Source organism: Coturnix japonica, chromosome 8 (genome assembly GCF_001577835.2).
Source record: "Coturnix japonica isolate 7356 chromosome 8, Coturnix japonica 2.1, whole genome shotgun sequence".
NCBI lineage: Eukaryota > Metazoa > Chordata > Aves > Galliformes > Phasianidae > Coturnix > Coturnix japonica.
In genome coordinates, this window is record NC_029523.1 from 24,963,548 (window position 1) to 25,034,483 (window position 70,936).

General features: G+C 44.7%; 3 protein-coding genes and 1 long non-coding RNA gene across 15 annotated transcripts in view; 2 read left to right on the forward strand and 2 right to left on the reverse strand.

Moving 5' to 3' along the window:
- Window positions 1–21,757: 21,757 nt before the first annotated feature.
- LOC107317746 lies at window positions 21,758–34,371 on the reverse strand. 4 transcript variants are annotated; one of them, XR_004308267.1, is made up of 4 exons: window positions 34,259–34,371; window positions 33,960–34,117; window positions 33,093–33,213; window positions 21,758–21,873 (listed from the first exon to the last, which is right to left on the reverse strand). It is a non-coding gene; the product is annotated as an uncharacterized LOC107317746 (long non-coding RNA). The 4 variants fall into 4 exon arrangements; XR_004308266.1 differs by lacking the exon at window positions 21,758–21,873 and adding an exon at window positions 23,148–23,217; XR_001557010.2 differs by lacking the exon at window positions 21,758–21,873 and adding an exon at window positions 31,583–31,604.
- Window positions 26,943–28,699, forward strand: FOXD3 (forkhead box D3). The gene has a single exon (XM_015870760.2). It carries the CDS (start codon window positions 27,087–27,089, stop codon window positions 28,278–28,280), a length of 1,194 nt encoding a protein of 397 aa, XP_015726246.1. The 5' UTR covers window positions 26,943–27,086; the 3' UTR covers window positions 28,281–28,699.
- On the forward strand, window positions 34,325–54,103 carry ALG6 (ALG6 alpha-1,3-glucosyltransferase). Of its 4 annotated transcripts, none has more exons than XM_015870756.2 (15): window positions 34,325–34,429; window positions 35,560–35,671; window positions 38,954–39,038; window positions 41,880–41,969; window positions 42,840–42,928; window positions 44,910–44,992; window positions 45,668–45,732; window positions 47,914–48,099; window positions 48,594–48,729; window positions 50,784–50,869; window positions 51,436–51,520; window positions 52,552–52,622; window positions 52,965–53,033; window positions 53,175–53,373; window positions 53,643–54,103. In XM_015870756.2, exons 2-15 carry the CDS (start codon window positions 35,590–35,592, stop codon window positions 53,838–53,840), a joined length of 1,524 nt encoding a protein of 507 aa, XP_015726242.1. In that variant the 5' UTR covers window positions 34,325–34,429; window positions 35,560–35,589; the 3' UTR covers window positions 53,841–54,103. The 4 variants fall into 4 exon arrangements, with proteins under 4 accessions (XP_015726242.1, XP_015726243.1, XP_015726240.1 ...); XM_015870757.1 differs by having other exon boundaries at window positions 34,330–34,410; XM_015870754.2 differs by lacking the exon at window positions 34,325–34,429 and adding an exon at window positions 34,485–34,709.
- Window positions 54,104–56,061: 1,958 nt separating this feature from the next.
- ITGB3BP (integrin subunit beta 3 binding protein) overlaps window positions 56,062–70,936 on the reverse strand; it is a 22,787-nt gene continuing 7,912 nt past the window's right edge. Inside the window, exons 4-9 of one of the 6 annotated variants that reach the window (XM_032446422.1) lie at window positions 70,694–70,757; window positions 68,009–68,087; window positions 66,816–66,909; window positions 64,820–64,879; window positions 58,726–58,824; window positions 56,062–57,535 (exon numbers count right to left, since the gene is read on the reverse strand). In XM_032446422.1, the coding sequence (XP_032302313.1) occupies window positions 58,766–58,824; window positions 64,820–64,879; window positions 66,816–66,909; window positions 68,009–68,087; window positions 70,694–70,757 (356 nt within the window). In that variant the 3' untranslated portion in view covers window positions 56,062–57,535; window positions 58,726–58,765. The other 5 variants (XM_032446423.1, XM_032446425.1, XM_032446424.1 and 2 more) reach the window with 5 other exon arrangements.

The window sequence follows — 70,936 nt, forward strand, 5'->3', positions numbered from 1 at the left end:
CCTCTTCTGTGCACACCCCTCTGCATTAGCCAAAGCAGGAATGATGATATCTTCAAAACAACTCAGCCAGGCAGCCCCTCTGCCTGACTCTGCACTCTCTCATCCTCGTGTCTGAGAGTTAACTCACCTCCAAATGCATCTGATCTCACCATGTTTGCGAAGGTGTTAGGAGTGAAAGATACTGCAATGTTCCTGGCTGCTCACGCTGCCCGCCTCCAACATATTTCACATTCACATGTGGTCCTTGGCCTGCCTGTGCTCCTGCCCATCTGTTTGGGAGGCACTGTGCCTGCCTGCGAGTTGGTCGGGTCTTTGGCCAGACACCGAGGGGTTTGCATGGGCAGGCAGCACAGCGCTGCAGTGACATCTGTTCTGCATGACATGGCCCTCTATGGGATCCCTGCTGCTGCACACTTCCTTCCACTCAATTACACCTGTTGACTGTCATGTGCCAAAGAAGAAGAGCAAAGCAAAGGACAGGAAGCAGCCGCACACACACACTTCTGTCTGCCCCTCAGAGAGACTGGAAAGCAACAGTGGTTGGAGAAATCCTATGCAGTCACCAGGATGCACAGAATCACAGAATTATCAAGGTTGGAAAAGACCTATAAGATCATCCAGTCCATGGCACTGAATTGGGTTACTCTTCCTGCATTCTATTTACAGAACCTGATTTTCAGGACACTTTCTTGCAGAACAGACACAAAATGCCACCATCTACTCATTGACCCCACAACTGTGCAAGAAGCAAAGGAATGGGGGATAAATGCCTGTATGGACAAGCAGTCTCCATTCAACTCAAAAGGACGCAAAGGATGTCATTTGTGTGGGTCTTATTTGTACTGCAGGTGACCATTTACAATCCTGAACTACTCAGACAGTCCTGGGTGCCATAATAAATGAATGTAACCAAACCCAAGGAGCACAGAGCTTATGGGTGTCCTGAAGAGCCCACTGCCAGGCATCAGAATTACAGAAATGAAGCAAAAATCACATAGCAGCCATGCTGATGGGGCACCACGTTCCTGCCTGGGCTCCAAATGCAAGCAGCAGCCAAAAGATCTGTGCTGGGGTTGTCGCATGTGGTAAAACCTGGTTCAATTTCCCCTTCCCTTATTTTGTCAACAAGAGAGTAGTCAGTGTGGGCATGCCTTCCTACACTGCAGATGCAACTCCTGCTGACTATTGAGTTGTAACCAGCCACACAAAACGTGGGAGACTGATGTTCTCCTGAATGCTCTCTGTTCTGGTCTCTGGTAGCCCTGCTTCTGCCTCACAGCCATCCACAATGCACATTCACCCAGCAGCCAGCTCAGCCCATTGCTGCTGCGGTCACAGCTGACTGTGCTGCCTCTGACACAGAAATCCCAAGCGGAGAGCAAAGAGCTGGCATGGTGAAACCACACAGGACAGCAGCCCTGCTCAAGTTATTTGTTTTTATGGACAGAGACACTGAATACAGACTCTGAACTGTCCCTCTTAGAATGCAGAATGCTACACTAAAAAAAAGAGAGAGAGAGAGGGAGAGAAAGGAAAGCAATTCAGAGAGAAGAAAAGGATGGAAATATCCATCATTCAGCAGCACTGACAAAAAACAAACCCTGGCAGCAGCCTCCGATGCAATGCCTTGTTTATGCCAATGCTGGTTGCTGCTCCGTTCAGATCAGAAGCACAACAAATTGTCTGTTCCTTTGCATCCAGCAGCTCTGATCGCTAGTGACCATGCTGACAGAGCCCATTGCTGCATTTGAATGGGAACGATGAATAGTGGAAACAGCTACACTTGAGCACATACAAGATTGTTTTTATAAATTCAAGGCTATTTACAAGTTTGGCTTTACGGCCTGGGCATTTTATTTACTTTGCTGTTTTTTCGATAAGGAGAAAGCACGAGGACGATCCATCTGTCTGAACTGGAAGCTGCTTATAAATAAACATCAACAAAAACCAACGCACTAAATTCACGTCCCCCCACTCCCGTTTTTTCGGTCTGTGTCCCCCCCAGAATCGAAATCAACAGGAGATCAGACTGTAATGTGAGTAAATTTCTTTCAGCTGAAACAAACAAAAATAGACAAAGATAACCGTCCTCCTCATACTTTATGCACAGAAATGCAAGTTATTTTCCACTCCATTTAGACTTTTCACCTTCCTTTCATTTACCTTGTTTTTTACAGTTCAATAAATATTTTTCCAAGCTCCACTTGCCAAACAAAAGAGTTTAGCTTCAGTGTAACTCCTCTGACAAATATCCTTATGGTGTTGCACATGTGAGCCATTGATAAACAAATTAAAATTCTGTCCCAGCTCAGAGCTCAGCTGGCCCATTTCATCTTGCGGTATGGGTTTGTAAAGGTCTGGGTGTCTGTCATCCTCCCCTAACCTTGTCTTTGTCAAAGGGATACAAAAGCCTGCACGCTCGGGGCCTTACGATACTGATTAGTGTGAGTGACAAAGTGGAGTAGCAAGTCCACTCAGCCCTTCATAATAAATCTATCAAAGAGTAATAGAATTCCATCAATTCTGCATCATCCCCGAGGGTCGCTGTGCTGGGATGGAAAGTGTGTTCCGCTGGGATTGTACAACTGTTATTATTCAATTACACTCTTTTCTTCCTAGTTAAAGACCATGATATCATTATCACTTAATGAATACATATAATTGGATCTGGACTCTATGTTTGGCTGATGAATACCACTCACTATTCATTCAGTCTCAGCTCATCTTCTGACCATTTATTATAGACTTTTGGCTGAAAACCATGATGACAAAGGGAATTTGAAATTAGCTGAGATTTCACTCAATGCTCAGTTAGACACAAAGGCAAAATACAATTCCGACGCCTAAATGAGGCTGAGAACACATGGAGAAGTTGTGCCTAACTTAATAGCTGTTGATTTCTGCACAAACGCAATGAGGTAAATGCAAAGATATTTTTTCAAGGCAGTCCCATAACTTTGCAAACAAGCAGAGATTTTCTCCCTTTCTTCCCCCAACTGTGATATATATATATATACATATATATGTATTGACTCAAAGGTAAATACTGAGCTGTTCAGTTGGTACTTTATTTCCCAACTTAGGCACAATATTAGCTTTAAAGATATCATCTGAGGCCATTACGATCTTTAACTCAGCCCTGCTAAGCCAAACACAATTTTATGATGAAATAACAGTTAAATCTGACAAAGCAAAAGTGCTTTCTATACAGTATATTTATTACGCCTAATATCGAGACCATCATTAAGTTTCATCAAACAGTGTGCCCCCAAAGGAAACTGGCCCTCCTATTCATATTGTTGGGAGTAAATGTAGCATACCTCCTTTGGATCACTGGTGAACAGGCCACCTCATTAATCCTAGTTAGTAGATGCTGCTGGGCATGTGGAGCAGCCAAATCCAGATGCTACCCACAGAGCCTCTCCAGGCAGTTGGGGAATCACAGAGTACCACCTCAAGCCCTCCATACATCACTTCAAATTAAATTTACATTAAGTGCTACTCCATCAGAGCTGAGAGAAGCTGACATCTTTGGAAAATGCAGATGATAATCCATTAAATCCTATTATATACATGTCTTCTAATTTTACTTAAGCTCATGCATACCAAAGTGTGAGTTTGTGTTAAAAATTAAAGACCCTTTTACTAGAACAAAAGACTTTATGAACTGTTGACTTTGGGAGGGTTTATTACAGGATCAGGCTATTCTGTCAAGACGAGGAGACTTTTTTTTTTTCCCCTGTAAAATTTCTGGTTAATCATTTGTTCCAGGGATCTTTTTTCAAACACACAATGTGTCTTTGCTATTTCCATCTCAAACTCTTTGTTCTCCCGAATGGAAACGCAGCCTCTTTAACTTAATCAAATGTTATGAATGAAACAGTGGGACACATATTGTCTCCTTTTGCAATTAAGAAAATATTTGCTGGCAGCTCCAAAACTGGCAACAGTAAGAAGATGCTATAAAATCATCACGGTGAAAAAGCTAAGGATTTAATTGCCCTATTATCGCATATGTTAATCCCTTTATATTTTCATAGTCCTTAGTCACAGTTACTTCTACTTTGATGAGTCTCTTCTAATTTCATAGCAATGATCTTATTATTTTTGATTCAAGGCACTTAAATTTTTATATTTAACCACTGTGTTTTATGTTTATGCTTCTGTCTGATTTACTTTTCTGCAAGACCTGCGCTAAAATGGAAAACATGCAATTTCAGAAGAAGGTAATAATTATTTCAGGTATCAGGCAAAGCATATTACCAACCCCCTGCCCCTCCCCCAAAAAAACCATATCAAGAAACAAAATACACACATGGTCTTACATACACACTATTAATTTAAAAGCTATTTATCAAACCTTTTAAAATTTAATCAGAGTTTGGATTTCAGGCACTTAGATTTGCTTTAACTTTCAAATCATTTCTTTCACCGTATGCCTGCCACACAACACACACAGTATCTACGTGTTAGTTTTTAACCGCTGTCATTCCTCAGCAATTGAAGTGATGGGACAGATTGTCATCAACATAAATAAGAGTAGAACTATAAAATTCAGATAAATTAATAAACTGAGCTCAAGATTTTTGAGTGAAACATTTCTGATTTGGGCAAGCTGAGGATGTTTCCCTGTATTATTTTATAAGAAAATAGAGGTAGCTATGTTTATAATGCTTATAAACTATGTTGAAGGTTTTGAGACCTCTTGAAATGGCCATTAACACTAGTGAAATGTAGATGCCTAAACCACCAGGTCTTATTTAAACTTCTATACTGCATTTTGAAGATGCCAATACTTGAGATAGGATAAGTAGGACTCACTGTTCTCTGTGTTACAAAACATCTGTGACTGCCCACAGAGAAATGAGGGGGTTCCTTCCACCTGGAATGAAGGAGCTTTTGCCTTTACCTCAGGACATCCCCAAGCTCTAATTCAAATGCATTGCCTCATTAGGAAAGTATCACACAAGATCTCCCACCTCTATTTTCTTGTTTCATTTTTAACAAAAGGACACAAGCTGTCCTTTACCTGCATCTGATGGCTCAAATTTTGTTTCCAGCATCACCAGCGAATTGAGATTGAATCGGATAATCAAAACAAAGTTAATCTCAGCTACCACACTGTATTGAGGATTAAAATGAGTCTGAAAGCTTCCTGACCTGTTGCTGCTTCATAGAGCTGTCTGCCAACTCCTTCTCTTTCTGCGACTTCCTAGAAGAGGAGCTGAGTGTTATTATTTACACGCAGAGATGAAGCCATTGCCAAGGTCCCAGTGAGCAAGACGTGGTACATACATACAAACAGTGAGAGGTAGCCCTTGCCCTCAATAACTTACAGTCCAAATAAACAAGACAGACAGAAGGTCAGAGAGGAAACAGAGGCACAAAGAAGTGACGTGATTTGCCTGTAGTCACCTAGTAGATGATTGGCAGAGTCAGGATTAGACTAATAGATCACTGAATCAATCCACTGACTAAACATACTGCTTCCCATTATTTCTTGGGAGGCAAACCAGGAAGAATGATCTCACCCGACTAAGAGCCACAATAAAAATAACAGCAGCACTGAGGGCAAGTTCAGAGCTTTCTACACGATGTGCTGTGGATCGATTGGAGGAGAGGCTGCTCTCTCCACCACCATATTTTGAATTGTCTTCACAGCAGGAATGATGGAAGACAGAGGAATGGCTGACAGCACTGAATAAAACCCCATGTAAATTTCCCTTATGAACATCTGATCAGTATTTATATGGGCATAAAGGGTTATTTATTTCCCTGTCTCCATGAATGATTTACATGCTGCTCTCCATTTTTATAACACACGTGCACTGGGCTTGAGGAGGAATGTACTCTGACTGACTCTTTTTCCAAAGAAACAGTTTAGCAGAGCAGGAGCCAGGAGCCTGGCTGGGGGTGGGAACACTTCAAGTGGGTTTAATCCTCCTTCACAGTGGCCATTTCCTCCATCCTTTCCACTCTTAGCCCTTCTTTTTTACTCCTCATGTCACTGACTGTCATCTTCCCATAAGCCTCCCTAATCTCAGTATCACTCTGCATGGAGCATCCCATTTATATCTTCTAGGGGTGAGATTCAGGAAAGAGCCTGCAGCATTTTTAACACGAACCTCTCAGAGCTCCCTCTGGTTCTCACAGTGCCTCAAGTTCTGCCAGTGTCACCACAAAGAGTTTACCTGAGGACCTCAGCAGCATTTTTTTTTACTCAGAAGTTCAGCACCAAACTGGGATTCAGAAGCTGATTTATTCTGAGTCTTATTCTGAGTCTAGATCCACTTTTGTGGTTCATAACAGGCAAACTCCAAGTCTGGATCATTTCCTGATATGAATTTTACAGTTCACACAAGGCTCAGTGCTTTCCCCAAGTTTGTTTCCTTCTCCAAATATGCACCTTAACAGTGTCAGCAGAACTTGAATGGATATACTGAGGAACATGACACATAGATCTTAGGAAAGACTCTTGAAATTTGAATTTTGACTTTGAAAGCCAGGAGTTCTCAACTTTCAAATTTAGTTGGTGGAGGAGGAGTTCACCTTGAGAGAGCCATTTTTTTCCTGGATACAGTCAAATGAAAAACCTACCTGCAAACTCTGTGGGTGTTGTCAGCTTTCCTTGTCCTGCTTCAACCTGAAGGGAAGATGTGAGGGTCAGCACTGAAGAAGAACTCAAGGTTGTGTGTGACCTGAACCAGGGGCTGGGTTAGGCCAGGCCTGTCCCACCTGCACTGCAGGGCCCTCTGCCCGACGCCATCATGGCGGAGCCTCTTCCCGCCAAGCAGCCTGGCCCAGCCAGGCCCACACACAACACGCACTTGTGAACAGCTGATTTTAAAGAAGAAATCCAAGGAACAATAAAATTTCATCAAAAATTTGTGACAAACACCTTTGATTAATTAATTATATTACAAATGAGGGCTGCTCTGAAAGTAATGCCTCCTGTTTTGCAATGTCAGCTCACTATATCAGAGGTAGATGTTGGTGGCATGGCAGTAGAGTCTGGACCTTCCCACTGATATCCCCTGAGTTTTTGTTGCCATGTGGCAGACAGCAGCAATAGGACAGTCTGACAAAACGACATCTGGGGGCTTCAGCAGCCACAACAACCAAATCCACAAGTGGCAGCACCATGCTCAGCCTTTCCCAATGGGGCAGCCATCAGTGATAACACTGGTCACATTAGTGGGGGGAATTTTCAGATGAACAGAATTCATAGGTCAACGGTGGAAGAAATCACAAGGAGTCCTCCCAGTTAGAAGGAGGAGACTTTTGCCATAGCTATGAGGTTTCATGTTGACTTAATAAATTACCATAATAGAAATACAGCCAAACTTCAGGCAGACAATGCAGCAAATGACCTTCTCTGAGAGTTTTCCCATAGGTGGAGTCCTGGGCTTCCCCAGTGTGTGTGTGCTTGGTCAGCTTCCCCCAGCGACCTGGTTTCACCAACATTTTCTCACAAAACAAAGAAGAAATTATCATAAACAAAGATTACATTTGGTTTAACAGTAAGCTTTACACCAACACTTAACCTTTATGGGGAACCAAATTATTTTTTTCCATGACTAAGAAAAATCTGGCGATATGTAATTAAAACAACAAAGAAGAATCCCATTCTATACAAGCGTAATTATGTTCATGTGGTATCACTGTAATTGAAACACAGAAGATGTTTCAGTCTGTATTAAAAGAGAATTTCTTTCAGTGGGTTTCCTGAAGCTCATTAGATATTCCCTGGCCTATTCTCCTAAGTAATTAGATTTTAACAGGATTTTCAACAGATCAGAGCAATCTCTGTGGGTGCCAATAGGAGACTCTCCCTCTGGCCTTACCAGCAGGGCAGCATGGATAACATCCAGGCTGGGAGTTAATAGGACAATTACTGGCCTCTTTTAAATGAGTTACATTAATGCACTTAAGCTAAATGGCTCTGCATATGATTAAATATTAACATCTGCAAAATATGAAATCATGATATGCAATCAAGTTTTGTTGTTTTAATTTCCCAAATGCCGGATTTTGGTGGTGTATGTAAATGTGCATTGGATAGTGTATGTTAAACTTTCAAAACACAGATCAACACTATTTGCAAATGGTTCTTTTGGAGCTACTTAGTTAAACATCTTAAAATAGCACAAGCAGAGAGGAAATTATCAAAAATGATATAAAAACAAGAAAAGGGAGAAAAAATTAAGACTTCATTTTGAATGTCTCAAAGGGAGCTGGGTCAAGATTTCCTTTGCAAACAACAGAAATCAAAAGTTGAAATTAGAGGTGTGATACCAAACTGCTTCCCAGGAGGAACAGGAAAAGGAACAGGAACCAGCTGAAATATGGGTTGGAACGACCAGAGTGAATGCATGCTGCAGTGGATAGTGTTGTAACAAAACAGTTTCATAGGGGCTGCATAAGGCTTCCTTGTATTATACGAGAAGTTATGGGTTTGTTTCTTCACACTCTGCATAGTGCACATGCAATTAATAGAATGTGGAGTGCTCACAGATACACACATGCACGTGCACATCCACACATATATGTAAGACATATGTACAGAGAGAGATGTTTTATTTAGTAAGAAATTTTGTCACTACACATTCAGAGGATTGAGTGATCAGGCCAGGGCATGCCTCTCATTTCTAAAATAGTAAACTGGGACTTGATGGAGTCTATTCCTAAGTTCATGCCTGCTGAGGAAAACATGTAAGCAGGAACTGAATTTGTATTGACGTGGGTGACGAGGGGGAGAGGGAGCTGTGTGCTGTGCAACTGTATGGCTAAGATCTGTCCCACATCACAATTAGTTGTTGTTTTGCATATCTCATCTCCTCCACTCCATCCATGATAATCCTGACCCCTACTTACATGTCAGATGCCTGAGCGCGGCCATGTTGCACGTTGACTCAATTATCCTGGAATGCTCATGCCCTCCCCAGCACACTCACAAAATCATCTGACAAGCTAAATAAATAGGGCTTTTATCTGGGCTGGGAACACACTCACTTTGCAAAGAGGAGACAGGCTGTGTCCTGAGAGTTTGGAATAGGAATGGGAATAGGGATAGGGATAGGGATAGGGATAGGGATAGGGATAGGGATAGGGATAGGGATAGGGATAGGGATAGGGAAAAGGACAGGGATATAATAGGATGGGATAGGATAGACTATAACTGCTCCATTGGAAGGGGCCTATAAAGACCATCAAGTCCAATTGCTTGACAAGCTCAGAGCTAACCAAAAGTTAAAATGTGTTATTGAGTGCATTATCCAAACTGCTCTTGAATGCCATCGAGGTCTCTTGAAGTCCAACTCAAGCGATTTTATTATTATTATTTCTGGTTTTCAGCTGGATTCCAATCCAGCAGGTGCTATCTGTTCATACTTGACCAAGCACATATTGTCATCATGGTACTGTGTGTTGGGACTGAGCTTGTGATATTGTTATAGAAACAGCTATTTCTGCTGGGTGATGAGGGCTGACAAAAGTCTGTTACCACTTGCCTTTGTTTGAAGAAAATTTAAAATGGTTTCACTTTAGGAGAAAAGAGGGGAAAAAAAGAATTTGCATTCTCTGCCCAAAGTGCCCAGTCATTCTGACCAGTTCTATCCATGCCTCAGTATGAACACTTGCCCCAGCTGTGGTATGTGCTTCCAAGAGAGGGAACTCACGCCGGAGCTCAGCTCTGTCACCATCTGCTACCTGGAAGCACTGCCACAAATGCTGGCCATGCAATAGCAGCCTCTCGCAAATCTGCTGGAGAGACACAAATGTTCACATGGTGCAGGAGTTAATGACGGCAGCTCTTGGAACCAGCACTGAAAATATTAGTGTAACAGCATGACGGGAATGGAAAACAAAAGAGAAAATGCAGGGCAAAACAGAGATGAGCATTTGGAATACAAAACTGAGTAAACACCGCAATGTTGTGGTCAGTGATGTTGTTACTTACAGAGTGTAGACTTGTGACCCACCCAGGAGTAAACCCAGACATACTCCCATGAAAAGCACCATTATGAGACCCATGGAAAGTAGGGCAGACCGGTGCCCACAGTTTGCTTTTCTGACACTTCTCTTTGTGTAAGTCTTTCAGTTGCCCACTTCCTTGCTGGTTTGTACCCATCTGAGGTGAAACGTCCCATGATGGCTGTCTGCCTCAAGCAGCATTATCTTGCAGATATTTCAAGGGAAAAACAGAAAGAGCAAAAAAGAAGCAAGAGAGAGGATTCATATCTCATGGCCATTACATTGAGGAGATCCCACTTCAGTATGGGTTAGACTTAATTTAGCTGCAGGGCTTCCATTGCTTCTGGAAGTGAACCTTCGACTCTTCCCTCAAAATCTGTCTAGATTTGGTCAAGCTAAAAAAAGCAAAAAGAAAAAAGAAAAAAAAACCATCTCACTAGAGGTCACTAGGTCACTAGGCTTTTCCTCCTGCACATAGAACATTGCTTCTACTTAGAGTTGCATCATGTAGGCAGCTGTGAGTGAACAGTGGGCATCTCGCAGCCCTGGCACCTGAGAAGGACTTGGAGCTCCCTCCTGCTCAGGGACACAGTCCCTCCTGTGCTCTCAGTTCAGTGAAGGAAACGGGAGGCAAAGCTAAGGAAATGATTCTATGATTCTATGATTCTATTAAAGGCAGTGAGGAGGAGAACACAAACCTGGATGTGGGTGTTAGGGGCTGGGGCTGGGGCTGGGTGAGAAGGGGATTTGAGGTGGAAGAATTTTTAGGCTGCAGGCACTGGGAAGTGAGCAGAGCATTTGCCACAAGTGTGCTGCATGAGTGGGCTCTGTTTATGTAAGAGTTGTCTCCAAGTTTATGCTGCTTTTGTTGCAAAATCTGAAATCGTGCAGCTGGAGATTCTCTATTCACATACGTGACAGAGATGAATGAAGGTGACAAGAATAACCCTACATCAGGCCCTTTTCTAACTTCAGCACACATGGGTTGACATCTCAGCACTTCTCCTGTGTCTTTTTGGGTCCATTCATCTAGCTCTGTGAAGCGAGATTGGTGCCTCTGAGGCCAGACGACCACAGGGCTGTGTTCAGCAGGTGGAGGAACTTGGTACGGGCAGGAGGTGACAGCTGGAGGACACTGGTGTGGAATGTCTTGTAAAAGTAAGATCAGGCCATCAGGGTTTTGATGTGAGGGGGTCACATAGTAGGAGAAATCTCTTCTTCCAAAGAGCAAGCAGCACTTACACAGACTGCCCAGGAGTGATGGAGTCGCTGTCTCTGGAGGTAGCACTGAGGGACATGGCAGTGGACATGGTGGGGGTGGGCTGGGGCTGGGCTTGCGGACCTTAGAAGGCCTTTCCAACCTGTATGATTCTATGCTTCAGTGATTCTATAAATGCTTCTCATTCACACACTGAGTTATTACACTGGATTTAGCTGCACCCCATCGCTTAGATTTGCCCCCAGTACCTGTAGCTAGTGGTATCTGACTAGTGAGCTCAATGCTTGCCAGCACAGAGCAGGACTCAGTGTGGGGCTCATGGCTGTGCCACATCTGGACATGGTAGATAGAGGAGGATCCCCACACCTTGGGGGCTGCGTGCCCTCAGGGCAGCTGTCCCAGGGGCACAACTGGCTGCACACAGAGACCTCCAAGCTTCCTTCCGTGATCCAGACCAGCACGGCTCGTATAGTACTATGAGGGTGCTTTTATGAGATTCACTCCTTGCAATGTGAAGGCTTTTTATGAGAAACACGCCTTCCTCTCTGTCATTTATGATAAATAATGTTTATTGATGTTCACTTCCTTCAGTGAAATAAAGTGTCAAACAGCACGTTGGTATTTGCCAATTTTCTTTTCACATTTCATGTTATGTGCTTTTTATGTTACATGCCTGATTAAAAATTTAAACATTGTCACCGTCAGTGCTAAAATACGTTGCCAGAGCATCTCTAATTATGCTTCCTTGTCTGCTCTGAGCAGGGACTGACATTTCTGGGTCAAGATCTGGTTGTTGATATGCAGCACAGGAAGTATCCAATAGCCACTTGCTGAAAAATAGCTCCTTTTCTCCCGCACAATTACAGAACACAATGCAGAGCAGGTACCCGGGGGAGATGCTCACACCACGGCAATTCCTGGCTCTAGAGGCCCTCATCCACTTCTCGCACCTCATTTTGCTTTGCAGCTGATTAACCCCAAATAAAGCAGAGCCGACAGAGCGCTGGAGGGCGATCCCTCTGGAAGCGGTGCCTGCAGGAGGCAGGAGGGCCCTACCTTTGGCATTTTGGTTTCCAAGCACTTTTTCCAACAGATGCAGGAACCCAGGCAGGCCTGCAAACATCCACCCGAGCATGTTACGTGGTGTGCAGGACACCTAACAACACAACTGACCTCCAGGAGGAGCCTTTGCACGTATAAACATGCCAATGGTGATATATGCTGTTGGAAATATGACTATTAAAAAAAAAAAACAACCTACCCTTACAGGATTCGCTACATTTGTTTGCAATGGCAGCACACAAAATATGTTTTTCCAAGGGAATCAATGTTCAGAAAATTCAGCTTGGGAGCTGATGGTTGATGAACAGTTATGAAATCCAACCACAATTTACAATGAATGTTCAAATTAGTTAAAAGGTGCAGTTATAAATGACTCAGTGTTTCACCAGCGCTTTAGGCAGTGTCCTTATTTGACCCATTAAATGCTCATTGTATGAAGACTGATATGTTCCAAGATATTGTAAAATTCCCTCCTTGTTGTTGCCAGAATTGTCTTGCATTTGTATTTGCTGTCAGAAACTATCACCGTGTTCCCTTTCCAAAGAGGAAGACAATATTAAGAATCTGAAACGAGGCTCTTCGGGCATTAAAATATTTTTAAGTAACCACTGAGACTTTACTCAACTTTTCTGAAATCATTAGAATGATTTTTAAATACAACATCCTTAATTTGTGACCACTAGAGATGGGGCCCTGACCAGCACCAAAAGATTAAAGGAAAAAATGTCCGTGCCATTTGCAGGCAGCTTGAAGACCAGCCATTGGGTTCTGCTCTGCTGAATTTGGTTTGAAGTGCAAAAAAAAAAGGCAGTACCAACAAAACAGAGTCAAATCTGGGACCTTGAATACCAAAAGTGCCTCTTTAGTTTGTCTATAAGTGTGCAGGCTGGACTAGATGATCTCCAGAGGTCCCTTCCAACTCCTACAATTGTGTGCTTCTGTGGTTATCGTAAGTCCTGTTGGTAATGTCCAACCTGCTTTCTGGACCTAACAACGTATCCTCATGTAAAAGAAAATGCATCCTACCAATGTGCTGCTGTATTTGGGCAGTACATTTTGTTCACAATTGTAACCAAACTTCACATATGTTCCAGGACATCACAGAATTGCAGGGGTTGGAAAGGGGCCCTCAAGAGATCATTGAGTCCAACTTCATTGCCATGACAGGTTCCCCACAACAGTTTGCACAGGTGGGCGGCTGGACAGATCTTGAATATCTCTGTAGAAGAGGACACTGCCACCTCTCTGGGCAGCCTGTTCCAGTGTTTTAGGCCATTACTCTGTGTCCAATTGCTGTGCACCACCAAGAAGAGCCTGGCCTCCTGCATTTGCCATGCATTCCTTCTCCACCCAATAGCTATTTAATTAGCAGGATTTTGCCAGATCAGAAGTTTGGCTTTTATGGGTGGTATCATGGACACTGATAGCTGGTATGGCTGAGGGTGAGGCTCAGGCACAGGCTCAGAAATACAGCATGTGATCTCAGCGCAGACCTGAGCACAGATGCTGGTCTCCCTGCAAGGCTGAGTGCTCCGTGCTGCTGGGGGAGAACCACAACTACAGGGCCAGAAATTGTATTTTCAACAAAAAAAAGTGCTATTTTGCTTCAATTGCAGCTGTCTCCGCAGATCAGGCTGGAGGTTGTTGTGAAAATCATGTCCAAGACCCTGAGCTCCGGCTCTGAACTCAGAAACCCGTTATCGCTAATGAGGAGGGGAGTCATTGTGCGGTAGTGGTAATAAACATTTGTTCAAACAAAAGGGAAAGCGAGATTAGAAAACATGCAATATGTTCCAGCATTAATGGAAAACCTATTTGTGCCATCTATTTTGGAAAAATTATTGAAGAACAGTTCATCCATGTGAAAATATTAGCACTGTAATTCTGTCAAGGTCAGCGAGACCTCGAGATTTGCTGAGAAATCACCTTCATTCCACCAGGTAAATAAAGAACTCGTTTTTCAAAGAAGCCTATTGAAGAAGGCACTCCATAGCAACAGTTAAATTATGAATACAGCACATATGTTCCATATCATATCATTTACAGCACACTTTAGCATAGACATAATGCTTAGTAACAAACTACAATACCATTCACAAAATGCATTTAAATAGCATAATTTAGTTCATTAAATTCAGTCATTTACAGTAAATCAAAATTATCACAGGAATTGAAGAGAGTACACAGTTGTTTGTTTGAATAGTTAAGCTAGGTAAGTCAATTCCTTTTTGAAGGTCAAGGACACAGTTGTTTCCATTTTCTGTTGTAAAAAAGATACAGCCTGTGTCATCAGATAATTTAGTGTCATCTGAATGCGACCAACTCCTCTCCCCCTGCTTGCTCCATGTTATATAGCTAGCACACCTAAAAGATATCTAAGTCAAAAAAAAAAGCCGCTCTACTTATAGCATTATCAAATGAGACTTCTTTTTCTTTTATGGACTCAACAGAAGTGATTCTGCCTTGTTAAAGGATTTCATCTTGCAAATCTGCAGCCTATTGCTTGGGAGCAAAGACGGATGTTTTCCCCTACTCCAGCCATCAATTGCTTGGCCAGTGGAAATGTTATTATAAAAGAAAAGTGGATCTGGAGAGGAGAGCTTTTCTGAAAGAGATGTTCTGATTTTGTCTTTGGAGGTGCAGAAATGGCTTTGCAGGGTAGATCTATGGCACAGGGTGAGTCACTGCTCCCCATGCCTAAAAACTACGCATCCATTTTATATGTGGAGAAACTGAGTCACAAGGAATAGCAGTTCCTTGTTCCCGGAGAGATGCAGCACAGGGAGAATCCCACTTCCCCAAACTGGCCTGGGAATTGTACAAAATCATTAGCTCATCCTTGAAATTCTTCCACAATCACTGTAACCCTTCAGCCTGCCATCTCCAGCACCTCTGGTCGGAATTATAACTGTGCACCTGTGTCTGCTGCCAGAGGTAACAGGGGAATGCATCTGGTCTGCAGCTGGGCAGTCCCAAAGGAGGCTGCATTTGGATGCTGCTGGGTCCTTACCTTAACACTGCAATATTAATTCACTACCAAAACTGTATTTAAGACATACAAAACAATGAGGAAAATTCCAGCCTCCATTTGAGGTAATTATTTATCTTTTCTGTTCAGACACTACCTTAAGGCTGCAGCATTGGCTCAGAATTTTATCTTTGATTTCCACTTCTCTCTGTTGCCTGGGCTCCAGGCAGGGGTCAGGCAGAACACTGACAAAGGGCCTCATTCACAACCAGCAGCAGCCCCTCTGCTGTGTCTCCAGTACTAAAGCAGTGGAGCAGTGGCTGGGGATGAACTCCAGGCCTGCCCTGAAGCTACTGCTTCTTTGTAACACTGAACTTGCACGATTCCCTTGCTGTGTGCAGAGGACATAGCAAGGTGTCTGCCCCAAGCTGTGCCGGTGAAGGTGCTAGTATTCATTGGCCACCTGGTCAAGCTGTAAGTGTTCCTGTTCATTGCAAAGGTGTTGGACTAGAGGACCTTTAAATGCCCCTTCCAACTCAAATGATTCTGTGACTGTACAGTGCAATCCTGCTGCTGTGAACAGGGACATCTCTCCAGATCAGGTTGCCCGAAGCCCCATTCAACTCAACTTTGAACACTTCCAAAGACTGGACATCCACAGCTTCCCTGAGGAACCTGTTCCAGTGTCTCTCCTCCCTTAACATGAAATCCCAGAACTGTAGGAGTGAGGGGTCGTATAATGGCTAGGTGGGAGCAAAACAAATGTGGACAAGGCACATGGCCACCTGTAGCCATATCCTCACCAAACCACTGGGGACAAGGATGGCCATCAGCCCTATGGATCTGTGTGTGCCACTCAAGCAGGTTCTGGGTGCATTCATGCTTGGTAGTGATAGGGCAAGGGAAATGACTTTAAAAGATGGGAGATTTATGTTAGAAATAAGGAGGAAATTCTTCCCCACAGGGTGCTGAGACTCAGGCACTGATGCCCAGAACTGTGGATGTCCCATCCCTGAAGGTGCCCAAAGCCATGGATGGGGACCTGGGCACCTGGGCTGTGGGAGCTGGCCTTGCCCATGGCTGGGGTTGGGACTGGATGACCTTTAAGATCCCTCCAACCCAAACCACACTGAGATTCCACGATTCTGTAATCCTGTGATTGCTGAGCAGGGCAGGCAGTGGGGAGCAGAGCTGTGTGCCCAGCCGGCAGCCAGCCAGCACCCAAACAAATGTCTCAGGCAGCCATAAACCTGTTGAAGGAATAAATTAGCTGTACAGCAAGGTTATGCTTTGGGAATGTCTCCACCATGGCAAAGGTATCCGCTGTACCTGGTGATTAGGTTTATATTACATTGTGGCTTTTAAGGCTCGCTGTGCTGAATAAAAATTTAGGCAATTAGCGATCTTATTTCTTAGGAAGAACTGCTTGCTATCGTATATTAATACAGATTTTGCTCAATTAAAATTGGTCGCAGTCAGCAAAAACAATTTCTGCACTGTAATGAAATAATGAAATAATTATATGCAAGGGAGGACTTCTGATCTTTTTAATTATTCTATTCTTCATTTTTAAAAGGGCTATTTGAAAACGCACTCCTGTAATTGATTGCTATAAATCAGTCAGAAACATTCTAAGGATCATAAATATTCTAACTTTTAAAAGACAAAGAAATGCTAAATATTCAATGAAATCCTTCAATATTCAGAAAATTTAATCTAGGGTAAAAGGATAGACTGCTCTTCGGAAAATAAAAAGTAAATTTGTTGTCCTGTGAAAAATGAAATATCTTGAATGTCAGTAACAGAAATGGAATTAACAAGAGATCTTTTTATTGTTTTTTAAGGTCATTAGGCTGTGAATTCTATAATTATGGAAATTGTCAGTCCAGTTCTGTGCAGTGTTTGCTCCCATCCATAAGGTATTGGAATGTTCAATCAGTCTCTCTCGTGGGAAAGTTAGGTCATAACTGTAAGTGTACCAGCAAAATTGAATTAAGCAAAGAGATTTCATTAGTATTTATAGCCAGAAGGCATCTGTAAAAGTACAGGGCAAAGAAGTTATGTGGAAGTCAAAGGAGAAAAAAAAATGGGTTTCTGGTGACAAAGGCGAATCTGAAAGAGATATAAGTGTATAATGAATAAGAGCTATTGAGCGCTGCTCCAAAGAGGGAGTTGCAAAGATGTCAAATATTGATTTTCTCGTGTATGCCTTTGGACTACATATGTAATTGTTTGGATTTGCTGTCTTCGTGATACAACAATATTTGTTGTTGAAGGTTAAAAAGCAGAGTGTGAAACAACCCAAAAAAGTCTGAAACGTGTCAGAGAATCACAATAATTCCACCAGGAGGATCTCACCAGCAGCACTTTCTAGTTAATAAACACTTTGATGACAATCAAAAGCATTCACATACGCAACACCATCGAACCGCACCGCATTTATTGACTGAAAATAAACAATTTGTTTCTAATGAGTTTCTCCAACTTTTCATACTGTGAAATATTCTGTGATTGAGTAGATGCTCACAAAGTGCTCTTTATGCTGCTCTGTGTGCACACAATGATAGACAAATATTTCCTCTTATGTGAGTTATTTATATATGAATGACAGAGCCTCTCTGGGTCTTAACGCAGAACAGAGACTGTATTTCCTGATTCCAATTAATGCCTTAATTAAATAAATCTCTTGACGTATTTTAATTCTGCACAAGCAAGTACACAAGTCACCTTAAAATTCTCCTCTTTAAGAGTTACAAAAAGCCAACATGATAGTTCTTGATATCTCTACATCAATTGATATTGACCCTTTGGAGTGACCCAGCACATTCGTTGGCACTGCTAGTGATGATGCTGTGATGTGGGGACCCTGGAGCACCCAGAAGCAAAGGAAAGTTGGAGATAACCCACTGAGGTCATTCAGTCTCCTTTGATGTGGTTATGTTTGGAGCAGGGATCTTCATTTTCCAAAGTGATGGACTCAGCAGAACCTAATAGGGTTTGACCTTCAGCTCTTGAAGGAAAATGAAGAAGCCCAGCTGTAAATAAGAGCACAGATGGGATCAAACTCCTGGTGAACCCTGGCCTTGCTGAAGTCGACGTCAGCCCTGATGCTCTGCGGGGCTGTGAGTTCACCCATTGCCTGCAGGGTGGGGAAGTGACTCAGTGCCTGGGAGCTGAGATGTGGTACCTTTCACCTGCCCACAGGGGTGAGAAGCACCGTCCTCATGAGTCCAGGAACAAGTCACTTCCTTGCTTCTGTTTAGAGAATGGCATTGGAGCGCTTCATCTCTTGCAGCTTGGAGAGCACTCATCACCTCCCTAGGATAAGGCTAATCATAAATGAAGCGTGCACTTGCTAATTTTAAGTAAGAATCCTTTGTAATGGGGCACGTTCAGCACCAACTGCTGTGGCACTAAGGCAGCCATCTCACATTGCTGGGGGGCCACAGGGTGTGCAGAGCCCCCAGCCCCACACCTCACTGTAGAGCAGGGCTGGCAGTTTTCAGAGCCCTGCTGTCAGAGCACAGTGTTGCCTAAGCAAGCATTAAGAGATTATGGTAATCGTAGGTATGCTTATTCCAAATAAAAGGTTTCATTAATCAAGCCATATTGAGATAAACCTGTCAGTGGACAGAGGAAACTAGAAATCAAACGCTGTGAAAGTTCTGACAGATTGTTAAATAGAAACCCTTTAAAACTGGATTTAATTTACTGTGATATTACAGATATTTATGCATCGATAGGCAAGTGCAGATTGAGTTCGGAGGTCAGCTCCGGTGCTTGAAAAATAAACGCACAGAATGAAACAAAAGGTGACAGTTACCTTTGTCGGAAATTACGGTTTATTAAACCAAATATGGAGCTCTCACCTGATCTGCTTGAAGCAGAGAGCAGCGCGGGGTTGGGCATGATTCAACACAGGAGATTGGCTAACAACTCATTACAGAAAGCACACGCTCTGTTTGTAAAGTTGGAGGGATGAACTCCAGGAGAAGTCAGGCTTGGGCAGCGCAGCAGGGAGGTGGGCAGGCAGCAGCCACATGGGGCAGGGAGAGCTGGGACCTTGGGGCAAATTGCTCACTAATTAAGGTGCAGATCTCTGTCAGGCAGTGTTAATTTGGCTTCTGTGACTCTTTTATTTGACTCCTCCTCTTGAAATGAGTTAAACCTCTCCCTTCTTGGAACAGCAGGAAAAAAGGTGAGTTTTTCCAGTGGGGCTGGACAAAGCTGTTGGCCAATGGAAGTTCCTTCACTCCCTTCTATGTCACTCCTCCAAGGAATGAACAGCCACTGAGGTGGAGTGGAAAATAAAATGTAGCTCCTCTTTCAGAGTGTTATCTACATGTGTTTCTCTTTCAAGAGGATGTCTGCAATGGGATGGGAAAATCTGGAATCAGTTATGGATCAGCTCTGTCAGTGCCAAGGGTTGTGCTGGCTCTACCAAGCACGGGAGAAGGACCTGAATGCAAGCAGTCCTAAGTGAAAGCTATGTTGGTGCTATATGATAGGAATATATTTATCTGCCAGACTATCTAAATCCATGGCTCCAAAATATATGGTATATTACATTTCACACACACGAGAAACGTGCAACATGCAGGACATGTTAGCTAGAGCTTCATGTCCTTCCCAAAATGACAGCCTGCAAACTGTGGGCAGAGGACCCATGACCGTGCTCATCTCTGTGTTTTGAGATCCGTGACTTGCATGCATTGGCTCTGCTTGCTGAGAGTGAACATTAATTCAGCATTGGTGGTGACCTAAAATGAATGAATGAGCTCTGAAGAGTGAAGATCTACAGTAGAAGGCAACAGCAGCCCTCTGTGTTGTGTATATTGAGTTTACAAGCAATTAAGACATTTTGGCAAATGCTGAGGTGCAGATTTCCTCTCTCTTGATGGATCGTTCCTGGCTTATTTTCCTTCTCTTCTTCTGGACAGATAAATGTTTCTTGGTCCCACAGATATATTATCTCTCTGTTTGGTCACTTAGAATCCATTTCAGCTGCCTGTTGAACTCCTTCATCATGTAATATTTTAACAAGAGCCCCCTAATAACCTTTATTTACAGACTCTAAATACTGCCTGATGTGCTCGATGCACTATGTCATCACTTCCTGAGCTGGAATTCCTCTTGGAAACCTTTTGTACCAGGGCAAAAGCAAGAATTCCAACACAGAAGTAACACCAGTGTGGGTTAAGGAATAAGTTGCCAATGTGTGCTCTCATCCAGGCACTGTCTGCAGTCCCTCCAAGATGCTCTGAAATCAGCAGGGTTTTACAGCACTCTTTGGAAGGCATTAAAATACTTTAATAAAATGTTTAATAAAGATTCCTCTAATAAGATGAAGGATCTAAATTGAATTCACTGAAGTACTGTAATGGTCAAGATTTGTGGGGAACAGCAGGGAGCAGTTCTGCTGGAAGTGATCCACATTGCCCCCTCCAGATAAAAAATGAAAGAGAGGGAGAGAAAGAAACAGATTTTGGCCTCTCCAGGTAGATTTTGGGCAAAGAAATAGCAACATTTTTGGTTTCCAAGATGTTCGAAGAAAGAACAACTGAAGCCAAGCCACCTCCATTCTGCCCTTAGGAGGTGGAGGAGGAAAACACTGGAGTGGCTCAGACAGAGGCTTGGGACCCTGGTGACTGCTGGCTTGGTCAGGACATGGAGGGGTTTTGCTGTGTTTGTTTTCTTAACCAAAATGAATAAACAGAGTCCCCTAAAATGCATAATGGCACTCTCCAGACAGGGAGCTACCTGGCTTAGCAAGTGAAGAGCTGCTTGGGGAGGTTTTGGAAGAGAGATTATGGACCTGCTTGCATAAATACCTAGCATGGGCTTTAACCTGCGGTTTGGGTAAAATTCAGCGTTGTGCAGAAGGCTCATAAAAGGCCCACGCACCGATTACGTGCCACCAAGGCACCATTTGGTGGTGCGATGCCTGCGGATGGGGCTGCGCGCATTGTGCAGCGCTGGGACTCAACGTGTTGGGGAAAAATATTAGCAGAGCAATGTTATTAACAGCAGCGATAACTCACCGCTTGTCTGTCTGTGTTTGTTAAAGGGAATCGAGGGGGTTACACATGAGCCAGAGGAACAGCTTAGGAAAATATCCAGGAAAAATAACAAAGAAATGAAGCTTCTGCCCAGCGTGGGACATAGGAGAATGCACAGAAGGGAGCTGCTCCCAGCTGGGTGGTACAATACATCCCAAACAGCTCTGGGTCCCTCAAGTGCTCCTACAGAGGAACATTGCTGAGTTCTGTGTTAGTTTTGTGGTGAGGAAAAGACAGGGCCTTGCTGATGTCAGCTCAAGGACTTCATCACAAATTGCCCCTTCCTCAGACAAATAAAGTTGTCTCCAGTTTAATTACAACTTCCCTCCCAAGCTGCTTGGGCCTCCCCTCTGCCTCTGTGTGCAGAGAAACCCACAAGTTTGGGAGGAGGAGTGAGGCCAGGCACAGCCCCCATCCTGCAGGTGAGGACATGGCCCCCAGTTTGTGAAGAGGGCAGACTTGTAACTCAAAAATCTGAAGAATAAAGACCCACAAAGCCACATCCTGGGGACACCTGAGCACTGGTCTTGTCAGATCACGGGGGTCAGGACACAGCCAGCAACACCAGGTTCCCTCTGCCAGCACCCACCCACCTAAAGGAAAATGAAAGCTGAATTAATGGCAATTAGTGGTTTTACCTACATGCTGCCTTTGGTTAGTGCTTGGATCCCACCTGTGAGAGAGGAGCAGGCAGATGCTCAACAGGAGACCATGTTGTGAAAGGAAGACTTTATTCCCATATTCAATGGAGTGGGAACATCCATACCATCCCATATCCCTCTGCATCCATCCATACCCCTCCATACCCATCAGTCTCCATCTATGTTCGTCCATATCCCTCCATTGCCATCCATCCCCATCCATGCGCATTCATAGCCCTCCATCTCCATACACATCCCTCCATTGCCATCTACCTCCATCCATGCCCACTGATACTCCTCCATACCCATCCATCCTCATCCACATCCATCCATATCCCTCCTCATCCCTCCACATCCCTCCATCCCCATACATCTCCATCCATACTATTCCATAAACCTCTGTCCCCGTCCATACCCCCCCATAACCCTCCAACCCCATCCACATCCATTCACCCCCATCCACACCCCTCCATACCCCACCATCACCAACCCACACATCACGCACACAACACAGCTCTGTGCATGACCCCTGTGTAAGTCCTGGGGTGGGAGCTGGGCCCGAGGGACAGAGTCATCTGCAGCCATACAGTGCAGAAAACCTGCACTTGATGAAACCCACATGCAGTGAAACCCACACCCTCATACCAGCACTCACAACACCCGCTGCGAGCAGGCAGTACTGGGGGATAGGCAGCCCCACACAGGCACAACTCCCACGGCTGCGTGGCTCCAGCCTCCCCCAGCTTGGGTTTCCCTAAAGGCGAACTGGGGCTAAATAATGAATCGATCTAAAATTAACCAGAGGAATGGAAATGCTCTAAAAATAAGTGAGCAGCTGCCGTGGTCGCAGCCCCCTGCTCCCGTGGGGCCGGGCTGGAGGAGGGGGTTCAGCCCAGCCCCGATTTATGCGGCTGCGCTGTGCGGGCAGCGAGGGGGCATCTGTGCACCCTGGTGTGCGTGGAGCTCCCAAAACTCTGCTGTTGGCTGCTCCCAAACCCGATTTTAATATATATATATATATACATACGTACTTATTAATTTATTGATTTGATTTTACATGGCAGCATCCTGGAGCCGACGGGTCGCCTCTCGGTGCCCCCTTAAGGGCTTCGCAGCCCGAGGATCGCGGCAGCCCCAGCACTGCGGTGCCGCGGGGCAGAACGACCAGCAGCCGGCCCGGCCGTGCCAGCCCCGCACAGCGCTCCCGCACTCCCGCACTCGCTCTGCCGCATTTCTCCCTGCTTGTCTCTTTTATTCTTTTGTACTCGGGCGCGTTGTCCTGGCCGGCAGCTCAATCTGGGGGATTTTGGGGGGGGGGGGGGGGAAGCTTTTGATAAACACGGGACTGATAAAAACGAGCGACATCATATTGTTTGACAGAATGATCCGAAATGATCAAGTGCCTTCTCCGAAGCTTGAGGGGGGGAGGTAGAGGGGGAGGCGGAATGGTGAATTCCTAAAAAACGAGAGCGGTTCTTCTCCCCGCGCTGCTGCGGCCGCCTACGGAGATGATCCGCCGCCCGCACGGCACCGCACCGCCCCGCATCCACCCGCCCCGTCCTCCGCCCGCAGCCCTCGTGCGTTTATTTGTATGGGGAGAAAGAAATGGGGGGGGAGGGAGCGGCTCCGGCTCGGGACCCCCCGTTCTCTCGGCGGCGAATGGAGAGCGCAATTTCCGAGAGAAAGGCTCGTTTTGATTAAATCTGACATGCTGCTGCTAACTCCATGCTAATGGGAAATAATTAACATAATAGCCATAATTAAAAGCACGCTAACAATGCCATAAATTTATCACACAATTTTACTAGCTTTCTGCCCCTAACTGCTCTCTCATCGTTAATTAAACGTGTTGCCTTTCGCGGAATGGATGTTTATACATTTCCAATACAAATAAATCCGAAACCGTTTTGGAAACGGAACCGATTTCGTTTTGCACTGAGCAGCTCCGGCTTCAAGGGCGGGTTGGGAAAGAGAGAAAAAAATAAAGAACAAGAAGAAGAAGAAAAAGAAAAGAAAGAAAACCAATAACCAAACACGTAGAAATAGAGGCCTTGGGGGAAAAATAATAATAATAATGGAAATAAATGAATAAAGGGGGGGATGTACGAGAAATAGCCCCCAAATGAGTATCTTTTTGCGGACAGCCCGTGCTGAGGGCGCAGCCCGGCCCGACCCCTCCGGCCGTGGCGATGTGCGGCTCCCAGCGATGTGATTACGCCGTTTCCCACCCGATGTGCTTCTTCCCACCCCATACAGTTGGTTTCGGGCTGGTCCCACCCGATGTCTCCCATTCGGGGGACTCCCACCCCGTGTATTTATATGGGGTCCCCTCAAGGCCCCTCTAACAAAGCGGTGCTGCTTTAATCCAGGTCAGGGCAACGATTCCTATAACCCATTAGTGAAAGTCAGAGGCTCCGGGAGATGAAAGCGGACACCTTCGGTTTCTCCTTCCTCTAAAACGATGACAGAGGCAGAAATGCCCCCAGTGCCTCTCCCCGACCCCGCACCCCGAGCTCAGCCTCCGCGTTTATTTTTAACTCTCCTCGCGGCCGACATCTCGCTCGGCCGTATTCAAACCCGTTGGAGCGGTAATTAATTTTTCCCTCTCTATCATAACTTCTCCCATCCTCCTCTCCCCGCCGCTCGCCGCGTCTCTATTTCCTTCCGTATCGATCCGGACGACACCGTTTGTTTTTCTCCCGTTGCTGAATCCATCCGTATGGGCGCCCACTCGTATCTCTGCGGCGGTGTCACTCGTGGGGGGTTCCCACCCCCGCAAACGCCGCTTTAATGATTTCATCCCTCGGCCTTAAACCCTTAAACTCGGCTGTGGGCTCGGAGCCCTTTTTCCCTGCGGATCGTAGTGGGGAAAGTTTCCCGTGAAGCTCTCCCACTTAGAAAAGCTTTTCTCCTTCTGAGCCCGCAGCGCTGTGGGGTTGGAGGCTCCCAAAGTCCTCCGCCGCCTCCCGGAGCCCCGCGGCCCGCACAGCCCTCGGGCCGCCCCGTCGGGGGGAACGGAACGGAGCGAGGATCGGCAACGCGAGGCCCTAATCGAGGGGAAACGCAGCTTCTAGCGCTAAGGGCAGTAATTAATGGGATGAATCAATTAATTTGACTTTTATTGTGTCGAAGAAAAAGAGCAACAAATGAAACAGGGGGCGCCGAGTTGGGCTTTCTCCTCACTTTTACACCGGGGAAAGCGATGCGGGACGGGGTGCGGGGGGGAAGGCAGCGGGAGGGTGCGGAGTGCGGCGGGGTGCGGGGAACCGGGGAGGGGCCGGGGGGGGCGGGAGGTCCGGGCTGCAGCACGGGGCGGGATGGAGGATCTGATTTGGTTTGTTTTCATCCTGCTCGGGGTTCCTTTTTTTTTTTTCCCCATTCTTTTAAATTATTTTTTTCACTTTTTTTCTTCTTTTTCTTCCTCTCTTTTTTCTTTTCATTTTTTCCTCTTCTCCTTTTCTTCTATTTTTTTCCTATTTTCCTTCTTTTATTCCTTTTTTTCTTCGTTCTCTTTTTTCTCCTTCTTTCTTTTTCCTCTTTTTTTCTTTTTTTCCATCCTTTCTCTTTCACCATCTTTTCTTTTTCTCTTTTTCTTCCTTTCATTTTTTTCATTTTCTTTCTCTTCACAGTCTTCATTTCTTCCATTTTTCCCGGTTTTTTCATTCTCTCCTTTTTCTTTCCTTTTTCATCTTTTCTTTTTTTTTTTTCCTCTTTTTTCCCTTCTTTTTTTCCCCTCCTTTCTCCCCCGCAGTCTCTCCTCACCCACCCTCTCTCCCCCCGCACCGTTCCATCTCCGCATTCCCTCTCGCACCGCAGCCACCGACCGCGCAGAGCCGGGATCGCTCAGCACTGCGCAGCACCGCCGGGGCTCAGCGGGCAGAGGGCGGCCGGGCCCCCCAGCCCGGGCCGGGGCTTACCTGAGGCCGCGGCAATGCGCTCCTCGCATTCACCCACACTCCCTCATTTCCTACTTTTTCATATGCTAAGGCTCGCAACGATTAAGTCGTTAACACCTTTGGGGAAAAACAAAATAAAGAAGGGGGGAAGGTGAAGGGGGGGGATGTGAGAACAAAAAAAAGAAGAGGAGGGGAAAAAGAAAGAAAATAGAGGGGAAAAAAAAAGAAAAAAAAAGAGGAAAAAAATAAGGAAAAAATAAATAAGGAGAAAGAAAAAAAAAATCAGGCTAAAAGCTTCTTTATTTATCATCCCCCTCTGTTATTTTACGTCTTTTTTATTTCTCCCTGCAACTAATCTCTCCGATTAATCAATGGCCACCTCCGAAGCTCCGCTCCCGCCGCCGCCGCCGTTGGAAAAGCCCGAACAGCCGCGGGAGCGCGCGGAGAAACGCCGTGAGAGCGCGGCCCCGAGGCTGAGAGCGCCCACAGCGCCCACAGCGCCCACAGCGCCCACAGCGCCCACAGCGCCCACAGCGCCCGCAGCGCCGCTCCGGGTGCGGCGGCCCCGACGGGGCGGACGGGACGAGCGATGCGGGGCGGCCGCGGGTCTTTGTTGACGGAGCGGCGGCACTTGGAGTTTTGCGTGACTTCACGGCGGGGAGCCCGACGTCACGCGGCCACGTGACGCCGGCTCCGAGTATATCTTTAACGGGAAAGTAATCTATCAGGCAGTCCGGCCCGACGCGCCGCGCCGCCCCAGCGCCCAGCGAGGCCCCGCGCCGCCCCGCGGCCTCCGCACCCCGCCCCGCCCGGCTGCGGGACCTCCCTCCAACGAGGGGGCGACCGACCGACGACGACGAGACCGGCACCGGCAGCGAACGGCGACGAGGAGATTGCTCAAAAAAAAAAACCAAAAAAACCAAAAACCAACCCAAAAAATAACCCAAAAAAGCCCCGAGCAAAGCAGAGCGCACGGCGAGGAGCGGACGGCGGACAGGCGCGGCGGCGGAGGGGCCGCGGGCGCGGAGCGGTGGAGCGGAGGGGCCCCGCGGGCGGCGGGCGGGAGGCAGCGGCGCCGCCCGAGCCCCGATGCCCGGCGGCCGGAGCGGGGCGAGCAGCCGGAGGTGACCGGGGGGGATCCCCGGGAGCGGAGCGGGCGCGGCCCCCCCATGCCCCGCGGGGACGGCGCCGCGGGCGGCAGCGGAGCCGCGCGGGTGTAGCGGCCCCGCGCTGGGGGAGAGGGGCGCGGGGGCGGCCCGCGGAGCGGGGATGACTCTATCGGGCGGCGGCAGCGATATGTCCGGCCAGACCGCGCTGGCGGCCGAGGACGTGGATATCGACGTGGTGGGAGAGGGAGACGACGCGCCGGGCAAGGACGGGGACGGCGAGGCCCGCAGCCCCGCCGCTCTGCCTCGGCTGCCGCTGGACGAGGCGGCGGAGCCCGGCGAGCCGGGAGCGGGAGGCGAGAGCGGCAGCAGCGGCAGCGGCAGCCCGGCACCGGCGGGACCCGAGGGCGGCAGAGGGGGCGGCGGCGGCGGCGGCGGCGAGGAGGGGGCGAGCGGCGGGGGAGCGGCGGCGGCGGCGGCGGCGGCTGCGGGGCAGAGCAAACCGAAGAGCAGCCTGGTGAAGCCGCCCTACTCGTACATCGCGCTCATCACCATGGCCATCCTGCAGAGCCCCAAGAAGCGGCTGACGCTGAGCGAGATCTGCGAGTTCATCAGCGGCCGCTTCCCCTACTACCGGGAGAAGTTCCCCGCCTGGCAGAACAGCATCCGCCACAACCTCTCCCTCAACGACTGCTTCGTGAAGATCCCCCGGGAGCCCGGCAACCCGGGCAAGGGCAACTACTGGACGCTGGACCCCGAGTCCGAGGACATGTTCGACAACGGCAGCTTCCTGCGGCGGAGGAAGCGCTTCAAGCGGCACCAGCAGGAGCACCTGCGGGACCAGACGGCGCTCATGATGCAGGGCTTCGGCGCCTACGGGCTGGCCGGGCCCTACGGCCGACCGTACGGGCTGCCCCCCGGCGCCTACCCGCACCCCGCCGCCCTGCAGTACCCCTACATCCCTCCCGTCGGGCCCATGCTGCCGCCCGCGGTGCCGCTGCTGCCGTCGGGCGAGCTGAGCCGCAAAGCCTTCAACGCGCAGCTCGGGCCCAGCCTGCAGCTGCAGCTCAGCAGTCTGGGGGCGGCGGGCTCCATCGTGAAATCCGAGCCCAGCAGCCGCCCCTCGTTCAGCATCGAGAACATCATCGGCGGCCCCGCCGTCAGCTCGGCTCCCAGCGCGCAGACTTTCCTTCGGCCGCCCGTCACGGTGCAGTCGGGCCTGGTGGCCCATCAGCCGCTGGCGTTAGCCAGGACCACCGCGGCCATCGCTCCCATCCTCAGCGTGCCTACCAACATCATCGCGGGGCAGTTCCTGCAGCCCCCCGCCGCCGTGCAGGCCAAGTGGCCGGCGCAGTGACCGGCGGAGCGGTGACCCCCCCCCGGACGGATCTCTGGGAATCGGCCGAGGTCGCTTTCGGGGTTTTTATTTTTCTAACAGAGGCGAAGCGACGGTCGCGTTTAGGAGCCGGGAGGACTTTCGCTTTTTTTGAAGGTTCCGGCGCTCCGAGCGGTTTTATCCGAAATAAGCGAACGAATGGGGGAAATGTATAAAAATATGAATAATAAGCGGGGGGAATTTTAAATATTAAACGAACGAACAACAACGAAAAAAAAAATGAATTTTGGAGGATAAAAAAAAAAAAAAGAAAAAAAAGCCAGGAGAAAAACGCTGTGGTTCTATTATAGAAGTCTGTTTATATATGAATGAATATATGTATTCTAAATGTTATCCCTTCGTGATGTACACAACTTTGTAAATAAATTTTTCAAACGCTCCGCCCGTGTTGGTGTGCGCCCCGACCCCGCGGCACTGAACTGCATTGAACTGCATTGAACTGCATTGAATTGCATTGAATTGCATTGAATTGCATTGAACTGCGCTGCGCTGCTCCCCGCTGAACAGCCGCATAAAGCCGCGCAACCTCCGCTGCATCGCGCAGCCGGTCCGGTTCTACCCCCGCTCCTTTCCAGTCGCATCCAAACAAACCCAAACTCCGAACCCGAAGATCTGGGGGATCCGATCCGCGCCTCGTTGCTGTCTTTTTACTATTATTATTATCATTATTATTGCTATTATTTTGATATCTTTTTTTTTCTCCCCTGATTGTAGGGATTTACCGAAGCCCAACGCGCTGCGCCGGACCGTCCCCCTTCCCGTCCCCAATGGAGCGCTGCGGGGCGGCTTTGGCGGCTGTTTCGGAGCGAAATGGCTCCGAGGAAAGCGTGGGGCGATCCGAGAGTGCCCGGTTTCTATAGCGGGACAACGGCATCGCGGAGCGGCGGCGCGGCGCGGAGCTTTCGTTTGCAGCGCGCAGTGCGGAACGGGAACGGCCTTTTTGAGCTCGTTCCGAAGGGGCGGCCGCGGGACGGAAAAACGGCGTTTCCGCGCTGTTTTTGTGGCTGAAATCACGGCTGTTGTTCAGAGCCGGGTTCGGTCAGCGCCGCTTTGGCCGTCGCGAGTTTCGTTTCGGCCGCGTTCATTTTCCGCCCCGATAAATCCGCGCCGTTCGTTTTGGGACGGGGAGTGCGGGGGGGAGCGGGATGGCAGCTCGAAACAAAAGCGACGTGTGCTTGGTCGTACGTGTGATTTCTGCCCGAGTCGACCTGCGCATCTCCGCTCATCCCCCCGAACACACCGCGCGGCTCCGACACTCGGGATCGCGGCGGCGGCGCTGCGGGAACGGCCCCGGGAACCGGAGCTGAGCGCTGCGGGAACGGAGCTGAGCGCCGCACGAAGCGCACGGAGCTGCGGGAGCCGAGCTGAGCGCTGCGGTTCAGGTGCTCACGGAGCTCCGCTCTGCGCGGCCCACGGCTTCGCACCGGCGGCTGCTTTTAGCGCGTCCCCCACCCCGGGAAAAATAATCAATAAATAGAGGAAGGAGCCCCGGCCTGTGTTCACGCGTAGGGTACAGAAGGTGCCGAGCCGGGGCTTCACGGCGCCTCTGGGTAACGGGCTCGTTCCACGGCTCAGCCTTTTGTTGCTTAGAAAATGACTCGCTTTTATTTCCACGCGTAGCAGCGGTTCCTCGGGCTCGGCATGTGCCGCTCGGCAGAACCGGCGGTGTCCGCTCCCGGCCCCGCGGCCTCCATCCCTCCATCCCTCCATCCCTCCATCCCTCCATCCCTCCATCCCTCTATCCCTCCATCCCTCCATCCCTCCATCCCTCCATCCGTCTCTCGCCGCCTTTTTCCCACCGGACGGTAACGGCGGAGCGGCTCCGGAGCGGCCGAAGCCGGGAAAGGGGCAGCCCCGGGGCGCGGGGCCCGGCGGGCAGGTGAGGGCTCGGGGGGTGCAGTGCCGCCGCGGGGCTGCAGGGGGCGCGGGGACCCAAACCGGGACCCCCGGGGGGGGCGGCATCGCAGCGGCGGCACCGGGCAGGACGGCGGGGAGGGGGGAAGCCGAGCCCGCATGGGGCGGCGATCCAAGAGCCCCGACACTGACACAGAGCGGCGATTCATTTCTCTTCATTTTTTTCTTTCTTTCTCCTCTTTCCCCGCTATGCTTTGTTTTCTTCTTTATTTTTTTTCCTTTTTCATTTTTTTAAAATTTATTTTTCTTTTCCTTTCCCCCCTTTCTCTTCTTCTCCCCTTTCTCTTCTTTCCCCCTTTCTTCCCCCCCCCCCCCTTTCCCCTCTATATCCTTTTTCTCTTTCTTTTTTTTCTTTCCTCCATTTTCCCCTTTCTCCTCTTTTTCCCCTTTCCTCTCCTTCCCCCCCACTCCACTCGTTATTTCTCCCACCTTCTCCTCTTTTATTTTTCCTTCTCTTTCCCCCTATTTCTTTTTCCCTTCCTTTTTCCCCCGTCCTCTCCTCTTTTCCTTCCCCAAACAGTCCGACGCATATGGTCAAACTTGACGCGGCCGCTGACAGATGCCTATTAGTATAAGACGTGTCATGTTGGTCTCTGGGGTGTATTGAAAGTAACTAGATCCTAAGCACTGGGAAAATGACCGCACTCCGCAGCACGGAGAGTTTACCCAGAGCCCCCCCCAGCCCCAACCCCTGCGATTATTTATGGCAAGCGCCGAGGCCCCGTTCGGAGAAGGTGCAATGAGGTTTAGTTCCGATCCCCCGAAGCCCGCATAGCCCGGGAACGGGAGAGGACGGAGCCGTCGGGACCATTCCCTCGGGGTTCGGCTTAAGGGTGCAGGGCATTAAAAAGTAAATAAATCAACAAAAATCGGGCAAAACCTCTTTTGTGGTTATTTAAACATGTCTCTTTGTTGCAGGGGGATATTCCAGAGCGGGGATCTCCCACTCGGGGAAAACGCGCCCTAAGGACGAGGGGTATTTTCCTCCCTCTTTGGGTCCGCAGCGATGGGACGGTGCGGGGAAGGGGTGCGGGAGATGCGCGCTGGGAGCGGGAGGCCATGGAGCGCGGAACGAGGGGGGACATCGCGAGTCCCGGGATCAGAGCGAAGCGTTCCCGGCCCTAAACACGAAGCGTTCCGGTGTTCAGAGATGCAGAGCAGAGCGTGAAAGCGTGAGCGGCAGTGAGTGCTCAGTGCAGCAGGTCGGGATGAACTCAGCGCGTCTCCCGGACTGAGCTGGGAGCAGACTCCGCAGCCAGAAAATGCACCTAAAGCTTATTTCATAGTGGCGAGGTCCTTAGAAGCGCCATCTCCATGCTAATCTCGCTTTTTTTTCCCCCCTCTTTTTCTTTTTTTTTTCCTTTGTTTTCCCTAAATCACAAACGAAAAATAGGTCAGGAAGGCAGAATCTTCCCTTTCTATTGAAAATGTGGTATTTCCGCTATTTTAATAACTAAGACAACTTCGGTAATGAGGGATTCGGTAATGCCGGACTCGATAGGCAGCGAGGCAGGGCTCGATAAGCGAGCCGAGGACGTACGACTTTACTAAGATGGCAAAACAAGAGCGCTCCTGAGCTGGAGGCGGTGTGAGTTCCCCGCTGCCCCGGGGCAAAGTGCCAACGGCCCGCAGACCAAAAGCAAACAGGCTTTTAGCCTGACAGCCACATGCCATCGCCGTCCCCTCTCGGGTCCGGGGATCGCGCGGGCATCGGGGAACAATCAAATCTCAGCCTCTCTCTGCCGACTTTGATGAGGAGCTGGCGCTTAGGAGGCACATAATAATAACATCCGTCTTCCCGCAGGTTGGGCTGCTGTTTGTAAGCATGTTTCCTCCTGCTCTTGCTGGGGAAGCTGGATGGGCGCGGATCAGGCTCCGCGGCGGAGCTGGGAACAACTCCTCGCAGCCGCGGACCGTCCGTCCGTCCGTCCATCACTGAGAGCGGCTTTTCTCGTTATTCCCACCGCGTTTCGCCCCGGATTTCTGGGAGAGCCGGCAGGAATTTGCCTTCCCCGCGTTCGGCTTTCCACCACCCGAACGGATGGCACCAAGAGCCCGGCAAACTTGCTGGAGCCTTCCGAGTGCGCCAAGGGTTAAGGACAAGCCGTTTATCTGCTCATTATCGGTTTCTCTTTACTACTGAGAACCGAACCCGAGCCCCGCTCGTATCAATGTGTCCTTAATGCCTTTTCCAGTCATTGATCTGGTCAAAGTCACCGCAGAAATACTAGTGACAGAGACTCAATTCCAGCACAACGTGACCAATGCGAGTATTTAGAAGGCATTCAATAAAAACCTTTTCCCGGAGAGCGAACGATTTCACCTTGCAACAAAGAGCGCTCGGCTAATTGAAATAATGCACTCGGATGTACGTCCGGAATGGGAGCCGGCGGGGGAGGGGCTGCTCGGAGCGGGGCCGGGGGAGCCCAGGGGGGAGATGGATGCCCCCCGAGCCCCACAGCCGCTGCTCCGCTTCCCCGATGGGGCGGGGGGGGGGGGCGAGGAGACACAGCCCGGCACCACGATCCGAACCGCCGTGAGGAGGGAGCTGCAGGGCACAGCGACCGCCGCTCGGACCGGGAAGCATCTGCTCCCTTCCCTGCCTTCTTCTCACCTTCTTTGTAATCGATTCGATGTTGGGATTATGTTTATTTTACGAATCTATCAGCCCCCAGACGCCCCTTAGGATCTGATTCATCTCCCGCGCTAGGCTTAATTCAGCGGCTACCAACAGATAGATGTGAAAAAAAAACTCGTAATGAATGTCATCTATCGTTTTCACGAGCTTTATGGCTCCAGTCGCAGGGCACGCTGCTGTGTGTACCCGTGTAAGGCCACGAGCTCCCTGTCCCCTCGTACCTGCCTGTTCGGGGTGGCATCCAGTTGCTGCGGATGCTGCAGTTGCTGCAGGTGGAAGCAGCGCTGCCACCTCCACGTCAGCTGTGCGACTATGGGAATGTGTGTTACTGCATTGGAGAACCTGCAAGGGGAAAAAGCCATCTCTGGTGGTACTCAGTACTAAATGTATATATATTATAATCACAAAGATATTTAAACAAGTCTGTATTGTTGATGCATTTTGGAAAGAACCCCCACACACTTAAAAAAAATAGAATTGTATCTTCGTGGCATCTTGTTACTTTAGCATTCATTCAGTGACACGAGATCAGATCCACACAAAGTGGTCAGGATGAAAGGTGTAATGAAATGGTTTACATGGGTTGGGTTTGTGCTTTACATGTTGGTTGGCCATTAAGAGGTTGGGTGGTTGGAATTGCTGTAGATTTCTTCAGTCTGTTCTGTTCTATCTCCCCATCCCTGCAGACATTCAAGGCCAGGCTGGATGTGGCTCTGGGCAACCAGCTGGTGCTTGGTGACCCTGCATATAGCAAGGGGTTGGAGCTGGATGAGCACTGTGAGCCTTTGCAACCCAGACCATGCTATGACTCTATTCCATCCTATTCCACTCTATTCCATCCTACCTTCTATTTTATCCCATTCTATTCTATTTTATTCCTACTCCATCCCATCCCAGCCCCTTCCAACCTTTCAGCCCTTGGATCCCAGCACAAGGAGAGCACAGCTGCCAACTGACAGGCAAGGTGTGTCCCTGAGTCCCACAGCACGTGCTCCTATTTACAGAAATCACCCATTTCCTATTCAATTACACACCCTGCCCTCAAAGAGACACAATAAGAGGGAACTGTGAACAACAGGCTGTGCTACCTAATGGTGGTAAGGGATGGATGAGGATGATGTGGGGCTATTCAGGCTGTGTATGAGCTCTGACAAGGCCCTGAGGAGGATCACGGAGCCCACACAGGCCGCTTCTCAGCTCCTGTCTCCACACACGGCCTCGGTGCTGTGAAGCACAAACCCTCGTTCTGTAAAGAGAAATAACAATAATAATAATAATATTAATAATAATAATAATAATAATAATAATAATAATAATAATAATAATAATAATAATAATAATAAATACTTATTCACGCCCCCCCCCTACGAACACCCTCCCCACGCACCGTCCCGCCGCCACAGGCCCAACACCGCGGCCTGAGCTACGCAGGCGCGAGCTTTATGCGCATGCGCACTGCGCCGCCCCGCGCCGCCTTAAGGCCTGGCGGAGGCCGGAAGCGGTTTCGAACGCGGAAGCGCGCGAGTGGCCGTTGGTCCAGTAAGGCGGGAACGGGGAGGTGCGCGACTCACCACAGGGTCGGCGGGGCGGGACGGGACGGGGGTCAGCGCTGTTGGCCTGTCTGTGTGCTGAGGAGGCCGGCGGTCAGCGCCCGTTGTGCTGCATGCCCTGATGGAGGGGGTTTTCTGTGCCTAAAGGTGCTGTCTAGAGGCCCTCAGGTGCTGTAAAGGGCAGAAGCCGGAGCTGAGGCCGCCTCCTGGGCGCTGAGTTCCGTGGGTTACCGGCGGTTACAGAGCCCTGCTTTGCCACCAATAAAAGCACGGTGTTGGCTTCGTGAGGTATGGGATCATTATTGAGGAGGAAAAGGGGGCAGGGGAGGCTGTTATGAGGAGCATCGTATTGTAGGGAGCATCATGTTATAATGAGCATCATTCCTGGCCGAGGGTGAAACGATCACGGTGTCAGCAGCGTTCTGTGTTGAGATCAATGTGCCTGTAGCACATTGTAAGTGTAGCAAAGGATGCACAACGATCAGCATTCACTTCTCAGCCTATAGATGGGGATCTGCTGCTGTCATGGATCTGTGTCATTCAAAGATCTTTATTTCCCCTCAGTGCTGGGGGGGTCCCAGCTTTCCACAAGCGATAGGTATGAATTTAATGTGAGCAGAATTATCAAGGCACATCTCCATTTTCCATAACTCAGCTATGCTGTTTTTACTCCAGAAATTAAGTGACATTAACACCATATATTCACTGCTTTAAGCTGTGTGCGTGTTAACAACATTTAGTCCTTTTTTCCCCTTACTTTATTGATCTAGGAATGCATATACATTTATTTGAAGGCACTTTTCCTCTTTCAGGCACAAATACTTGTTCATGAGCTACTCAAGGCACTTAACAACTTTGTGTTGTCACAGGTGAAACATGCTTTGTGTGTATAATAAATAGAGCAGAACTTGCTAAGGGGAAGCTCAATTGTATACATATAGGTGCAGGATAGATTTAGCCTGATAGCTGAGCTCTTTGAAGCCATTTGAAGTCTTTTACTTTCTTTTTGCTGTTGTTTTTATGTAGTTTCTCAGATTCCTGCCCAGCTTCTAGCTCAGAATGAGGAGGACTTGCCAATAGTGCCATTAAATGGCTAAGGAACAAACCGTAGCAATATTTTTGTGTTTGTTTTTTCCAGGTACCTTCTGGCTTATTACACAGACCAACTATGGAGAAGTGGAGCTTAATGACAATTACTGTGTTACTGGCACTTACTGTACGCTGGACTGTATCTCTTGGTTCTTATTCAGGTAATTCCTGCTCACGGTCTGTAAAACAACCACTTGAAGGTGAATTATGGAGCTTGTGATAAATTAAACTTGCATCTAAAGTCATAGGTAGGAAGCAGGGTGCTACTGCAAGTATTGTTGTGGCTTAGGGCTTATTTCCCTAAGGCTGGTATGATCCCTTGACTGCTTTAGTAAAAATAAGCACAGTGATAAATATCCCAGCCAAACAGGTTGGGTGCAGGGAGGGTCACTGATGCTTTGGGAGCAGCAAAAGAATGGCTGGCTGTCCGCTCCTGTGCCTCTGTCACTCCTGTGATTGCAGTGTATTACTGCAGTCTAGCCTTAAATTTGTTTAATCTTGTCCTTTAAGTTCTAGAACAGATAGAACCTTAACTTATATTTAGATAAATCTGTGCTGCTGATAACGAAGATGGTATAAAGGTGACATGAAGTGAGCGATTGCCCCGTGTCCCATAGCTGTACTTACTTAAGGTTGTTTACAACATGAACTAGAGCTATATTCTTTTAATAGATGAGTATTTCTCCTCCCCATCTCCTAATGCTTGCGAAGAGCTAGCAAGTTTTTTCCAACCTCTCAGCGGCCTTCCAACATTTAGCATACATGTGCACAGAGATTGCTCTCTGTGGGTTTTTAGTTTTAAATGCCTCATTACGTTCAGTCCCCATCAGCTAAAAGAATCACAAGCTCAGTCAAATTTGACTCTACTTTGCTGTTAAGGCAATTGGGAACGTCGTCCCCTGAGCTGTTCAGTAAGATTCTAGTGAGCTTTGAGTTTGTAACTCCTGAGTTTTATTTACATGGAGGGATTTGCTTGAAGATAAGTTGTGTGTGTGTCTTCTTACATGGTTATTTTTCATTTGCTTTCTGAAAATGCCCTCATAAAAGTTCTGCAGGTAACGGTGGCTCTCTTCTGCCCATCCGTGTACAGAGACTCGATCTCTATTTCTGAGTGACAGCGAATGTCAGTTGTGCTGCCCGTATTTACATTATTAACTAGGTTCTTCTAAGTTGAAAAGAATTACAAGCCAATCCAGATACTGACAGCCTTAAAATGGCTGAATTGAAAAGCATATTTTTCTCTATTTTTCATGTGTCTGTATGAAAATGTATATTATTTCACACAGAGCAACCATATAAGTGCTTTAGGAATAGGAAAATCCGAATCCAGTCCAATCCAGCAAATTGTCAAAGCACATGTTTAACTTTTAACATTGTCTGGGGTGAGAAAATTAGTCTGAATGTTAGAGCTGTCAAATACATAAGTACGGTAGAATTCCTCCCTCCCACCATCCTGCTTTGATTTCCTTCTCTTATAGTAAACCTTGAATTACTGGGACACGAAAGGAGTCGGGCAGGATGATGTCTAAACTGACTTTGTCCCTTTTTACTTTCTGTCACTGAGTGTAATATCATTCAGGAAGGATTAGAAACACTCATTGTTCTCAGAGGCAGGCTCTGGTCGAAGTGCTGATTCAGCATACTCGGAACGCACGCGTTGCATGGATGACCAGATGGAAGGAGGCTCATTCTGCCCTAATTTACTGGGTAGTGTTGGATTGTGCTATCATTTCCATTCTGCTGCTGCTTGCTATTTAGCATAGTTTGGGATCTCTTGGTAGAATTAGGGTCACACAATGGAGATAAAACATATAACTGCTTCCTGGTTTTGAGGGGTTACTAATTATGATGGCTTAGAATAGCTGCTCTTGTATAATTACTGAGGAAAAATTAAGCTTTGTGTATCGGAGTTTTTCATGCCATTACAAAATTACAAGCCAGATACTTGTGTTGAAAGGCAGCATCAGACCTTTAACAATTTGCTTTCTGTTATTAATAGAACAGATTAAGACCACTGTAAATTGAAAGCATTTCACTTCATTGTTCTGAAATGAATTTCTTTATACATATATATTATCTTGGAGAAGGGAAATTGTGTGTGTGCTACGTAGACTCTAAAATCTGTCTAACGCATTTTTTCTACTTTAGAAATGCTGTGACAGGTTCTTTATTGCAGTAGATTTTAGCTCCAGAAATGACACTGATAAGGCTCGTATTTGTCAGTGAGCTCACTGATTCAACTAAAAGCTTCCTGCCTGTGTCATATAGTGAAGGTAATCTGTTCTCTCTCCTACTCAGGGGTAAGTTAGTGGAGATCTACTCTTTCTGCTTCTCAGGAATAAATAGAAGATATCTGAGCTTGTGTGGATCTCACAAACTTAAATCGTGGGGAAAAGCTATAGATAGTTTCCCTATATTTTAAAGAGTCTTACATTTCTGTCTATTTAGTGTTGATATTTTAATGGAGGTACGATCAGTCCGGTTTCTGTTCTTAGTAAGCAGAGGTTAATAGAAGTAAATAAACTGTGATACAAGATGCTTAACATTCTGCCATGACCAGAGTTAGGCTTATGTTAAGAAATGGTTGGTGAGTGGGCAGCTGAAGTATTTGCACTCATAAAGCTTTTTTCCATAGGAAGAAAGCTCTTGATTTCCTGAGAGATTTATGTGTGTGCGTGTGTGAAAAGTATCCTTTAACATAATTTGCTTTGCAAATTGCTATCTAGCAATCACTCCTCTGAAAAATGTGAGAGAAAATTCCTGTAAACCAAAATGGAACAGTTATTATTTAGAAGTTTTATATGGAAAAAAAATATTCTAAAGCAGTTCTGTGCACTGAACTAATAAGTGGCTTGTGTTAACTATTAAGAATCACAAGGTAAGGAATGTTAGATGTGGTTTTCTTGGTAGCAACACAAACAAGGTGACAGAGGAAAGGGAGAGGAACTGGGGGCTTTTGGCAGGAGCTGCTTCTAAGTGAATTTAGAAATAAGGCTGGTTGTTAATTCCAAAAGCAATGAATGGCAAGGTACCATGGCGTGGCTGTAGCCTTGTCTATGGTTATTTACTGAGGAAGTGTAGCTGGTACAAAATGGGTGTAAGGTGTCTGCTGTGTGTGTTTTCTTATTGCAGAGGAAGTGCCACGTTTCTCATCTGTACTTGGTAATGATTTTTTTGTCAGCTGAGGAAGCTGTTCTTCATGCTGGGATATCTTGATAAATGCTCATCACAGATAGATCCAGAAAGCCAAAAAAACACGTGAAGCTTTTTTTTGTTAATTGTTAGACTGTGGAACAGATAAGGTCTCTCTTTTCTTCTTGAATGAAATAGAAAAAGGGAGAATAAAATTAGTATTATAAGAATATGCAAATACAGTTTGCTTTTCTTCCAGATGTGTATAAGCAGAATAAATTCATAAATACTGTTATCTTTTATTTTTTTAGGTGCGGGAAAGCCACCTATGTATGGAGACTATGAAGCTCAGAGACACTGGCAAGAAGTTACTTACAATTTACCCGTCAGGCAGTGGTACGTAGTGCTGTTATGTTATAGTTCAGGTTGTCAAGGGGGTAAATGTTTGTTTTACACCTCACTTAAATATACCTTCATCTGAGATGTTGGATGTATCTTTTTCTATCCTAAAAGCGCTTTTCTAGTGGCATAATATCACCTGATGCTTAGATTGAAATACTGTTTTCTTCACAAAATAAGCTTGCTAGAATTGCTAGGTGTTTGCTTTCTGAATGATATTCTGACTGGTGATATTCACTGCTGTGAAGCTCCAACTTTGTTTTGAACTGAACACTACAGAATAGAAGCTTAATTCAACTCTGTTTCTGTAAATATGCAGGGACAATCCTAAAAGCTCTTTGCTGCATGGAATTTTGCACGTGACTCTGGGATTCAGAATGTGGAGCCTATATTATCATTTTATTTTACTCTTTCTGGGACACCTAAATCTCTCGTTATGCCAGAGCCGGGATAATGGAGAGCTGATGTAATAATAGAGTTGGCAGCTTTGATCCGCTCTGCAGGCAGAACTGCATGTACTCGAAGTTGAGAGTTATGGCAGTCGTTATTTCTGGGCGTTCCCAGGGCTCAGATGGGGCTGTGTTGCAGGCTGGGTTTCGCCTATGGGCTGCAGCTTGGGCATCTCCGCCTTGTTGTATTAGGTCTTTGTTTGATTTAGAACAGAAGTTTTTCAGATTGGGGCTGCTTTGGAAACAGAAATCTGCAGTGAAGTGGTACTTTGTCTTGGGAGTTTGCAAAAAGACATTTCAGCTGACACGCGAGGGATTGCTCTGTAGAAGCAAGCTGAGCTTTCTTTCCCCTCCTGTATTACAGGAATGCACAGTATCAAGAGACACTGTACTCCGGTACATTGGGGAAATAAATGTTCAGATTTGGAGCTGATTTGAATCACTTCTTGTATTATTTGCTCAGTGTTTAGGAAAGCTGTCTGTGCAGCAAGCACACTATGTACATTTATTTAAGTAACAAAGCAGTTCTCTTATGAGAACGAAGTCCTATCAGATTTTTAGATCTCTTGATTTATTTTTTTTCCACAGAATTTGTCATTATTACAGGCCTGCACAGGTGAAATAACAGCATTTTCCATGCGTGTTTCCAATGACTCAAAAAACATTTTTCTTAAATGCCAGAGTAAGAATTTAAATAGCTTTCTATTTTCAAGTCTTCTCATTATGTGTTAAAAGCTACATAAAAAAACATCCTTCTTATTAAAATGTCTTATGCTGCTAATTAAGTCTATGAAGGGCTTTTTTTTGTTTGCTTTTTGCAAGTGTCCCTGGGTTTCTGTTGGAACGATGAGTTTACAGAAGGTAAAATTACACAAGCAGCACGCGGCTGAACCAGAAAGCTTTCCACCAAGTGGCAGACTGCTAAAATCAGTGTGAGGAATCAGAACTGCTTTGTCGTGAGCAATATTGAACAATAGAATAAGAAGTGGAGATGCAGCTCAAAGAAATATGACTTATCATGAGTTCATAAGATATTTCAGACAGCTCATAAGGAATTCAAGAAACATCATTTACAATAATAAATGTCAAAAATTTTCTGTGTTTGAAGGGGGAAACTGGAAAATGCAAGAGCTTGCCCCTTGGCAGTTAGAATAGACTAGTTAAGGCTTCCTTGCTGTAAGGTATGAAGGATCTGATGCCTTATTTTTGTAACTTCTATTTTTCTTGGATAAAGCTCTCTGTTTCTCATGAGGAGTTGACTTAATTCTAGCTGCTGTCAGCCTTCCATAGAAATGCTGGGATGAGGGAGTTATCAACAGAGAAATCCTTTTTCTTTGTGTCTCTCACATCTTCCTTCTGAGTTTTCCTCTGAGGTGGAAGCAGGTGAAGTGGTTGTGGCTGATAGAACTGACTGGGATTCGTGACCTGTTGGCTGTTCAGGAGGTGTTACTGTGTTTACTTGGTTTACTTTCTAAAACTTTCCAAGCCTGACTCATGTGTTCCTGCTGATGGAAATGCCACACTAAACCTGGTGCGGCACACTTTCTTCGACATCTATGCTGTCTGTTCTATGGAATAGCTTGATATTGCCTTTTTTACTTCTGCTGAGTTGTTTCAGGCTTTTTCAGAGCGTTAGTATGTTGAACAGAAGCAGTTCTCAGCTTTGTAAGTTACGCTGTGCAGGAGTGGCAAGTAAATTCTAACTATTCAGAAATGGTTGTTGTGTATTACATGTGCTGTCCAAGTCCAGGGGGGAATCTGGGGCTATTATAAGGAAAAGAATAAGTTGCCATTCATTTGAAATCTCCACTTAAATGCATTGTTTCTATTTCCTTTTTGGTAAACTGACTGCTGTCTTCTGGGATAATCAACATGCGTGAGAAGTGTAGGTTCTGTTTGTAGATGGAGATGTGGATATACGTAACATTCCACATAAATATCTAGAACTGTAGATACTGATTTTGTACAGGCTTTATCTTAATCTCTGGATGTTTATCAAATACAATTCATGTAAAGGATTTTTTTCCTCTTCAGGTAAGGAACCTCCAACAGTTGTTTGGTTGGATTTTAGGTCTTTAGTTTTGCAAACACAAACAAGTGTATTCTGAATTGCTTTTGTTATGTTGCTTGAGATTTTTAGTGTGTGTGTAAAGTAAAGCAGATAAAAGGAAATTATAACAACATCTGTGAATTTGGAGGGCGTTGATTAAAAAATAATAATAACAGGTTTAACATTCAGATTTTTCCTTGGGTGAAAGCAAAGCTGGAAATGTGGATTCTTTTTGTGTATATATATTGTATATATAAAAATATAATATATAATGTATAATATATATTATATAATGTATATTATGTATATATTTATGTACGTGGAATTTTTTTTCCATAGGTACTTCAATACACGTGATAACAACTTGCTGTACTGGGGGCTTGATTATCCACCTCTTTCTGCCTATCACAGCTTTCTGTGTGCTTATGTGTAAGTTCATTATTTCAAGCATTTATTAACTGCAGTGGAGAATGCAAAACACCAATTTCCCTTTTTTCCCTCCTCCTGAGGAGTGAGAACAGGAGCAGAGAGCTGTCACACTGCTGAGATGGAAAGTATTGTTTGCTACTTTAAAGCCGGGGAAATAAATAAAATGGGTATCCCTGTTCTTGATGCTAATAATGCTATTTTTGTCTTAATTATTGTAAGAGGAGCTGAAGGGTTATATTATTTTCCTAGGCTCTGAAATTTTATCAGATTTTGATATGACTTGGATTTTAGTCTTTCCCTGTAAGCTGTTGTTGGATCAGTGATGCACAGAAAAAAAAATACTGTAGGATTTGAGCGTGTTGCATGGGAAAACTCTCTTGTATCGAGAGCCTGAGTGACATTTGATGACTGGATATCATGTAAATAGAATTCTGTTGTTGGAATACTTTTTCCACAAGAGCTTTACTGCCATTGGAATGAGACTTATGGAATAAGAATGTAGGTTAAAGTGCACAGGCACAGTTATGTGGGGCATCTATGTGAACTGTAAATGGTTTATATTTAATACTTAAGCATGAAAGGTATTTACAATTGTTTTTTTAAAAGTCAGTGGAACTAGACTGAAGGTAGTTAGCTTGTCCTAATAAACAGCGTATTCCTTTTTTTTTTAAGTAGCTGAATTCCATAGTATAAGCAGATCTAGTGGTGACAAAAACCTTTCATTGATCACTATTGCTTTTTGAAATATTTCTTCTCATTCATCTTAATACTTGGAATATGCTCCCGTGCATGTCATCTTTATTACAGAAAGGAGTGTAAAGGGAAATGAGAACTGTCTACATTTTGATGTGTCTGTACTTTGTTTTACAGTGCAAAGTTAATAAATCCTGGTTGGATTGCTCTCCACACATCTCGGGGGTATGAGAGTCAGTCCCATAAGTTATTTATGCGTACAACAGGTAGGAAAATGATATTTCCTTGGGTTGTGGGATGATCACACGGTTTGGTCTGGCTTACTAATTTAGCATGCTTAATTTCATGCATCTGTTTTCACCAGTTGCTCAGTTCTTTGACTTGGGTGGCTTTGCTGGAAGATCTTTATTGTGAGCTTTTATACCTTACCTGGCAGCGGGAGCTATTGGATTTTTTAAAGAAGTCACTTTTTTTTCTTTTTAATGGTTGCTACTTCTTGGAAATAAAACAGTGTTAATAAAAAGTAAAAATATATTTTCTACTTCTGTACTGACTGTCACTTTCATGTAGTCGCTTTTCTGACCATTTGATTCTTTCAAACTGCTCTGACAAAGATGAGGGTAGAACAAGTGCAGAAGAATAATGTAAATAACTGAATTAATTGGCTCTTTCAGTAGGACAACAAACAGTGCATCCAGTGAACTTTTGTTCTCAGAGCAATGACAGATGCCAAATTATCTTGTTACTGGTTTCTACCATTTGAAACGTGTCCTTTGCTTCGTGGAACAATATTGTTCCACAAAATGCTTTCTGATTACAGTGGCAGAATTTGCTGTTCATCAATAGCTTTTCTGTACTTCATGAACCTCTCAGTCTGGTCTCTAATAATCGATTGAATTGAAACAAAAAAATCTCTAAAACTTAATTATCCTTGAAATGGTCTGTATTAATTCTGAAATCAACTCACTTGATAAACCCCCGGTAGATCTAGGAGTACTGATTAAACACTTCTTAAACAACAGCCATTAAAATAATGCATGAAATGTTCGGTGTCAGCTGTTCATGTTCCACCTTTATATGAAGTGTCAGGGTATTTGTTTTGCTAATGCCTTGGGTATATTTGTTTAATCGTGGCTTAAACCTACAGAATTATTATTACTCCGAATAACTGATGTCTTTATAAACGTTTTCTTCCAAAGCCTGTGATGAAAAAGGCAAAGTATGTTTCTCCTCTTAGAATAGTTGCACATTTTCTGAAATCTGCTTATAGAAATAATGTAAGCTTAAGCTCTTAAGGCAACAATCAAGTAGAATTCAGCTGCTGGTAATCCTAGGCAGATGAACCTGCTGGTTCTTGTCTCACTGACCCTCTTACAACTACTTGCTGTAGGCAGATTATGAAAACCAAGGAACTAATTTAGTCTATTTGGCCACATCTGTAGTAGTTATCACAAAAATAAGTTGGACTTTTTTTATAATCTAAAGCCTGTTACATATATTTATGGCTTTGAACTATATATTCTGACAAAAAAAAAAAAAAGCTTCATTGGATCTAGTTGTAGTTGATTTCTTTTGAGAATTAAGAATGCCTTCTCTCATTTTGGCATGTGAGGAACTAGAGTGTGCCCCGTTATTGACTGAGGCTGTGCCAGAAGTCGGGACAGCTGAACACGTGGAAGCAGCAGCCTTTGGGCATCAGAAATGTTAGTGTTAGCAACATTAACAAGGTCAAATTATCTAGACCAATTTCTTTTTGTCCTTTAAAGTGTAATGACTCTGTTTATTAAAATACTCAAAAGTTCTTCATTAGAACATCTATTTTTTTTTTATATTTTTCCACTGCCTTATGTAAAACATTTGGACAATGTTAGATGTGGTGTAACTGCCAAAGTTGAGCTATCCTTAAAACAACGGAACAAACTGTAATACAACATGAGATGGTGGAAAGTCATATCGAGCTGGAACTATAACTGCTGCCTCTTGAGCCTCAGTTGACTTGAGTGACTGATGTGGAGTTTTCACCTTAAGATACTGCTGCAAAGCCCACGTTCAGAGATAGTCAACAAGTCTGACTCCAGCATTGTGTAGTTATCTGAATAACGCAGGGTGCAAACAAGACGTAGAACATTAGAAGGTTAAAATTAAGCAGTAAAATATTCACAACCCAGATGAAAATGGGCAATGTAAATTGTAGTAAGATGAATTATGTGGGAGGATTCTAATGTGAGTTCCATCTTTATTTTTCAGTGTTTGTTGCTGATTTGCTGATTTATATTCCTGCAGTTATTTTATATTGTTGCTCCTTAAGGGAAGCATCTACTAAAAGGAAGGCAAGTATCTGATGTTTGTGTAATTAAAAAACAAAAACAGTAAAGTCCATGCAGTTAAAATGATAGAAATTCAACAGGGTGAGAGTTAATTAGTGTACAGAGCACTGGTGTCAATTCACATAAAACCAATGGCAATCTGTATATCTCCTATTGGCAAATTTTCATTAAAAAAAACCAAAAGCCATTAATTAATTTTATAGCAATTGTTTCAGTGTCTTCAGTGGCAAAAACAAGATGCTCTGCGGTTTAGTAGCCGTGAGCTGCAGAATTGTATTTCTTTCTGAATGTATGACTTGATTGGCAGAAACAAGATTTGAGCTGTGATGTTTGAACTGTGCTTTGCACCCTCCTTGTGGCAGAGCCAGTATTTTTCTAGAATAAAAAGTCTTCCCATTTTTGGAGTGGTTTTGAGGTTTAAGATGGGTGTGAGTGATTTCTGAGCTGGTTGGCAAAGAGCAGGCTGGGCTTCATTCAGTGTTTTCTTATTTATGGAAATTCTTTATCCATTTTTATTCCTCAAAATATTACTGTCAGAAGATAAATTGCAGAGGAAGATTCCTGCATAGGATGCACCACAGGAGGGCAAATTTATCAATTGGAGTTGTAGTATAAATGTTCTTATGTCTAATTCTTAAGCTTTTTTTTTTTTTTTTCTTTTTCCATCCTCCTGTTCAGGTCTACACTGCTCTCTGTATACTTCTTTACCCAGGCCTCATTCTAATTGACCACGGACACTTCCAGTATCCTTTTTTTGCAGTGAAATGACAGGAGTTTCCATTTACAAAGTAACACTGTTCTTTTGGTAATTGTCTTTTGCTGGGAGGGAGGCAGATGACTTCATCTGAGGGGCCTCTGCCTACCCCAAAGCAGAACTGGTAGAGAAAACCATATGTCTGGAATATATTGGAGATGAAGAGATGCTACTGGGACAAATCAATCCAAACATGAATAGTGTTCTTTCTGTGCCTCAAGCTTGTATTTCTGTCAGTCACTTTATTGCTGAAAATGTCAATGGTAGTATGAGTGAAAAGAATAATGGCTTGTGCTCCTGTGATTTGTTTGGAAAAGGAATCACCTGAGATCTTTCTGATAGCAGAAGAGCATGTTGAGCACAGTGCTGTAAAATGTTCATTTCTATACAATGTACCGTTCCATGCTTGTCTTTGCAATTACTCAAGATTGGATTTGCTTTGCTTAATGCCCAGCCACTTAGGAGTTAGGCATCTGAGCTATGGCACTGGAGCTAATTAGTCAGTGTTGGTGGTAGACACCCCCACAGGTGGGTCTTCTTAATGAGGTTTCTGTTCTTACACCTGCTTCACCCATCAGAAACTAACTGTTGTTAGCTGGCTATTCCAGGCTGTGCTGCTCACAATCCTGCAGGTGATGAATGTGGGCACTGAAGTACTTTAAGGGACATGAAATCTCAACATCTGCTAAACCAAGTTTTGATAATCCAATAATTTACTAAGTTGTATTTTTCTTCCAAGATCCTGCATGATGAGCTTGGATGGAAATGCATCTTAGAAAGAAGTCATGGAAACAAACAAACAAATCTTATTACTGTTAGATATTTGAGTTACAGTCCAGGAATTCTGAAATTCTGTTTTTGATCTGACCTAAAGATATGGATCATCTTTAAAGATACATCACGTGCAGCCAGGAATAGGAATAGGATGCAGCTCTTCTTAGATGAGAGAAGCTGGTAAAACAGTAGAAGGCCCGGGGTTTATTTTCTGATGTGTAAGAGATATACAAAAAAGAAGACAATCTGATGGCAGTTTTTGTGTCTGTGTGTGTGCGTGTCTGTTAGTATTCCTAAACTCACCTAAGGAATACTTGGCTTTCAAATACATAAATATTTTGAACCTTAATCACAATGGCATGCTGGAGTAGGTTGTCAGTAGAAGCTGTGGAATCTGCAGCACAAAGTTCCTTAAGAAAAGATTCAGCAAAGTGATGTCAGTAATGGCATAGGTAGAGCAGACTGATGGTCTCCTGTGGTCTCTTCCGGCCCAATGACTGTGTGAATAACTTTACTATTTGTCACCAGCTCCCAAGAAGTCAATAGGTTTACTTAACCGTAACTGCTGCTGCACATCCCTTAAAGATCACAGCTGTTGGTTTAACAATTTGTCAGTGTGAAATCTCAAATATTTGTGGTGATTTTGGGTGGGAGATTTGAGTGGATTGAAAACAATTGAGATGATCTGAATGTCTTGTCACAGCTATTTGTACTGCCAAAGAGAAAACAAAATAGGGAATACAGGCATATCTGATAGTTTCTGCTGTGGTGTGAGAGTAAGGGTAGGAGACAAAGCTGATCTTTTGTTGTACTTTAATTGTAGCTGTAGCTTTCAGTCTTCAGCTGAGTTTGGGAACCTGCCTTCAAAATCCAATGGATGTAACTGCTTTTAGTAAGGGTGCATGTAACATTATCACACACATAAAACCCAGTAGTCCTGTAGGTAAGGAATACACAATTTACACACCAACACTTGAATGTTCTTTAAATATATCATTTGTGAGAGGAGAGGCTCATTAAAGCTTTAATTATGGAAATACCATAGAAAAAATGTTTATTCTGATGCATCTTACTTTTGCTTTTGTTACTAGTTGAGCTCAAAGCTTGGTTGACTGACAGTATGTCACATGTATAATTAACATTCAGGCAATATCTGTTCTCATTTTTTGCCCATGTAATCTTTGAGTTAAGTCTTAGAAATAAATAAACCTTTTAAAAAGGGCTTTAAATAGAAGTCAAAGCATTCCTCTGAAGAAAACAGTCACAACTGACAATGTGGTTTCTAAAACGTGGGAGAACTTACTTTGTGTGCAATTTTACACTTGTCCCTCAGGGCACTCATTAGTAATTTCCAGTACTAAAATGTGCATCTTGTCCTTAACATAAAAAAAAACATATACAACTCAGTGAGCCTTGGATTTGCCTTGTGGGGTGTACTTTTCTTGTCTTATGACTGGAACCTTCTGGGGTCGGTAGCATTTTGCTTGGCCTTAAATTATAAGCAAATGGAGCTCTACCATTCTCTGCCCTTTTTTTGCTATTTACTTGGAAAATGTTTCAAGGAGGGAATGAAAGGAAAGGGGTAAGTGGTTTCAAAGCATTTGATTTTGCTTAAGAATTTATTCAGGCAGCCTGGCACTGAGAATTCTCTTTATGTTCTCATTTCTGAATTAATTTCTAGTGAAAGATAACTTGTAATGTATTCTTCTCCCACAAAACAAGTGTTTCTTGTTGAAATCTACATTAAGTATTTCCACGTGAAGATAGCAAAGTCTGTTAAGCTGTCTCTCCTCAGGACTCTGCCTTCTGTCTACTAGATTAAATGTGGGCTATGATGGGCAACCCGATGGACAACCAGATTAGATGGACAGCAGTAGCTCTCCGCTTCTCATGGAGTTGTTCTTGCTAATCTGGGGATGATGAACTTTTCCTGTGGTACTGGTGACTCTTCTTGTTCAGGCTGGTTACCTTCAGTTCTCTTTTTAAAAAAAGACTTAATTTATAAAGTAAGAATTGACTTTTGTTAAGAGTAGCTGTTTTTATCTTCTCTAATGTAAACTCTTCTCTTTATTGCAGGTTACTGTTGTTAATTAAATTAGCAGTGACAGTGGTGGCTTCCTTTGCTGTCTGCTGGCTCCCGTTCTGTACCGATGTGGAACAAATCATGCAAGTGCTCAGAAGACTCTTTCCCATTGACCGAGGCTTGTTTGAGGCATGCATGTTTTCTTCTCCCCCACCCTGCTGCAAATGTTCTGTATTCTTAGATCCCTTGAGAAACCTTCATCGTGACCTTTAGGGATTTCATGTGGGAGACACACCACAGAACTCGTAATTTGAGATGGCTTCTTCAGCAGTCATTTCTTGCCAGTTATTTAATCCAGTATTTAACCCCAGCTCAGCTGGCATCTTCCAGGATATTATACGAGTAGACAACACTTATCCCATCATCAAACTCATACTTCAATCCATACATTTTTCCATTGAGATAGATTCCATAGTAATTGACAGTGTCAGAAGATCTAACCTGAAATGTTTGCAGATTCAGCCTCTTTGATTCTGCTCAGCATTTATTTCTTTTTACAGGAATTAAAAAGAAACCCCAAACCAACTATTTAGAGTGCAGTGTAGGTGTTCCTTTGTATCCTGACTTGTCCTTTTAGTGCGAGTTCCCTCACTTTTTTTCCCAGAAGTTGTAGATCTGTTCTTTTCCTTTCCCCAGGCTGTTAGCACTGTGCAGTATGCAAGCATTGAGTGCTGCAGCCTTAATCCAGTAAAGCAGTGACTTGTTTACAGGGGTATCAGTGGTACAAAAATGGTGCTGCTTTCCAAAGTAACAGGGAGTTGTTGGTGCTTTGCTTAACATGGCACAAAAGTTACTGTCGTGTTTGCAAAAGTGAGTTCTCAGCTTCAGGTTGAACTCAGGAAATTAAACTCTGGTTTTTAATTGTGTTGATGTCACAGGGATTTAAACAAGCACACATTGGGCTCATCTTGAATTTTCTTTTAATCTTTAGGTATAAATAATAGCACAACTGTCTCTTTATTTATTTATTTTTTTTCTTGAGCGGTTAATGCTGCTGTACTGCAGGCAGCATTTTATTTAGGTGACAGCATTCTCAGAGTATATTCTGTGGTTTCATGTTGTTGTTTAATAAACAAATGCACAAAAGACCTCCTCAGTCCCCTGAAAAACAACGACCCTACTCCTTGGGAGTTATCTGAAATCTGTCAATGAATAGCTTTGGTCACCACACATTTTTTATGCAGTTCAAAGTTTAAAAAGGATATTTGTAAGTGACAATAATCAGAGAGTCTGAAAAAGCTGAAGGATTTTAGTCTAATATTAGCCCAGATATTTTCTGAGTTGATGAGGGGACTGACCTGCTGGATGCTAATATAGATAAAATGAGAAATTGTCCACGTAAGCAATGTACAGTAAATTTATACTGGGGTGCATGTAACAGGTTCTTTGAATTGGTTCCCATTTACAGAAGCAGTAACAAATGCTGATGGTTGTAAAATCAGATTGGCTATTAAGTAGGCGTCCTGTGTGTTTGCTGGTGCTGCCAGACCCTCTGTTCACTTGTAATCCTCAGCAGATTTGAAGCACATACTCTGTATTGCTGGTGAGCATATGAGGAAGGTGGCTCAGTTGTTGGTGCTAGTAGCCTTCTTGCTGTTATGCCTACACAGCTGTGTTTCAAGCAGCTGTTTAGGGATGAGTTTCATGAGCATGATAGCTGTAGTTACAAATTTAATTTTGAAAGTGATCCTAGCACAACTGCTAATGTCTTTAGACTTCTTGATTTATTGGTGGTTAACTCTGTCATTGCTAGCGAGCAGTAAGCACAGCTAAATACATTCAGGTATGTAATGAAACGTGACAGTGTACAGAATCTCTTCACATTTGGGAAAGGATTCGTATACCCTGTTGTTTAGTCAGAGTTTTTCTAGGGGCAGCTGGTTCCTGAGCCTTATTAAGTGTGTGATCTCATGACTAAAGTCATAGGCTCTCGCACTGGAGAACTATTTTGCATTAGGACATGATTCAGACGGGCTTTTTGAAACTTTCTGTATTGGACTGAAAATGGGAAACATTGAAGTTACACCTCAGATTAGGATACATGCTCACAAGTGTCTTTTGGCACCATTAATGATTTAAAAAAATAATCTTCCCCTTTCCCCAAGTGCTCTTTCTGTCTCTGCCAAAGGCTTTAGTGGTGCAATTGATGACGCATTGCTTGTTTGTTTGTTTCTCTTCCCCAGGATAAAGTAGCAAACGTTTGGTGCAGCCTAAGTGTCCTTATAAAGGTAAAGGATGTGGTATCACCTCAGGCTCAGCTAAAGCTCAGGTAATGCATAGCTGAAGTGCTTTCCGTGCATTTCATCTGCAGGTTTTTTTGCACAATCAGTAATTTTTTCAATTAATTATAAGAAGTGATGTTTAAAATCTTGAGAATATCTTTTCTTTGTGTGTTTCTTCCAAGTGATAAATGTCTCCCCAGGTACTGTTAGGAAAACTTAACCACTGCAGAACTTCCTGCTTTTCTATATAGTGATCTTTTAGCTACTTGAATGGCTAAGGCTGAATTAAAATCTGTGTGCTGTCCTCTTCAGAGAATAATTACAACTTTTAATGCTCTCTGAAGTTGAAGTTGTTCTTCAGATAAGGGAACAGTTTGAGTTGAGATTTACAGCATCTGAAATCCTGGTGGAAATGATTCCTTTTTCTAAGACACTTCTATTGGTGAAGACCATTCAGTGCTGTCTGCCTCTATCTGTTTTCCTCGGCAGTTTTTTTATTTCTGAAAATTACTGTTAATTTCCGAAGGTGCACAGAGATTTCAGAACCGATTACATGATATAACTGAAGTGGTTATTCGTATATTCAAACCAGTTTTCTTGCAAAATCCCTTAGTGTTGCTGCGACGTTCCTGAGCCTGCTTCCTCCTTGTATCAAGCTGACTGTCCAGCCAACACTACGAGTATTTAAATTAGCACTGGTAAGTGCATGTCTTTAGTTGCTCCTTGTTTGCTGGCTGCCTCTGGCTGCTGGTGTGTGACCAACGTTTCTATGTAGAGTTGCCACAGTGTCAGGGATGGCCAGGATGGTCTGATTGGTCTTTTACATCCAGATTTAAAATCTTAGCTTCAGTTTTTAAGGAGTTTAATGTTGTATTTTTATTATTTACCTCTGAAGAAGCCCTACATGACAGAGCTTCGTATGGGGTTGATTTTTTTTCCTTTCTTGTGCTTGTTTTCCTTAATGCATTGGCTCCAGAAGTCTATGGAAAGACTCATGGTGAGCACTGTAAGCTCATCGGTAGCTTGAAAAGAAAATCAGGCTATTTTCCCAAATGTTTGCATTTTAGTCTCCTTGTTTCCTTGAATAGATCTGCATTTATGTTACTGTCACTTAAGTACAAAATCATTGCCTTGAAATCCCAATTTTGTGAAGCTGATGCTGAATCTCAAGTAATAGGTAGTTTTCCATTATTAATTTTGTGTAAGTGCTGTTGGAGTGTTTACCACAACTTTGCCTAAAGCCAACCTTTAGCCTTCCCCAGAACTGCTGGGCATCTTCCAGTGTGTTTCTATTTGGTTGGGGAAAAAACACAAACCCCGTGTTGAAAACAGTTTGGGGGGGTATTGGCTGTTTATGATACTGTGCACAAGTGATGCTCACAAGCTGAGCTGTTCGTGCTGTGAGATCTGCCAGCAGGGATGTGTAGCCACGTGTTACATGGTGGGGAGACTTGTCAGTAGGTCTCACTGAGAGTGGGGGCTCTTTGCATGAAGTGTTTTCTGGTTAAGCTTTCCAACAGTGCTTTGGGGTGGGTTTTTTGTAGGTACAGGAGGTTCCAGAAGCAGCTCTGTGTACTTGCGAATTGTGAGGGAGTAAATGTAGCAGTTAATTAGAAAAATCAGCTCACTTAGGTCATATATTCATACAGAGTCTATGGCAGCAGAACCTAAAGCAGCGCTTTGTGCTGCACTCACAGACGTTCACGTACCTCTGATTTCCTTTTCTCAGATTAGTTGTGCGTTGTCATTTTTCCTGTTCTCCTTTCAAGTACATGAAAAATCTATTCTCCTGGTGTCAGTGTAAGTAAATGATCTTTTGGTATGTTTATTCTGATTTTCCTCATCTTATTACTTACTGTATACTGCTTTCTTGCTTATAAATATAGCTGATGTTAAATACACTCTTGCTTTTCTGAATAACTTGTAAATGAAAATATATGAATACAACAGTGCTGGTCTTTCCTGCTGTCAGCTCAGTAGCTGGGTCCTGCTGCAGGTGTTTGTGCTGGGCAGAACGCTCTGTGTAAGGCTTGCAGGAGCACACAGGCAGTGGATGCAGTGCTTCATGCACTCTGGGCCTTCCTCAGCACGTCTGTGTTTGTGTATCTCCTTTTTATTTTTTATTTTATTTTTTCTTTTTAGACCAGTCTGCTTAATGATAAATGAAATCCCTTTTATGGCCACATGGTTTCTACTTGTATCAACTTTCAGGTGAGTCAGACACTCGATGTCATTTTTACTGTTCTTACCTGATCCTACTAATTACCAGTGTGTTCTTTTCTACCCTTTTCTTACCCTTTGTGGAAGATACCTCTGTGTGCACTCACTGCTGTAATCGTTGTCTTCTAACAGTATGTTGCCTCTTCTTCTGAAAGACGGCCTGCTGCTGCCCTACGTGGTGACAATGCTGGCGTTCCTGTCAGTCTGCATGGCTTCCTTTGCAATACTTGAAAGGACCTCAGCAAAGGACCTGCAGCTGAAGCCGCTCTACCTGGCCCTGCGGGGCAACCTCTTCTGGATGAGGCTGTTTCCCAAGATGGTCAGGAGTCTGGTGAGTAACTGGAATTCCTACTGCTCTCACTTAAATCTCTTTGTGGTACTGGACTATTTGTATGGAGCCATGTTATGTCCGTAACTGAATGAAGCGTCCTGCAGGGAACGCTGTGTTGTGTCGGGGTAGAGATATGTGAAGTTGTATTTTTCCTGTGTTGTCATCTGTGTGTGGATTGAAGAATACAGAGCACCCAAGTGATGAAAGTAACAGCTTATTCATGTGAGGTGTTAAATCAATACTAGCTAACGCATCATTGTGTCTTACAGTTCCTTCTATCTGTAACCCTGATGGGCGTCCTGTCTGTGATGAGTGCTGCTGTGCATCCTCCACAGAGGTTCCCGGATTTATTCCCCGTATTAGTGTCCTGTATTTCTTGCTTACATTTTTTATTCTTTTGGCTGTATTTTAATGTAATCCTACACTGGGACTCAACAAATGGAAAGAATCAGAAGAAAGTCAGTTAACCTGTGAAGATTGTGGACTGACCTATGAAAGGACAGTGGTTTTAGTGAGCAGTGTCTGACGTTGCAGGGGAACTTGTTTCTGATGTCATGCAATGCCTGTAAGCTAATGGCAACTGGGAAACGTGTTACACATGTAGCTATGAGGTGCTCAAAGACCGTTCGAAAGGCGTATTTTGAGGAATGCTTGGAAGTGAAAGTTGGTTTGTTTTCTTCAGAATTGTAGTACTTGTTGTTGCCTAATAAAGGACCAAATTTTGAATGAATGCTGAAATCCCCTGGCTGTATTAGCAAAACAGCAAACTGCTCTGTTGGCAGCAAGTGTAGAAGGCACAAGTTAAGTCCAGGTAGGGTGGGTGAGTGGTAATTGCTGGCTGCTGACTGTAAGTTGTGCTGCTGGATTGTTCTATAACACCAGCTGCCCTGTGGATGCACACACGGTTCCCCCATGTATAGCACTGCACATCATGCAGGCTGCTGCTTCAAGCCGTGCATCAGCGTGGGGTGCTCCTGCTGCTGTGATGCTGAGCAGATTCCTCATCTGACAGCAGGTATTTAAAACAAAAGAAAAAAAAAAGAATGGTGGTGGTAACTCTTCATGTTTAAGATTTGAGCAGCCTGGCAGCAAAGTTTAGCTGTACTAAGGGAACATTCCTTTCAACTGCTAGTAAAGTGGGTGATTATTTCAAACATCCCCCTAAGATAACGCTGCCGTTTCCATAGGCCCTGCTGACAGCTGTGTTTCCACACTGACACACCATTTACTGTTGGTTCCTCCTCAGAACTGGACAGTTGGCAAGCTACTGCTTTCCATGCATTTTCTTCCCTTAGAAAAGTATTTAAGTTGGTTCTCTGTAATCCTGCGGCAGAGAAAAGGGCAGAGCAGAGGTGGAGATGCCGTCAAAATCCTTTGTTCTCTTGCTCTCATCACAGTTAACAGAGCTTCTGTCTGACCTCGTTTTAAAACAAACAACCAAACCCACACGCATTTCAGTGTTACCAGAGCTGTTGGCTTCTAGTAGAAATGAATGTTGTTCTGCTTAGTGTAAGTCTCGTAGCCAGCCCTCTGGGTAAGTATCACTTGGGCACTGCACATCCTTGTTTAAAGACTCCTGCCCTGACTTCCCTGCTCCCTGCACATACCAAACTGTCACTGACAGTAGCACATTCTGGAGCTCCCTCCCTGCAGCATCAGTTCAGTGTGTGTGAATCAGCTGTTCCGTGTGCTTCCAACTGTGTGAGTTATGAATACTGTCAATGCAGTGTCTCCAAGCTGACTATTTCTTCAGTTTTTCCAGCTTTATTTGTTGTGGAAAAAATAATCCAAGCCAACATTTGACCCAGGGTGGCTATGACAAAAGGCATTCCTGAATAGTAATTATAACTTCAGAGGGGGGCACTGCAGCTTATCTTATTTCTTTACCTACGCTGTCATAGTTTGCTGGAAAGCACCAAAACTTCGATGTTTTCACAAGCACTAGAATGTTTCTGAGGGGGCGTCCCCCAGCGTGGCACACCAGCTCTGCCACAATCCCTCCTTTCTTTTAGGACACGTAGGCTGAGTGGGCACTAATGTGTATCGGGTGCATAAATAGGAACCTTTGTCTCCAGAGCTGAAGCACGCTGTGTCCCCCAGCACTGAGTGCTGAGAGGCTGCTGGAGCTTCAGGCACTTTGAAGACCTTTCTGTTCCACTGACATAAAGTGTGAAACAGCAGATTAAGATGGAAGCAGAAAACTTCACGTTCTCATGAGCCTGTTCTCTTGTGTTCATCACAAGATCAGGGCAGGGTCCTTCCCACCCGTATGAAAACATTAGTTTTGCGTGGATCTCTTTTCTTTGTCCTTGAGATGGCCTCCAGGGGTGATAAAGTGAGAGTCATACGATCCACCTTGTGTGGAACTGGAAATGGTTCTTAACAGACCCAGCTGTTTCGGAAAGGCAGAAGCCTGGTACACGGAGAGGTCAAAGAAACAGTAACCGCTTAAATAGGCAAGGCATGTGCTGGGAGGATTTGCAGCAGGAGCTGAGGGTGAAAACATTGTATTTCCCTAAAAACAGTTAAGTAACCAATGTCACCATAAGGGTGGCACTGTGTGAGTCGGTTACTGTGCAGCTGGCTGCCCATCATCACCCCAACTGATCCTCTGTAAAGCAACTTTGTCCTTCTAAGAGCCGTCCAGAGCAGCTTCCTGTAGCTGCCCCCCAGTTCACTTGCAGGCTCTTTAAAGATCAGTGTTTATTGAATTTTCAGCTACAAAGGTTACAGTCAGGTTATAGAAACTACTATGACCGCTTTGTCCCAGCTATTTCTTTTCCCATTATCATGCAAACAAACAGCTGGGAAACCTGAGCTCATCTTAACAACAAAAAGCAGCACAGACAACTTAAATGAGTGACAATTAACTTCTCACATCACCCGCACAGCAATTAAATGCAAGAGTTATTTTTATTTGTTAAAAATGCCCAACGCTGGAGTCCATCCCCATTTGACTACACACATATTTAACCACATATTGTCATGTTTCTTGTTTGGGTTCTCACTGTTTAAGAACTGCTGTTCAATTATCTGTGTTTATGTTGAATTTTACTCTCTCTACATCAAACTTAATGGGAAACAAAAGCCCCCCTGTATATCATTAAATATGGGCATGAAACTGAAGTGGTGACCTAAAAGGAATGTTAATAGAGTGCTGTTATGAGGGTGGGCTTGGCTCCGGTGCCTTTACACAGTGTGATGTGGGTCAGCATTAGAGGAAGCATCTTCGTGGATGGCAAACTGGTCCTAAGTGGCAGCTACAGAGGAGTCATTTGTCAGTATAAACAAATGGAAGGGTCAGCAATCAGAACCATTCCTTGCGTGGTGCAGCTTCCTTTATCTTTGGTCACCAACGGCGTCACCTGTCAGATACGGTGGATTTTTAGGAAGGCTGTTGGAGCCCAGACAGTCCATTCAGATGGTGCTTTGCTGCCTTGTTGCTGCTGAGCTCTGTGGGTGAAGCAGGGAGCAGCCATTTCCCAGGGCACCACGTTTGTGAAGCTTCCTGCTGCTCCCTGAAGGCGTGGGATCCAACGCTCCCCTTTAACAACATTTGCTTCTCAGCAGTTCTTGCAGGGAATGCTTTGCTGCAGTTCTGTTTAATCCGGAGCAACACAACAATTATCTTTGCAGCGGGGCACACAGAGGAAATCAGTTGATGTTCCAAGCAGCAGTGAATGGAAGCTGGCGTTGTGCGCACACACTGGGACAGAACAACCACGAAGAAATGTATTATTTACATTGAGATTATCTGGTTGTGCGCATTGTTCAGTTTAAATAGATGCCAGACATTTTATCTAGATGTGCACCTGCCCAGCGCAGCAAGCAATGCTGCCTGGTATTTGCAGGGGAGATAGGCTTACAGGCCTTCCTCCTCTCCTTTTAAGTCCAATCAAGCAGATGTAGAACTTTGGGTTGATGCGGAATGCATTTTTCACATAATGCCCGGGGGGAGATGAGGAATGACTAAAATAAATTGCAGTTAGACAACATCATCATCATTCATATGATCTGCTCACAATTATAGTTCTGTCCTGTGTCCAGCAGCCTCGCTGCTCAGAAAATAGATGCACACACATCCTAAGGCAATGCAGGCCAACAGATGGTCTCTGCTGAGCCGCAGTAACGTTTGGATCTGCTCTGAGGAAATGCTGTGTTCCTAAATACAGGAAAAAAGAACTGAATAGGTGATGGTTAAAGCGTTGCTCAGCTCTGTATATCAGATATACTCACAGCCTGAGTTTGTAAGTGCTAAGGAAGCAAAGGGCTTTAGTGCAGAGCCTGGGGGGAGCTGGGCTGGGAGGAGGAAGGAGCAGGGACTCGCTGTCCTGAGCAGCTGACAGGTCTGTGCTGACAGCACCTCTGGGCCAGCAGGGTTCGGAGCTTTTGTTTTCCTTGTAGGTTAATGAATAAAATTTAACCTTCATTGAGAAGTAGAACATGTCTGTGAATTCAGCCCCACAGCAGCGCACTTGGACAGCTGGTAAAAACTACATCAGCTTCGTGTCCCTCAGTTCTAAGAACTCGGAGTAGTTCAGCTCTCCAGGAGGAGCGAAGTTCTTACACTGCAAAGAAAAAGGCTACAACCTGCAGGTGTTCTCCCCTTCATGTACCCTCTGGCTCTCAGGGTTTAAGGAACTCACGAGCAGGCAGTTTTCCCATGTGTGGGTAACACCCGGTGCCAGACCAGGTCAGCCTCTGACTGGGCCTTTCTTACAGCGCTGCCACAAGGACAAGCAGCTGAAGGAGGAAGAATTTAGAAACCCTTAAATGTGACTCGAGGTCTGTTAGCACCTTGTTTTATGCTTCCTGCTCTGGGACTGCTAAGAACGAACCACTCACAGAACAGGAGGAGCTGACCTGCTGTATAAATCTGCACTCAATGGCACCTCGGGATGCCTGTGTCCCACACTGATCATGGAGTGCTGGAGGTGCCGGGGTCTCTGTGCTGTCCCTGCCCTGTTCCCCTCCTTGCTTGCCCCCGCCCTGCACGTACCCTGCAGAGCTGTGAGGAGTCACTGATGGCAGCTCAGGAAGTGTTTGCTGCAGTGCACGTTTCTGTGCTGTGTTGACCTGTGTTACAGCTGGATCGTCACTCTTTGCAAGCATCCAGTTAGAGACTGACTGCGTCCGCAAGGAGGAATGCAACCAGGTGCTTTAGAGCAGGACGGCTTTTTTAGTAGCTCCAATATATCCTTTTTCTCAGCAAACCAGTAGCATTGGTAACCACTGCCACGTGTGGAGTAACAACATTTCCCCAACAAACCATCACAGTTTTGACTGCAAGTCTATCATAGATAGCTCTGCACATTTGAAAGCAGCATGTCTCAGTGCGCAGCGTTACGGTACCTGTGTGCAGCAGCTGGACAAGGTGCACAGCAGACAGGAGCTACAGGGAGTCGAGGAGCAGCTGCAGGAAGGCAGAGCTGCTGGCTGGCTGGGCGTGCTCTGCAGGGGGAGAAAATCAGTGAGCACAACAGTGTTCATGCAGAACTAGTGCAAATCTCCACACAGATATGAGTGAACTACTGCAATAGTCAACAGAACTCTTCATACTGTACATAAAAGATCTGTAAGGACCATAAGGAGCTGTACCAAGGATTGCAAGAGAGGAGCAGCCATCCCTGAACCCCTGAGGGGGTGGCACACAGCAGAGTGGCACTGAGCGCTGCTGGCTGTGCCCTCCAGCAGGTGAGTGTGGGGCTGAGCGGGTGGCGGGGAGAAGGGCAGAAAGAGCTCAGGGAATGGGATCTGTGGGGTGGGCAGGAGGTGCCTTTCAGGGTGGCTGTGCAGCAGCTCATCAGCGCTGGGCTCTGTGCAGCGGATGCTGGTGGTTTGTGCTGCGTTTTGATTCTACCACCACCAAAGGGTGAGGATGGAATTCAGAATTATTGATGATGTATTAAACATACTGAGGACCACAGACATATTTACTGCATTTAAAGCTAAAATGACTTCCTATGAGGAAAGGGGCTGCACAGAAGCCCACAGAGAGGCATCAAAGCCAGTAAAGACACGGGTGATGGTGAGGACAGCTCTGATGCTCACTCTCCATGCTGTGATTTCTTGGCTGCAGGTGGTGTGATGCAGCCCTGCCTGCAGTTCCAGCAGAGGTACCAGTGCTGTTACATGGAGCAGGCAGCAAATCCTAAACTGCATCTCGTCAGATTACTCCAAAAAAAAACTATCCAGTTCAACTCTGCCTCAGGTACAACTTTGCAGCATAAACACCCTTTGCTTATACAAACTGTTGTTCAGTAACTCCAGTTATAATAGGAAACTCCAAATTTGTACGACGGGTTGCCCAAGGAGGCTGTGGATGCATTCAAGGCCAGGCTGGATGTGGCTCTGGGCAGCCTGGGCTGCTGGTTGGTGACCCTGCACACAGCAGGGGGTTGGAGCTGGATGAGCACTGTGAGCCTTTACAACCCAGGCCACTCTGTGATTCTGTGATTCTGTGACAAGCAACAGAAATGAGTGTGACACACTGATGTCACCACGCCAAGTCCAGCCTGTCACTCTGAAAAAGTGTGTTAAAAAATGTAAGCTGCCCAGATTCATAGAAAACTTCACTGACTCTGCTTTGTTTCTAGATGTACACCACAACAACACACTTAGATGAGTCATATTGATAGTAATACTTATACAGATGGCATTTAGGTATTCAAAGAGTGAAAAAAAACATTATTTTCTTCCCAGATGGTTCAGAGCAGTACAGAGTTTGTCACAGCAGTTGTTTGGGTGAGCAGTTCATGTGGTGAGCTCACAGGGAGAAGGTATTGCTCCAAAAGCCCCTGAACCCTTAACAAAACAAGCAAAACAACCCTTCTCCGTATGTCACATGAGGAGCCCAGACATAAGCTCAAACACATCCAAGCACACAAAGCAATATCGGCCCAACCTCCAGCTGAAGTCCCGCTGTGCCTGCAGCAGGAGGGCTGGGAGGGCAGCTCAGCATTTTGGGGTTGCTTGGCACAGTGCAGCACCGCAATGGTCACCAAGAAGCCCGGCTCCCCGCTGCCTCCTGCCCAGCCCCTGCAGCACCAGCAGGGCACAACCCCAAGTTTCTTCCCCTGCTTCCACTCCTGCTCCTTCCCAAGTCTGACTGCCCTCAAACATTGGCAGATCTAAAAAGCGGAGAGGAAAAAAATGTCCACCTGTCAGGTGATATAAAACCAATCTCGCACTAAATGTGCCAGAATAATTTTTCTCCACCTCAACCACAGTTAAAACCGTCAGTCTATTCATTACTGTCTTTTTATAGTATTTTTATTTAATAAAACCTATTAAGACTACCATACAAATCTCTTTACTTATGCTTTTATCTTTTAACTGATCAATTTTTATATTGCTGACATCCCTTCTTCACCATTTGCTCATTTAAAAATTCATCGTATATGAGCTATGCCCCTGGAGGAAAGGTCTATAAAATTTGTTACAGCCGGCAAATGCGTGCGAGGGGCTGATAGCACATGACTGAATGCTTCACAGCAAATAAAATTTGTTTCTGCAGTAAGCAGAACTGTTTAAATGTTATTTATTTTTATGTTTCAAAGAAAATATATTGTGAAGTGCTGCATTGATTTAATACGCACCAATGTCTGTGTACACGCCGGGCCGGGGGAATTTATGAAACCTTTGCACAACTCCTTTAATTGAATTTTCCAAATCTCTCACCACACACAAATAATCAATATCTTCTGCAGAGAAAACCAGTCAGAATTATTACCGTCTTTCTTTTCAATTTTGTTGTCATCAGCACATACGGAGCACCTGGATATTTGTAACGTCTGGATAGGCAGTTATTTACACCTCCCGAACATATAATTGCTTCTAAGTGAGCCCAAACTAATGTTTCTTTTCTTTTTTACTTAAAATAATTATATTCATGGGAGAAAGCGGCGTTTATCCTCATGCAGGAGTTGCTGCATGTAATGGCTGAAAGTAGTACAGCGCTTTAATTTTTCATTAAACTTCATGCTCCAAAGTCCAGATCCGCTAGGATTACAAATTAATGGCCATCGAGTCTGTAAAAAGGTACATAGGAAAATAGAGTGTAAACACGAGTGTGAAATTCATGAACAAATGTGGCCGACAGCTACATATAAAATGCAGGCTGACAGTTCTGTGCGTACACACGTCGGGGCTGCGGTCGTATGTCTCATGTGCATTTCTGTATCTGCCACCAGAGTTAATAGCTTAATATTTCATCTGCATTGCAGAAGATGTTAAATCATGGGAGAGGTTTGTAAATTGCCCCCTCTATCCAAAAAGCTTATCACACTGCAACATCAGGCCCAGGGGCTTCTGAAACCTCAGGCTGTTTTTAAAGGAGCTCTCCTGAGCCCTGGGTCCCATCCAGCTGAATGTGCCATGGTGGCACAGCAGCACGGCCAGCAGCCCCTCACCCTTCAGCAGGGCTCCTCCAGTAGATGACACTGCTCGTCTGTGCTGGGCAAACCACAAGCACTGCGCTTTGTGGATGCCAGCCTAAGTGGTTTCCCTTATCTCTCCTAAACCACAAAGGACTTTGCATGGTTACCAACTGAAAGAAGGGCTGCACGCATGGACTGAGAACACATCCTGCCAAATGAGCCTGAGCAACAGGCTTTCATCCGCAGAGTAAAACTGAGTGTACAACGCTCTTCTCCTTAACGTGCACTTCTCCCAAACAGATTAAAGAACTGAAATTCAGAAATGAATTTATTCTATTCCATTTGAGAACGAGGCAGAAACACGTTGTAAGATGGATTCACTCTCTCTCCCAGCTACCCTCCAGCAGGACAGACCCCACCTATCCAGTTGCTTGCACACCAAGACCCAATAGAAAGTCTAAACTCAAGCTGACACGCATCAGGATGAACTGTGCAATGCTGTATTACTGCCATCCTGCCTGTTTCCAGAAGAAACTCTCCTTATTTTATTCCTCACCGTTTCTGACATTGAATTCTATGCTGTGTGATACACGTGGTTCTCTTGGACAAGAAGAAATCCTGCAGAATCAGATCAGAGTGCAAAAGTGACCAAGAAGTAAAAAAAAAAGGAACACCTCACTCCTGTTGAAGAGAATCCCTTAATACAGAAAGCCAAGTTTCCAGATGAGCCAAGATGAACCAGCTTAGATTTCCTGCACCACAAAATGAACTTTAACAACAGTTCTCTCCATTTTCTATGTAGACCAGGGAGTTTTAAAGGTCTTAACAAGAGAATATCCAGCCATATTTTAAGCCTAAAGCAAAGCGCTGTTTAGAAGAAGAAAGCATCATATCTCTGTGCTTTTCACAGACGTGTTTGCACCTCAGGCTCTTGGACTAAGGTGTTTGCCTGCTCAATGTGAGCACAGCCACGGAGAGATTTTGCATGAATCTGAGCAGATTAAACTGGCTGCAAAGAAAAACAGCCAGTTCTCCTCTTGCCTTGTGGCAAAAAAGGTCCAGGTGCCATGCTTCATAGCTGGCTACAAAGGTCAGCATTTTCACTGCCTTCTTTCAAGGGACAGCAATACAGGGCAGACAAGCTGGAACTCAGTAGTACTTTTGGTCCCTAATCTCTGCAGTTGGCTGTTATTGGTGATCTCAGCTGGGGTGGGATCAAAACCCATCCAGTTAAGCCTGATCTGGTCTCTTGGAGAGCAGCCACTCCTGTTTCAAAGAAGCAAAACTTGAGGCCTTGCATTATGAACAAATGGAAGTTAGGAACATGTAGAACTGACCTTCATGGGGACGATCAGATGTGGCACTGGGCTCCTCAGGGTGAACAGCAACAAAAATGAGCATTTTTTATTCTACTGTAAGACACAGCCTGAAAATAGTTTTCCTGTTTCCTTCCCACACAGCAAATATTTGATCTGCTCTAACACTCCCTTTACTGTTCCTTACTCGGACAGCAGAGTCCTGGATATGATCCACGTCACTGTTTATCTTTTTGGGTAACGGGAATTATTAATATAATTTGGAAAAACCATCTTCAATAGCTTTCCTCTGTAGAACATTATCTTCAGTCCTCCAAACATGGGAGTGATTAAATTTTCCTTTAAAATATGCACATCCCAACCTACACATTCATTCCCAACACACATAAAGCATGTTTTGGGCTGCAGCACACTGACTAGATTTCATCGCTTGGCAGCTGTTTTACAGTTTGCTTATATTCTATTCAAAAACATTTTGTTTACTGTAAATGCGAGTCATGGACAAACAATGATGCCATTTTTTATGCTGGTCACACAAAATGATATACTGAGTCCTGCATAATGCTGCCCATTGAGCAAGGAATGTTTTGTATTAAGTTGTTTTAAGCAGAGGTTGTTTATGTAAAGTAAATAAATTTCATGGCTCACCATGTGATGATAATGTGACATTCCACCAGTATCAAGCCACAGAATAGTCATAGGTTTTAAATTTTGAGCATAACTAATTACAAATAATTACAGAAAACCACATCCAGAATTAAAAGGCAAAGTAAAGCATCTCCAAATGCTTTCTTTTAAGCACAAAATTATTGGCCTCTCCTATTTCTGCGTTTTCAAGACTGCAAAGAAGATATGATTCTTTATTGAAGCGTTACTGACATTTGAAACTTCATCAGCACTGGTCAGCTTAAACTCATACTCTACTTCCCATCACGCTTTTCCCAATTACTTCATTTCTTCTCCAGTAAGACTGAACACTGCCAATATGTTTAGTGTCATGGGCTGGTTTTTACACCAACTATCACTAAAGAGCAGGGCATGAGGGAAGCAGAAGCTGTATTGATCTGCAGTGGCCCACAGCGCTCAGCACTAGCACTGCCTGACAGTGGATGTGGTCTTCTGAACAGAAGGACAAGAGGAGTCTGAGCATCCCCACCCAGCCCCCCCCACCTTCCCTTGGCCAAGGGGCTGTGTGGGCCACGTGATGTTAAACACCACCAACTTCAAATATTTTCACAGGCCTAGTTATAGGAAACATAATAGCTACGATTTCACAGTCCCCTGGAGTGTGCTAAGGACCTCCCAATACATACAGGGTGACAAAGGTTCTGCTGCAGACAGCGCATGCTACTTGGCTTATGTACTCAAAATGTGAGAACGGAGAGGAGAGTGAGAAAGAACAAAGACAACCCAGATGTATGAAGGGTAGGGAAAGTCTCAAGGGCCTGAGTGCACCGAGTTCTGGATCAGGCCTCAAGTGCAGGGCTGTTAATGAGACACTTATATGGAGAGATACTCGATACAACAAGATGCTAAAAAGATGAAACCTGCATTTGAATAGTGCAAGAGTTTAGGCTGAGCTGCAAGCTCAGAAGAAATACATTTCACTACTGCCACTTTCATACATGAAAGGTTATCCAACGTACTTCAGGCCAAAAGAACTAAGGAGGAATCAAGTAAAAGGAATCATCAAAATGTCTGTCATGTGGAAGTTACAACATTGGTTTGGTTTTTGGTTTTGTTTCTTGGTACCTCGGGCAGGACGTTGTCCGTGGTTCCTTTTCAACAGCTGCAGTTCTTCTGCTTGAATCACTGGCAAAGAAAGAAATCATGAATCAATAAATGTTACCCCAGAGATTTCAAGGCAAATAATACCAGCGCTTTCTTATTCATTTTCAAAGCACCTGTATTTTTCTTCACGTGATTAATAAAAACACCGGGCCTATCTGTGTGCTGCTAAAAAATACTAACAAAAAGAAGTCCAGATGAACATACTTTGAAACGTGCTTACAAGCCTCATATTATACGTTGTCCCCATTTTTATCTCCTGCTGTTGACACACTTTGTTCTAATCCCGAGTGTGGGGGAAATGAGGGTTCTTTCCCATTTTGGAGGCAATAGGAAGCTTACAGAAACAGTGCACATAATAACAGCACCAACAAGAGGTCGGACATCTCGTTTGCAGCCTTGGGGATGTGGTGGTTCTACTGTCCTATCCACGTGTAGGGTAGTAATGTAAACACAGACTGTTTTCACAAAACTTCACTTTGTGTAAGAAAGCCTCTGGTTATCTGCATGACAGAGGGAACGAGTAGGGTGCATACAAATGCAAAATGAAATCTGAATGAGCATTGGAATACAAGGCAGGAAAGAAATGCTAATTTAAACAACAGTGCTGCTGGAATTGTGTGGTGCATACATTCCACAGCTGGGCTGCATACACCTCATGCATTAGAGGAGTCTCAGTGATGTTTGGTCACAAAAATCTTGTGGCTTCCAAGTGCAAACACAAGTAGCAGTCAGCCAGCTGCCTTCTGCTGTCCTGCAGTGAGATCCAGCATTCGGCTCTGCAGATAACAGAGCACCCTGATGGGTTCTGGAATAACGTATACCAGCAAAACACCACATCCGCATAAAGGACTTTGTATGCTTATCTTCTTCAAATGCATGTCCCATGAGTGGATACAGTGGCTGTGCATGTGCATATATTGTTTATTTTCTCTTGTCAGCTGGGAACTAAATTATGAGGTTAGTGCAAAAAGTCCAAAGGACTGATGTTACATAGGTAAACCTTGGAGGATAAGCAGTCATTAGGTAAATACAATGTTAGACACACACCTGCATCATAATCATGCCGTGTGGATATGGATGCTTTCATGCTGCTGTGAAAACTAAGGAACAGACTATTCCAAAGCACAGAGATCAAGGCCTGAACAGCAACAGAACTCCTTGGTGCCTGCAGCTACTTTGAGCTCTAAGGAAGGACCAGACCAGGCAGACAGTTATTTTTTCCTTTGGATACCCAGGAGCGTTTTTTGGTTGTTACCTGTAAGTCAGCAATGAATGATAAGGGCTGGGCGTGGTTTTGTTTTTTTTTTCTTGCATTAAAATACTTTCCCATCACATATTCCCCTTCTAGCTGTGGAGGAAGCTGGGAAATTAAGTACAAACGCTTTTCTGGCTGCTGAGGACTGAGAAGTCCCAAGAACCTCTGGCTTGGAGTAAGGATAAAACTTTCCTAAAACAAACACGCATAAAAGGAAATCTTCGACTTTCCGTGTTCCTATTACAGATGTGCCATGGGTAAGGTGCCCCTCTCCCAGCACAATAAGCATCTGGTATGTCCATCATTTAAAGACAGATGAATAGCGATTTTAAAGCCTGGAAACCTATATTCAGCCTAATCCTTCTAACAGGCAAACAAACAAAACAACTTCCTTCCAAAAAGAGAAGAAAGGCAACGCAATCAAAGTGCAAACGTTTAGCCTAATCACTAGCTAACTGCCCACTAAGTAGCTAACTATTTACATGAGAAAAGCTGTTGCTCTTCCAAGTTTTTCCTCTCCATCTGCAGCTGAGTTAGAAGTGTGGGTCCTTGAGGTTGTCTTTCTTCTATGTCCCTATTGGGTGCACGGGGACGTTTAAGGCGTATTTGCTCTGACCAGAAGAACTCAGGCAGCAGAGGCCTGCAGTACAACCCTTCATTATAACACAGGGGAGTATAAATATTGTCGGAAATCCTTCTTACTTAGCGCTTGGGTTTTCTGCACTTCAGCGCTCAAGTCGCACGACGAGTCTGAGTCACCGATGATATTTTCCAGCTCTCTGCTGCCCTCTAAAGCCTGGAAGAAAACATAATCAAAGATCGTTAAATCTCACTCCCGAAATACCTACACAGCTCGTATCACATTCCGACAAGGAAGAACTTTTGGGACACTCCTCACAAACTCTCAATACCACATCAGACTTCCTCTCACAGAGCGAGCGGGATTAAGGAGTTTAATGGCGTTAAGAACATATGTTCCTTTGGAAAATGGCATTCAGGTGCCTTTGAAAGAGTTGCTTAAAAATCTCCTGTTATTTACGCTTCACTCAGAAGTCTTCAGCTGTTTAAACAGATTAACACTTGATCCCCAGGAAAGCAATCTCGGAGCATGTACAAGCTGGCTATAACATGTTAGTAAAAGAGAAATCTACAGGCATTTACCATTCTATGGAAGAAGTGAATACCCCCCAGCATTTCATGGTAGATCTGAAACTATACAGTGGCAAATGAGAAACACAAAAGGTTTTCTAAATAAACATTTCCACTATAAGATTCTCAAGTCTTAGCACTGGTGGTTTGCTGTTCTTTTCCCTGTGAATAAAATCTTGCTGGACCACACATAGATGAAAATAAATGATGAAATGCTTCCATTATGCTGAGCTGTATCCAGAATGTTGACATTGGGCAGCTAACCTGGTCCTGAATGGATTCAAGAAATCTGAGCAAACCAGAATTATTTGCATTTTAGCATGTATAAAGCAGACTCTATTAAATGATGATACATTAGAGGTAAATTAAATAGTACAATCACTTCAACACAAAGGGATATTAAATCTTCAAGGACATATAAATCTACACTGTAATAACTCACACTGCGAGTTATACATAGTAGTTGGTAACTATTTCATATGCTTTTATTCATGTACAAAACGAGCAGATGCACTTCAAATAGTGTGCTTGGAAAAGCAACTTCTCTAATTCAGAACCTATTAAGTTGCCTTGTGTGTGTGTGTGTGTGGGCTGCGCTTTCTGTACTTCCAGGCCAGCTCTGCTTGGATTCCAGTATTTTACTTGCTTCCCTATTCCTTTAAACTCAAATGCTGCATTTGAAGTTTCCATTCTTAATTCCACGCTAAAAGAAGATGAAGAAATAAATAAATCAGTGTAAATCAGACCTGTAGGCTTGTCAGCTTTTCTCTTGCTTTCAGAATTCTCACCAATGAACTTTGCACGTTGGACTGCAGCGCTGCAAACCTGCGTGTGAAGGTGGAACAATTGCTATTAGACACGGGGCACTGAAAAAAAAAATCAGCGTTTACAGGGGATCCAACAGCTTCAATGTGATAACAGGACGGATTTAAATAACCTGTGAACCAATGAGCTGCCAACCTGACTGTGTCATACCACATCAAATACAGCTTTAAATATCTATCTGGGAAGTGCCAAACATATGTATCCTAATTTCTAACACAGAAACCCAGGTCAGTAATCAGGATTTCCTTATAGTCACACAGGATGACAGCGGTACAGCCTCATCTATTAACCACAAATACATCTGATTGCCAGTGTAAATACCAGACTTTGTTCTCTGTAATAAAAATTAAAATCATATCCCTTCAGGTTAGATCTAATTTCAGACTAGAAGTGAATGATTGAGGATCTGCGCTGAGTATTCATTACAAAGAAGTCCTACCATTGAGGTTTAGGTGAGGTTCCCCTGGAACGCATGCAAATCAAATGAGGCAACCAGAATCATCTACCTGCTGCTTCTCCCCCATAAGGGGAGAATCACATTTGTAAGAAACCCCGAATCTAGTATTAAGAAAGAAAGTGTATGGAGGCTCACATAAATAGCAGTGTGTAGGTGTTGGTTTTTAAATGTGTTTTATTGGCATGTTCCTAACTGCTTGTCTTTCAAATACTTGCCTTTTTTTAATTAAAAGAAGAGCACACTGAATTATTGAATGCCAACATTTAAATGTTAAGGAATACCACCATTACAGAACCCTCCTGCAAGCTCAAGGTTACTGTCACTGTGCCATGGGTCTGTGTGTTAACTGAGGGATTTACTGGTTCACCAAAAATAAAATCAGAACTGAAATCCACCCCAAACCACCGTCCCAAAGCAAAGCAAAACACCCCTTTTATTGGAGTCTGCAGCTTTTCAGTAGCATAACTGTAAGATGGTGTCATTTTTCATGTTATGCGTTTCATTCTTACAGTCTAACATACCATCCAGACAATGCTGCTGCCTGCCAGGCTCCGCCACTAAGAAGACACTTCCTGTCCTACAAGGAAGGAATTTCAACCTGATGGTGGGGGAAGTTCCCATTACAAGACAAACAAACAGGAAAACAAGCACATCAGCACCACAACTGGAATGATCAGAAGGGAGAGTTACAACCTTAAGCGTGAGTAATTATTTGAACAAATGTCACCAATGTTATTAATCAGATGCAATGTATGCAGTAGGGTATCTAGTCCTGAGGTAATTTTTATATCAAATACAATGATATATGAATTAATATGAACAACAGTTTCACCTCAGGTATTTTGAAAGAGAAAGTCTTCCTGACCTACAGACACGAGAATTTACATAACAACCTGAATCGGATGCCCAGGAACTGGGCCTGAATGAAATACAGGATAGTCACAATATGAAGAACAAGAAAAAAACAGATGAAGTTGTAGAGGAGGGATGAAGACATGGAACAACCACATTGATGCTGAGCTGTGAATAAGACAGATACCAAAGATGGACATCAAGGACATCAGAGGACAAGTTGCTGAATCATCAGCTAAGCAGGCAGAATAACACAGAAGGTAAGATTATAAGAACAGAAGTGCAGCCCTGGTGAGTGCAATTTCAGTCAGGTTAAAAGAATGTTGAGGGTTGAGGATAATGTGTTTATTGGATAACATCCCAAGAAATTGGAAGGCATCCTCAGTACAGTCTCACAGAGACTCACAGTTTTCTGGTTACCAAGTTCTATCACAGTAAAAACAAATATTTTCTTTGCCCAGCTCTTTGGGTGTTTGTTTGGCAGGGTACACAGATAACACTGTAACACACTTACATGACACCTCACTGCTGGCACAGAAAAAATCAGTTCACATTTCAGCTGAAATTCGGCAACGTTATAAACAATTCAGTGCTTCTCAAAACAGGAAATATCAAGCAGTACTAATAACAAGAGACATGAACAGCCTCACCTGGAACAAGTGTCTGTCATTTCTCCTTCCTCACATCCGTCAAGCTTATGAAAGCACTTTTATCAAACACCTTGCCCAAAACATTTATGTTGGTGCTTATTAAACGTGGACTGCCCAAAGTCCAAGGATCAGTGTTGGAAAATTATGGCTTAAAATAAGATTGTGGCAGAAAATACAGGATTTTTTAAAGATTTTACCATGCAAATGTGAAGTTTTGTCATCATTATCTTTATCATCATTATCAGATCTAAACTGAAAAGCATCCCAAGGTTACTGTGCCTTTATCTTTGGATGTCTGTGATTCCAAAAATAAGGTAAAGAACGTATGTTTCCAGAAGATAGGCAAACATACTTTTACATTGATAGCTTAATTATGATATCTCATTATGTATTGCTATGGACATGACTCCTGTATCAGGCAGTGCCATATGCCCCATGCTGCCATTGAGACAGAACTGTTTGGACAGTTGCATTGCAAACTCTGCATTCCTTTGTGCCCATAGCCCTCCCATTCAGTACCTTCAAATATCCAACCCTGAGCGATTACAAATTACAAATAACCACTATTAATTTAATTCTATATGAAATACAAATCCCTCCGAGTGAAAATGACGACACTGCACCCTCAAAGCACTGTACACACTTACGCATCCTCCACTGTTTGAGGCTGCCCTCTTCTGGATAATCTGCTTTCTGAATCACTTTCATTTCCTAGGAGGTTTACAAGAAAGGGGAAAAAAACAATGATAAAAATAAAACGTTAACCTTCTGAAGCACAGAAACACTGTTAATATGAACCTTGGCTAACAAATGATCTTTCAGGAAGATTATGTTTCAATTATGAAACAGGGCAGATTCCTTAGTAATGAATCACCCTGACTTGACTATAA

Coding starts and splice junctions, on each gene's coding strand:
- FOXD3 (XM_015870760.2), top strand. CDS start 27,087: ATGACTCTATCGGGCGGCGGCAGCGATATGTCCGGCCAGACCGCGCTG.
- ALG6 (XM_015870756.2), top strand. CDS start 35,590: ATGGAGAAGTGGAGCTTAATGACAATTACTGTGTTACTGGCACTTACT. Junction 44,993..45,667: donor AAGCATCTACTAAAAGGAAG/GCAAGTATCTGA, acceptor CCTCCTGTTCAG/GTCTACACTGCTCTCTGTAT. Junction 53,374..53,642: donor CCAAGATGGTCAGGAGTCTG/GTGAGTAACTGG, acceptor TGTGTCTTACAG/TTCCTTCTATCTGTAACCCT.